Source organism: Oncorhynchus clarkii, chromosome 24, assembly GCF_045791955.1.
Source record: "Oncorhynchus clarkii lewisi isolate Uvic-CL-2024 chromosome 24, UVic_Ocla_1.0, whole genome shotgun sequence".
NCBI classification, from domain to species: domain Eukaryota; kingdom Metazoa; phylum Chordata; class Actinopteri; order Salmoniformes; family Salmonidae; genus Oncorhynchus; species Oncorhynchus clarkii.
The window spans coordinates 24203354-24275442 of NC_092170.1; the positions used below are offsets into that span (position 1 = coordinate 24203354).

Below are 72089 nucleotides of genomic sequence, written 5' to 3' on the forward strand. Positions count from 1 at the left end.
CTTGAGTCTGTATTCCTGATACCGGATCCGGGATGGGGAGATCAGAGAGGTTAAAGGGCACACCAATGACATTTTCTGAGGTATCCATTGTCCGAATTTTGGTTGCACACATACATTCTCTTGATAAGAAATGTGCTGAAAATCCCAATGTAAACCTGGTGCACAGAATGTTTGAAATGTCTTTAAATAATGAGTCTGAAGTACAGGGAAAAAAAGGGAAAGAACACTCACTTAATGGTGTTGAATGACCTCTGTTCTGACTTTCTGGTGAGGCCTGATCACCCTCACCAACAGTGAGTGAAAACCTTGTGAAGACTTACAGAAAACGTTTGACCTCTGTCATTTACCAACAAAGGGTATATAACAAAGTATTGAGATAAACTTTTGTTATTGACCAAATACTTATTTTCCACCATAATTTGCAAATAAATTCATTAAAAATCCTACAATGTGATTTTCTGGATTTTATTTCCTCATTTTGTCTGTCATAGTTGAAGTGTACCTATGATGGAAATTACAGGCCTCTCTCATCTTTTTAAGTGGGAGAACTTGCACAATTGGTGGCTGACTAAATACTTTTTTGCCCCACTGTACCAATAGGTCTAATTATGATTTGGAAAGGCGAGAAGGAGAGACAGCTGCCCCTAAACTGTGAGGAGAGCACAAAGTGAAGGGAGGGTGCACTGCTTATCCTGCAGGTGGTTTTTGAAACTAATGAAGTATTTGTGGAAATCCATTGAGTCTAGGGAGGTTATCAGAAAATCGACTGGATTGTAGCATGGGCTATCCATAATTGGGATGATGACGGTAGAGGCTTTGTGGTCCTTGCCCCAATCTCATTCTTAACAAGGTTGGTGTGAAACTGTTATAACATGTGTTCTCTCTCTTCCCTGTGAAAGTCAATAAGGTTTCTAGGTTGTGTGAAATGTGAGTGATCATTGTTCCAAATGAGGGAAATGGACTTGAGCACTATTTTAGTATGTTTGTAACTATATAAGTGGCCAAGCAGTAGTAATTATTGGGTTAGATGGAATGATTTATGTGCAAATGTATTTGTGGCCGGCAGCAGCCTGTCTCTGAATCTAATTGACCGAGGCCACCTTCTACCTGACAGGGAAGACTGGGGGAAAGCAGGAGGAAGTTTTTAGGGCATTCATTTTTGTGTACCCCAGCAGAACAGTGTCCCGAAGGTTAAGGAAGGTGGGAATCGTCATGTTATCAAACTTCGGTTTTTGCTATATATGAATATGCATAGCTTAATGCATTACTGCCTGTCATATTTTGTGTTTCCTTTTGCTTTTCAAGTCTTTTGCTATCACTCTCGTAGGAACCCGAAGGAGGAAGAGAAAGTCACAAGCTCCGGCTGAAATGTCAGAGGGGTGTTTGGCTTGTGAAGGGATGCATACAGCCGTGATGATTACGGATGAGAACTCTCTTGGTAGATAAAAGTGTCTGCAGCTTACTATGAGGTATTCTATATCAGGTGAGCAAAAGCTTTCCTGAGATTTCCTTCACACTGGAAGCAAACGTTCATGAAGAGACTCACCCCTCCTCCTTTGGACTTACTCTAGGCCACCTTTGTCCGATTGTGCCACTGCATGGAGAAACCATGGAGCGCATGGAGTTCTATGTACAGAGTCATCCAGCCATGTCTCTGCAGGGCATATTATATTGCAGCTTTTTAAGTCTCTCCAACGAAGGAAAGGGTCAGAGTGTCAAAGATGGTAATGGTGAGAGGTTAGCATGCCTTGGGGGTGTGATCTTCGATCCTCTGTAAAGTTCTTACTCATCATTGTTCACGGTTCATTCAGGATTATCCATAATCATGGTAGCGTCCACATTAATGTACAGTAGAAGTGTTTGGAAACATAATCTGTTGTTATTTACAATTAACGTCACTCCAAAATGACACAAGACATTGTTTACTATTCGTTTTGATTGGGCTCAAAATATTCGCTTACACACCAAAACAAACTGCAAATGCATCCAACAAGTCTGTGGAGTCACAAGCTTCATGTAGTCATTGCATGCTAGGAATTGGGACCAAATAAAAATCTTATTGGTAACTTATTGAGAAAAAATATATTATCTTTCTCTGAGCAGTTGTGGAAATGTATTTATTTGTATTTCTTTATTTGTAGGGGACAATGCACATTAATCAACATCAATATTACAATAATGAAACATCCATGTAAATGGGCCGGGTTTAGTCAAAAGCTCATTTGCACCCGTAGTCCCTGGACATGTAAGGGTCTTTACACAGCCACTATACAAATACTCACTAAAGTAATACAAAATATAAATTCAAATACATTACATCCAATAATATATCATTCTAACAACAACAACACTATCATCAATTGTCGTCTTACGTACGAGGAACCACAGATAACTCATGTGTACAGGTTTGGATAGATTTGAGCCATGTTTTAAATTACATTTTAAAAATACAATAACCATTGTGGCTTCTCATGTCCATGGGCATTGCATTCCAGTATACTGTAGCTATAACAGAGAAGGCCGATTTACCGATTTTACTGTGTTGAAAAGAGACAATGGAATCCCCTCTAGTTACTGCCCTTGTTATCCCGAGGTGCTTTCCTTGAGCATGATATATTGGCATAGGGTTTTCCCTCCCAAAAAAGTTGGATACAATATAGCACAGTTTTTAATTTTTTATTTTATACAGTCAATATTGCTCATCTTTATCAAGGGTATCTTTAATATCGTACCCTACTGTATGTATATATACAGTTGAAGTTGGAAGTTTACATACACCATAGTCAAATACATTTAAACTCAGATTTTCACAATTCCTGACATCTAATCATAGTAAACATTCCCTGTCTTAGGTCAGTTAGGATCACCACTTTATTTTAAGAATGTGAAATGTCATAATAATAGTAGAGAGAATGATTTATTTCAGCTTTTATTTCTTTCATCACATTCCCAGTGGGTCAGAAGTTTACATACTGTACACTCAATTAGTATTTGGTAGCATTGTCTTTAAATTGTTTAACTTGGGTCAAACGTTTTGGGTAGCTTTCCTCAAGCTTCCCACAATAAGTTGGGTGAATTTTGGCCCATTCCTCCTGACAGAGCTGGTGTAACTGAGTCAGGTTTGTAGACCTCCTTGCTCGCACACGCTTTTTCAGTTCTGCCCACACATTTTCAATAGGATTGTGGTCAGGGCTTGTGATGGCCACTCTAACACCTTAACTTTGTTGTCTTTGACCCATTTTACCTCAACTTTGGAAGTATGCTTGGGGTCATTGTCCATTTGGAAGACCCATTTGCGACCAAGCTTTAACTTCCTGACTGATGTCTTGAGATGTTGCTTCAATATATCCACATAATTGTCCTCCATCGTGATGCCATCTATTTTGTGAAGTGCACCTGTCAATCCCGCAGCAAAGCACCCCCACAACATGATGCTGCCGCACTGTGCTTCACGGTTGGGATGTTGTTCTTTGGCTTGCAAGCCTCCCCTTGCAAGCCTCCAAACATAACGATGGTCATTATGGCCAAACAGTTCTATTTTTGTTTCATCAGACCAGAGGACATTTCTCCAAAAAGTATGATTTTTTTCCCTATGTGCAGTTGCAAACCATAGTCTGGCTTTTTCATGACGGTTTTGGAGCAGTGGCTTCTTCCTGCCTGAGCGGCCTTTCAGTTTATGTCGATATAGGACTCGTTTTACTGTGGATATAGATACTTTTGTACCTGTTTCCTCCAGCATCTTCACAAGGTCCTTTGCTGTTGTTCTGGGATTGATTTGCACTTTTCGGCACCAAGTACGTTCATCTCTAGGAGACACGACATGTCTCCTTCCTGAGCGGTATGACGGTTGAGTGGTCCCAAGGTGTTTATACTTGGGTACTATTGTTTGTACAGATGAACGTGGTACCTTCAGGCGTTTGGAAATTTCTCCCAAGGATGAACCAGACATGTGGAGGTCTACAAAGTTTTTCTGAGGTCTTGGCTGATTAATTTAGATTTTCCCATGATGTCAAGCGAAGAGGCACTGAGTTTGAAGGTAGGCCTTGAAATACATCCACAGGTACACCTCCACTTGACTCGAATGATGTCAATTAGCCTATCAGAAGCTTTTAAAGCCATTACATCATTTTCTGGAATTTTCCGAGCTGTTTAAAGCCACAGTCAACTTAGTGTATGTATACTTCTGACCCACTGGAATTGTGATAGAGTGAATTATAAGTGAAATAATCTGTCTGTAATTAATTGTTGGAAAAATTACTTGTGTCATGCACAAAGTAGATGTCCTAACCGACTTGCCAAAACTATAGTTTGTTAACAAGAAATTTGTGGACTGGTTGAAAAACTATTTTAAATGACTCCAACCTAAGTGTATGTAGACTTCCCACTTCAACTGTACATATTATACATTTTTCCTCCAAAAGTTCACAACTTGGTCATATTAAGTTATTCTAGGATACCAATCACTCCAAATCCACCGTTGTCGATTCCATTAATGGAGGAGATGTGGTGTCCTACTATGTTGTGGAAGCAGTAGGCACAGTGTGCAGTGGTCACCGCCACCACCTTGGAGAAGTTGGAGAAGTCCACTCTGTACTTGCCCTCTTTACTGCGGGAGATGATGGGCAGGAAGTTGTAACCCCACATGATCTCCTGAGGGATGAAGGAAGTCCTGACCTGACAGGCTGAGCTGGTGGTCTCGGCTGTGCCGTCCAGAAATACCACCAGCTCAAACTCCTGTTTACGGAAGGTGTCCTCTGCCATGTCAAAGAAAGGGCTAGCCTTGTCAATCACATGGTAGAGTGTGAGAGGGCACACAAAGAAGAGGTTGTCCTTCCCAGCGTCCATCAGGAACTCAATGTTCACCTGGTCCATGATGATTGTCTCCCCATCGGGCTTGACGGTTGTCCTCAACAGCTTGCCGTAGATTTGGCTCCCGATCATCAGGGTCTTGCGTAAGTTGGCCACTCTTATCATGAGGCAAAGGAAGTCCTTCTTAGGACAGATGACAGCCATCTCACTGAATGTGATGGTCTTGGCCCTTTTCTTAGGGAGGGATATCTTGGACACGATGACTCCACATATGAAGCAGTGTATGAGGGCCCCTATGAGAGTCTGGATAATGATGAGGGCTACAGCAACAGGACAGTGAGGGGTAATGGCGCGTACACCATACCCGATGGTGGTCTGGGTCTCCAGGGAGAAAAGGAAGGCTGTAGTGAGACCGACGACGTTCCACACACAGGGGGTGTGATCGTTTGAGGGGTTCTGCCACTTCAGATCCCCGTTGTTCCAGGCAATCCAGAACCACAGCAGGCTGAAGATGAACCAGCTCAGGGTGAAGGAGGTGATGAAGAAGAAGAGGACAAAGCGCCAGCGGAACTCCACAAAGGTCGTCCAGAAGTCCACGAGGAAAGCAAAGTGGTTGCCGTATTTGACGTTGCCAAATTCAATGTTGCAGCGGCCATCTTTGGTCACCAGCCGAGTTCTGCGGATTCTTCGCTCCACCAGGTGGTCCTGGATGAGCTTCTGGATACCAAACACCATTTTCTAGCTCCTGTCGTCTGTTAGAGAGGACAATGTGTTAATTTAAATTTAGTACACACCCAGAAAAATAAATCAAATATCCTTGTCATCCACAAACTGTTAGATGTATACAGACTGAATACTATTAATACAGAATACTGGGGGTTTTCATTAATATGTTTAATCTTCCAAGATTAACCTGCATCCCACCCTCTATGCCAGTTGTTTAAGGTTCTTGGACCCTTTGAATTTAATGGAACAAGTATTATGAACCAGAATTCAATGATTAATAATGTCCTTATCCTTTGAAATCATTGTTTTTCAGATGAAATAGCTGCCCTTCACAACTTTCTAAATGCGATAATGACAAACCAAGAATTGGTCTATAAGAGGCTGTAAGAGAGAATGGAGTTGTGTAACATTCACTCTTGGATTCAGACTTGTGAAAAAGTTAATGTTTTACCTTCTTTAGTTCTTAATTTCACACATCGTTATTAAACTAATTAGGTAAAACACAAGGTAATAGTCCCACTGACCTTAATTCTCATCAAAATATCATTATTTGAAACAGCTTAGTAGCACAAACGCCTCAGCCAGTCTATGATCAATGAAATGATTTCACCTGCCCCAACCCTCAGTCTTATTACTTAACTGTAAAGTGTTGCTCTAGTTACTAGCAGTTGCTATGCATCACTTGCACATTTTAATCCACACATAAATCCTGTAATCCTGGGCACATGGCATAGTTAAGACCCCAAGTCATTACAGAAAGAAAGTTATTGTTGAAATATATCACTCCACTGACCCAAATCAGTCAGATCCCCATAACCTCCCTAAAACCATTATCATCTAGCCTACTACAACCATATATAGTTGAAGTCGGAAGTTTACATACACTTGTTGGAGTCATTAAAAATTGTTTTTCAACCACTCCACAAATTTCCTGTTAACAAACTATAGTTTTGGCAAGTCAGTTAGGACATCTACCTTGTGCATGACACAAGTAATTTTTCCAACAATTGTTTACAGACAGATTATTTCACTTATAATTCACTCTATCACAATTCCAGTGGGTCAGAAGTACACTAAGTTGACTGTGCCTTTAAACAGCTTGGACAATTCCAGAAAATGATGTAATGGCTTTAGAAGCTCTGATAGGCTAATTGACATCATTCGAGTCAAGTGGAGGTGTACCTGTGGATGTATTTCAAGGCCTACCTTCAAACTCAGTACCTCTTCGCTTGACATCATGGGAAAATCAAAATTAATCAACCAAGACCTCAGAAAAAAATTGTAGACCTCCACTAGTCTGGTTCATCCTTGGGAGCAATTTCCAAATGCCTGAAGGTTCCACGTTCATCTGTACAAACAATAGTACGAAAGTATAAACACCATGGGACCACTCAGCCGTCATACCGCTCAGGAAGGAGACGCGTTCTGTCTCCTAGAGATGAACGTACTTTGGTGCGAAAAGTGCAAATCAATCCCAGAACAACAGCAAAGGACCTTGTGAAGATGCTGGAGGAAACAGGTACAAAAGTATCTATATCCACAGTAAAACGAGTCCTATATCGACATAACCTGAAAGGCCGCTCAGCAAGGAAGAAGCCACTGCTCCAAAACCGCCATGAAAAAGCCAGACTATGGTTTGCAACTGCACATGGGGACAAAGATCGTACTTTTTGGAGAAATGTCCTCTGGTCTGATGAAACAAAAATAGAACTGTTTGGCCATAATGACCATCATTATGTTTGGAGGCTTGCAAGGGGGAGGCTTGCAAGCCAAAGAACAACATCCCAACCGTGAAGCACGGGGGTGGCAGCATCATGTTGTGGGGGTGCTTTGCTGCAGGAGAGACTGGTGCACTTCACAAAATAGATTGCATCGTGAGGCAGGAAATTTATGTGGATATATTGAAGCAACATCTCAAGACATCAGTCAGGAGGTTAAAGCTTGGTCGCAAATGGGTCTTCCAAATGGACAGTGACTCCAAGCATACTTCCAAAGTTGTGGCAAAATGGCTTAAGTACAACAAAGTCAAGGTATTGGAGTGGCCTTCACAAGCCCTGACCACAATCCTATAGAAAATGTGTGGGCAGAATTGAAAAAGCATGTGCGAGCAAGGAGGCCTACAAGCCTGTCTAAGTTACACCAGCTCTGTCAGGAGGAATGGGCCAAAATTCATCCAACTTATTGTGGGAAGCTTGAGGAAGGCTACCCGAAACGTTTGACCCAAGTTAAACAATTTAAAGACAATGCTACCAAATACTCTTTGACTGTATGTAAACTTCTGACCCACTGGGAATGTGATGAAATAAATAAAAGCTGAAATAAATAATTCTAAGGTATAAGGTATATGTAAAATTCCATCTTCAACTGTAGCTGCATATAAACTGGCACTTTCATAGTGATCACTTTTAGGGTATAGCACAGAAATATTTGATGGATGACCTCTGGCAATATGAAAGGCATAGGAGTTTTCTGAATAAATTGGTCTTGTCCTGCTGCCAAGTTATGCCAAATACTGATTTTGGTGGTGGTGCGCTTGTTAGGGAGTGGTGTGTACAAAATGACCAGTGCCTTAAGCTTGTGCCGTAAGCTTGTGCGTTTGTTTCTACGCTCAAATCTTTGAAACGTCCTGTATTGTATTTCACAAACAAAAACCTGATAATCACACACCATGCTTTGTTGTGAAGCTTTTCTTGTTTGGGTCTCACAAAGCATTTTACCACTAATCATTATTTCTTCCCCATTGTTACTGTATCGTGATGTAATGAATGCTGAGCTCATTTTAGGTTTACTTTGATACGATGCTTGGCTGATGCTTTTCAGTAATATACTTTTGAAATAGTGATACTTTTATTAGTATTGTATGGTTCAGTTGTCATTGTCAGTAATAACTCTTCAACAATGAATGGTTTCCTCAAGGAAATCTTATAATAATTAATTTAGGCGTATTACACACTGCTCTGCAATGTCATGGTAATAGGGACCATTTCCACCCTTGTAATCATCCGTTTGTGATTAATTGCGATGTTTTGACTACACTTATTCAGATTTTAATGTTTGAGCCAATTAGATACTTCACTCAATATTTACACTGACAAATGTAAACACATGTTGTATACTTTGCTTCTGCAATGAGAGGTCAGAAAGTCCGCAAATTATTTTACCTTTTGTGAGAACGGTAATAACAATGACAAAAAAATATATAAAATATATATATTAATTTTCCCAAGACCATTTCCTTTTAATGTTAAGATCCTCAACAATTTACAAGACGACAAACTAGCCCATACATGTACGTGCACACAAAGTTAGGAGTGGAGTCATATCAGTCATACTACATACAATATGCTCACTGGCAGACATGACACTTTCACTCATAGTGTTTTGGGAAGCAGCGCTTCTTTTAAGGAAGAAGAACATTAGCGGAATGCCGATTTAAAAATATATGCATCACATATTTGTAGGAGAGAGTAGCTCTAACACGACAAGCTCACCCTAGGCTCAAAGTGGGTGCATTTAAACATGATAGATATTATCATTACACTGTTGTTATAACAGGAGAATACAAAGTACTCACTGGATGATAATGGTCCAACTACAGAAGATGAGCTCCTCACTCAAACTGAGTTTTCCTGTGAGTGTGGAAACTGTGTTGCACCCTGGATCACCTCTGTCTCTGTCTCTCTCTCTCAGCCAGTCTCTGATGGTGTGCCCTCTGAACTGTAGTGTCTCAGTGCTACAGCTGTGTGTGCTTTTATAAAGCCTTGTACTGATGGGATTGGAATCACTTCAGGTGATGTTTACACACACACAAACATGAAGTAGGCTACCCATACAGCCCTCGAGCAGGGCTGTTGAGTGGGCATGTGTTTACCCCACACTGCGCTGGTACCCAGGTCCAGCCTGACTACCCCCTGCTACACCACCCGTGTCTGGGGCAGGGCTCTCAATGTTCAGATCAAGAGGAAGCTGTGTGCCACTGTTTACTGTACACACACATACACAATCACACACAATAGGAAAAATAAAGATCTTGAATCGAGGGACAGATTTTCTGATAAGACGTGTGACATAGGATTTGAGTTGTATCTGCTATTGAATTGTCAACCTGAGGCAAACAGTGATGCTGCATTTATGATGCACAGTCGCACAGTCACACAGTTCCCCTGATCTACCCGTAGCTCACAGCTCCTGAAGTGCTGTGACTTGCACTTTCTCCTTTTCTTATTCACAGATTACTGTAATACTTCTAGGCCTGGTGAGCTCATCCCCATTGTGAATGAAAAGTAAACCTAGCAACATGCGTAGGTTAGACTAACACAGAGAAACGAGATGAAAGAAAGAGACCATGTCCTAGATCAGATAGCAGATAGCTCTCTTGGGTAAGACTGGTATTATCTTTGTTCATGATCGTGGAGGATATGTGTGAATGCGTGGGGTAGGGGGTAGACATGGTGTGAATTGCTGTTTGTGTCGTCTTTCACCTCGTATTGTTTCCATGAAAAAGTTGCGTTTTTATCTTCCAAGTCTACATGTCTGTTGACACACAAGAAGGGTTCATGGCTGACAAAAATTATTACTTCATCTTCCTAGGTATAATGGTTTCCACTAGCTACCACAGCCAAAAAGTCAAAATTGGCTATATCGTAAAAATGGTAAAAATGAATTAAAACAAATATTAGCTTTTTGGTCTTCATTTCTGGTTAGGGTTAGGCATAAGGTTAGCAGTGAGGTTAAGGTTAGGTTTAGGTTCAAAATCACATTTTAAAAAGAGAAATTAAGAGAAATTGAAGAAATAGGCAAGGTTTACGACTTTGTGGCTGGGGTAACTAGGGACAACCAGGTCGTTTTTTAGTTGTGTTTATTAAACAACTAACAACTAAAACTTGAAAAAGCCATACATGCACATTAGTAAAATCATAGAGGATAACACACAATCAAATCTTGGACTTATTTACATTGTGGTCCTCTTAAGACAAGATCAAACACAGTTGCACACAGAATGACCTTGAAATAATAAAACATAAAAACAAAGAAGAAAAACATCTATCTCATCACTGCAGTTACATCATAGGGCACATTCACTTGGGCACAGAAGACATCAAACAGTTTGGTACTTTATTTTTAAAGCTGCCCAGAGAGGAAGTTGTTTTTATGGGCAGAGGCAACTCATTCCACTCTGAGGCTCCAGTACACAAGAATGTACCTTTCCCAGCATTACTCCTGAAACTGTATAAGCTATACTGCTTTATTACCTGTTAAAAGCATGTATGAGCCAGCATTACCTTAATATAAGGTTAATAATACACTACATGACCAAAAGTATGTGGGCACCTGCTCGTCGAACATCTCGTTTAATAGGGAGTTGGTCCCCCCTTTGCTGCTATAACAGCCTCCACTTTTCTGGAAAGGCTTTCCACTATATGTTGGAACATTGCTTTGGGGACCACAAGAGCATTAGTGAGGTCAGGCACTGATGTTGGACGATTAGGCCTGACTCGCAGTCAGCGTTCCAATTCATCCCAAAGGTGTTCGACGGGGTTGAGGTCAGGGCTCTGTGCAGGCCAGTCAAGTTCTTCCACACTGATTTCGACAAAGCACTTCTGTATGGACCTGGCATTGTGCACTGGGGTATTGTCATGCTGAAACAGGAAAGGGCCTTCCCCAAACTATTGGCAAAAAGTTGGAAGCACAGAATCGTTGAGAATGTCATTGTATGCTTTAGAGTTAAGATTTCCCTTCACTGGAACTAAGGGGCCTAGCCCAAACCATGAAAAACAACCCTAGACCATTATTCCTCCAACACCAAACTTTACAGTTGGCACTATGCATTCGGGCAGGGAGCGTTCTCCTGGCATCCGCCAAATCAAGATTCATCAGCCAGATGGTGAAGCGTGATTCTTCACTCCAGAGAACGCGTTTCCACTGCTCCAGAGTCCAATGGCGGTGAGCATTACACCACTCCAGCCGGCACTTGGCGTTGCGCATAGGGAATCTTAGGCTGGTGTGCGGCTGTTCGGCCATGGAAACCCATTTCATGATGCTCCCGAAGAATAGTTATTGTGCTGATGTTGCTTACAGAGGCAGTTTGGAACTTGGTAGTGAGTGTTGCAACCTAGACAGACGATTTTTATGCGCTACGTGATTTAACACTCGGCTGTCACATTTTGCAATATCCCTCAATCAATTAGATTTTCAGCTCTTTTTCATGGAATGTTTATAAGTTTTGGTCGAAAAATTAGGTCAGAGGAAGTCCACAAAGACTTGGAATTAATTCAAGTTGGAGGATAATTTAGGCTTCTTCATGATGGTTTTCAGCAAGGGGTCTGTTTTTCTACAGGGAAGCTTTCTGCAGTCATCATATTGAGGGACATTCAAGTTCCTCAAACATCAGTCTGCCCTGCAGAGTCTCTGGCAGAAATGGTAGGCTGCTACGCTCTCAAATGTCTGACGTGGAAAATTGGGTCGTACTCAAAAATGATTGGCTGCTTTTGATCACACAAATAGTCCTTCAAAATGATTTGTTTGACATGTAGCTGCCTCATTGTCTGTACGCATCGATGCTCACCTCGAGCTGACAGATGAGAAAAATTTAAACATTCAGAGAAGCAAGCTTTTATCAATATGATTGTAGGACAGAGACATACTGTGATATCTTTGTGTGGATGAGGTGGGTGAGGCTGTACATGTCAATGGTACTGTTCCAGTTAGACCTTGATGTGGCTTTCAGGCTTTCCTCAAACACGCTGTGGCTGCTGGTTACCATGCTGGCATCTAACAAGAGCAGGTATAGACTCTCAGGGTCACATGGAGGTGTGGGTGTGTGCGTGCGCGTCTCTTCCTCCCTTGTCTTGCATTACCTAGCTCATGTCCTCCCCTTGCATGTCCTCCCCTCCAAAGACTTCATGACGATTAAGCAGCCGTCTAGCTTGAAGAAAGTAATTACACTGAAGTGAAAGAAAAGGACTAAATTAAATCTGAGCCTATTTTCTCTCGAGCGGCCTTTTTTATCCTGTTCTGTTCTATAAGGGGTGCAGTGGCGTGTGTTATGGTATGAGTGCCAATGTAATTTCTTACAGATGTAGGATCTTAATTTGATCACCCTGATGCAGGAAAACTTGTCGTTTTTTTAGGTTTAAAAAGCCTTCTGAAGTTTGTGATTCTCACTTTCTGACTTGATTTTCCCTTACAAAAAATGTATCTACCCCTAAAAAAAATGCCATTAATTATAATCCACATACTTACACACTGTACATTCACACAGAGAACTGCAGCAGTCAGGGCAATTCTTCAATGGTTTACTGCTACTGCTTCTCTCCACACAGTGTCTGTGTGTAAGGGCTGTCCTTCTCACGCACAACACACCATCATGGGCAAATGGTCTAGTCTTCCAGTAGAGTGCATCCTTGCTTCCCTGTTTTTAAGTTGAAATCCAAACCTCTTCCAAAGAAATTGTTGCAGTTCTCTCAGTTTAAATATTGTGCTTGATAGGAGGTAGAACGTTGGAGAATCTAACCAGTTCTTCAAAAACATTGACAATCTTTTTAACTGCGGTGTCAGAGATAGTTCAGTGGTCCTGGAATGTTAACTTTTATCGGCCCGTTTTATGATTTATGTTAAGAGCCCCATAGAGGAACTGAAAATGTCCTAAACAATAGGATCAAACCGCATGACATGAGCTTGAGTAGATCTAGATGAATAATGTATCCTCACAAAAGAAGTAGATCCACACACCATAGAATAATTCATAATTTAAACACTAATAGAAGTTATCTTTCCCATAAATGAGTTAGTGCATCAAACATGTGTACGTGTACTGAACAAAAATATAAACTCAAAATGCAACAATTTGAATGATTTCACAGTTCATATAAGAAAATCGGTCACTTGAAAAAAACATTCATAGGCCCTAATCTATGGATTTCACATGACTGGGAACACAGATACTGTATGTACCTGCTGGTAACAGAAACCTTTTTAAAAAAGGTAGGGGCGTGGATCAGACAACCAGTGGGTATCTGGTGTGACCACCATGTGCCTCATGCAGCGCGACACATCTCCTTCACATAGAGTTGATCAGGCTGTTGATTGTGGCCTGTGGAATGTTATACCACTCCTCTTCAATGGCTGTGCGAAGTTGCTGGATATTTACGGGAAATGGAACATGCTGTCGTACACGTCGATCCAGAGCATCCAAACATACTCAGTGAGTGAGATGTCTGGTGAGTGTACAGGCCATGGAAGAACTAGGACATTTTCAGCTTCCAGGAATTGTGTACAGATCCTTGCGACATGGGGGCATTATCATGCTGAAATATAAGGTGATGGCGGCAGATGAATGGCATGAAAATGAACCACGGGATCTCGTCACTGTATCTCTGTGCATTCAAATTGCAAACCGCTCTCCTACACGATCCCATACACATGCTGACAAAACTGCAATTTTTTTGTCCCCAACACAAGGTGCATCTGTATAATGATCATGCTGTTTAATTAGCTTCTTAATATACCAAGCCTGTCAGGTGAATGGATTATCTTGGCAAAGGAGAAATGCTCACTAACAGGGATGTAACCAAATTTGTGCACATTATTTGAGAAAAACAAGCTTTTTGTGCAATATGGAACATTTCTGGGATATTTTATTTCAGCTGAAACATAGGACCAACTGAAACATAGGACCAACACAACATGTTGCATTGATATTTTTGCTCATTGTATATTGATGGTTGGCTGGTAAATGGATGGTCTAATGATCTACACAATCTGAATGCCAAAATGTTTGCTTTGCTGACAAGGTGATTTATTGAAGTTAAACAAATCGGTCCCAGCACAGACGATAAATTAATAATTTAATCATTTTCTGGCGCCAATTGATATGCTTCATTATGAATATATCATTACTATGCTATTCATGTTGGCCCTCTCTGCTTAATATGAAAATGATAATTTAGTGAAAATGATAAATATTGTAGTCATTAACGCAGGGACTGTACCTTAAAAGCAGTTAAAACCTGCTGCACTATTTAGTTAGCCAACAAGGCAGAGTGATTATGGAATACTATTTCGATTTTTTTAAGCAATCCCTCCCTCCCTTACAGTCCCTCCCTCCCTTACTCCATAGTCCTGTTTCTTCCATGATGTTTATTATTTGTGTAAGTCCTTGGCTCGCTCTGATTTCCCTGCTCTGCTACTGACTGTTCCTCCTGCCTGATCCTCCTGCCTGGTCCTTCTGCCTGATCCTCCCGCCTGGTCCTTCTTGTTCTTGGGAGCTGGTAACACTTCAGTTCATTGAGGTGTCAATCACAACTAATGAACTCTGGGACAAGGCAGGGGAATGTAAATGAGGAAGGAAGGAAGGAAGGAAGGAAGGAAGGAAGGAAGGAAGGAAGGAAGGAAGGAAGGAAGGAAGGAAGGAAGGAAGGAAGGAAGGAAGGGAGAATGGAGATAAATGACTCACTCATTCAGAATTTTGTGCCTCCTAAGTCTGGGTAATTAACATTTTCCAGGGACACATCCGTCAACCCTGTGGCCCAACCTCCCATCAGTCCAAGGTAAATGAGGACAGGGCTTGTGTAAAGGGTCAGACAGATGGTAGCTGGTTGTGAAGGAGATGTGTGAAAGGAAATGTTTGTACTGTATTTTCCTGTTTATTATTGGGATCCAATGTAGCTAACAAAAATAGTGCAACTCAATTGTCACCCAGAACACATTTACATAATACCACGGTTCTGGAGTTGGGTAAACACCAGGTCCTAACTTCGCTCCCCTGATCCTCCCTTCCCTCTCCTCTCCTCTCACTGTACCTACACCTCTTCCCGCTAATACTCTCTCTCTCTCTCTCTCTCTCTCTCTCTCTCTCTCTCTCTCTCTCTCTCAGGGGCCTTTAGGGCCTTTTCCTCAACTGCAATTTTAGAGGAATTGATTATACAGCACTTCCCTTTGGCGTATCTCTCTGTCTCTCCCTCATTCTCTTCCTATCCTCTCTCTCTCTCTCTCCCTCACTATCTCCCTAATCTGTCTCCCTATCCCTTTTCTCCCTATCCCTTCTCTCCCTCACTGTCTCCTTCAATCTCTCTATCCTCTATCTCCCTATCCTCTCTCTCTCCCTCACTCTCTCCCTATCCTCTCTCTCTCTCGCAGTATTTTCTCTTCCAAGCTCATTCCTCTATGCCTTTGCCTGCAGAGTGAAACGAGCCATGTGGTAGGCAGGCACACACACATAGACGCTCTCTGCACACACACACACACACACACACACACACACACACACACACACACACACACACACACACACACACACACACACACACACACACACACACACACACACACACACCACATGCACAAACACACACACGTAAAGGACAAATCCTGAGAGACAAGAGCTCTGTGTGGAAGTGAGAGAAGAGCAAGAGGGGGAGGGGGGTGGTTGGGGGAGGAAACACTCACACACATATTCACATGCTCTCCCTCTCTACCTCATACACACTCAAACACACACTCAAAAATACACACACACAGGACTAGAGCGGTGAAGAGGAGAAGAGAAGAGCTGGGAGGCAGGAGGGCTGCTGAACAAAGCAAGGGAAGGAGAGTGGAGTCCAGGGGAGAGCAGCAGCCGTGAAATGCCTCAACAGGAGCCTGCCAGCTACTCTTGTGGCCACCTAAAGGTAAGACTCATGCTACACTGAGAAAAGTGGGAAGACACGGACGGAGCAGAGTAGAGAGAGGGGTGGAGAAAGTATAGCGCTGATGCAAGCCTAACGCTGTGGTTATAGGGTACCCTCAGGCTGCAGCTGAGTTGTTCGATCTGCCTATGAATGCAGTGCTGTGCTGTGCTGTCATTACCTTCCGTAATTCTTCACCTTGACATCGTCCATTTAGCCGCGTGACAGATCAAAGAGTGTATGTTAATTAAAATCATATAGTATGGCTCTTATGCTCCCCAAGAGAGAGACTGATACGGTGTGTTGTGCTGGAGCTCAGTTGCCTCAGATTCCTCCAGCCTGCTAGCCTGTCTGCCTGCCTGCATGCATGCCTGCCTGCCTGCGACCTCTGTCCCATCACAGCCTGCCTAGGTTCTATATCACTAATGTCACTGCAGTGATAGATCACCCATGCATTTGTTTGCCCTCAATGCGAGGGCTAGATAATCAAAAAGCAATGGGTTTTCAGCCCTGTCAGACCACCGTGAGAGGCTGCTGATGCTACTGCCTTTGTGTGCCTGCCTAGTTGTCTGGTGTGAGAGGATTCTGTAATTGTCCTATAGTACAATGCAGGAGTCTTACGAGTGCAGCAGCCAACAGTGTGGGGGTTGGCTACAGAGGGTGGCAGCACAACATAGTCCACACATTCAATGAAAGAAGGAATGGTGGAGAGAGAGGGATAGAGAAAGAGGAATAGAGAGAGAGGCCATTATCTGTTTGCTGTAGTTTTCCGCTGGAATATTAGAGACTATAAAAAAATGTTGACCAAATCATTTGTATTGATTCCATTGATGTGTCTCTGAGCCGGGCATTAGAGAGTCTGATTTCAGTGCCATTGTGATGTACTATTGTCTGCTGATTCCGTAAGCTCTCCTGTTATCGGCTGTCCTGGAAGAGTGTACCCTGCACAAAACATCTTGAGAGTTGTCACTGTAAAACTTTCATGACAATCAGGTCTGTGGCCATGGACAACAAGATTTTTTTTCCTACGCAGTGTTCCCGGGAATGTCCTCAGCAGGGAATGCAGAGGTGGTGTAGTAGCGTTCAGTATTCATGCAGAATGTGTACGTGATCATACATTTCCCCTTGAGCAGTGTAAAAGCAGGGCTAACAGGGAAATTATATAGGAGAAGGATGGTGCAGACCAGTAGCACATAGCACATATATTATTCTATGCTCACCTTTTGACCTTTTGATACAATGTGCAGTTTTTTTCTCTCAGTCTATCCATATAGGCATCACTTCATTCTGACCAGTCTATCCATATAGGCATCACTTCATTCTGACCAGTCTATCCATATAGGCATCACTTCATTCTGACCAGTCTATCCATATAGGCATCACTTCATTCTGACCAGTCTATCCATCTGTACAGGTGGTAGACATAAGTTAAAAAGCAGCCCATCCCCGCTTATATTATACAGTGCATTTGGAAAGTATTCAGACCCCTTGCCTTATTCTAAAATGGATAAAAAATACATACACATTTAATCAATGCCCCACAATGCCCCATAATGCCCAATAATGACAAAGCAAAAACAGTTTTTTTGTATTTTTTGCTAAAAAAAAAAGTGTAACTACGGAAATATCACATTTACATAAGTATTCAGACACTTTACTCAGTACTTTGTTGAAGCACCTTTGGCAGCAATTACAGCCTTGAGTCTTCTTGGGTATGATGCTACAAGCTTGTCACACCTGTTTTTAGGGAGTTTATCCTATTCTTCTCTGCAGATCCTCTCAAGCTCTGTCAGGTTGGATGGGGAGCGTTGCTGCACAGTTATTTTCATGTCTCTCCAGAGATGTTTAATCGGGTTTAAGTCCGGGCTCTGGCTGGGCCACTCAAGAACATTCAGAGACTTGTCCCGAAGCCACTCATGTGTTGTCTTGGCTGTGTGCTTAGGGTCGTTGTTCTGTTGGAAGGTGAACCTTCACCCCAGTCTGAGGTCCTGAGCACACTTATCATCAAGGATCTCTCTGTACTTTGCTCTGTTCATCTACCCCTCGATCCTGATTAGTCTCCGAGTCCTTGCCACTGAAAAACATTCCCACAGCATGATGCTTTCACCACAATGCTTCACCGTAGGGATGGCGCCAGGTTTCCTTCAGACATGACACTTGGCATTCAGGCCAAATAATTAAATCTTGGTTTCATCAGACCAGAGAATCTTGTTTCTCATGGTCTGAGAGTCTTTATGTGCCATTTGGCAAACTCCAAGCAGGCTGTCATGTGCCTTTTACTGAGGAGTGGCTTTTGTCTGGCCACTCTACCATGAAGGCCTGATTGGTGGAGTTCTGCAGAGATGGTTGTCCATCTGGAAGGTTCTCCCATCTCAACAGAGGAACTCTGGAGCTCTGTCAGAGTGACCATCAGGTTCTTGGTCACCTTCTTGACCGAGGCTTTTCACCCCATATTGCTCAGTTTGGCCAGCCGGCCAGCTCTAGGAAGCGTCTTGTTGATTCCAGACATCTTCCTTTTAAGAATGATGGAGGCCACTGTGGTCTTGGGGACCTTCAATGTTGCAGACAGTTTTTGGTACCCTTCCCCAGATCTGTGCCTTGATACAATCCTGTCTCTGAGCTCTACAGACAATTCCTTTGACCTCATGGCTTGGTTTTTGCTCTGACATGCATATAGACAGGTGTGTGCCTTTCCAAATCATGTCCAATCAATTGAGTTTATCACAGGTGGACTCCAATCAAGTTGTCGAAACATCTCAAGGATGATCAATGGAAACAGTATGCACCTGAGCTCAATTTCGAGTCTCATAGCAAAGGGTCTGAATACTTATGTAAATAAGGAATTTCTGTTTCACATTTTTTATAAATTAGCAAAGATTTTTTTAAACCTGTTTTCGCTTTGTCAAAATGGGGTATTGTGCGTTGATTGATAAGGATTTATTTATTTTTTAATCTATTTTGGAATAAGGCTGCAATGTAACAAAATGTGGAAAAAGTTAAGGGGTCTGAATACTTTCCGGTTGCACTGTAGCAATGCATCTGTGTCAGGAGCTTAGCCAAGCGTGAACAATTTGTTGTATTAAACTTGTATTCTTTATGATTAAAATAGAAAGCTATACTCTATATTATATATTGTGTAATGGTCAACTGTGGATGAAAGGAGTGCTCTCTTCTGATACCTGTTGTGTTGTTGAATTAGTTAGCGGAATTAAAAAGTGATCTACTGTAGAATTTCTCTAGCCTATAGCGTGTTCTGTCATTGAAATATATAGTCGACACTGAGCTCTGTTCTGTTAAAATACAATTCCAAATCTTGCACGGGAAGAAAATGATTGAGGGTCCCGTGTGGTTCAGTTGGTAGAGCATGATGCTTGGTAGAGCATGGGGCGGTAGGTAGCCTGGTGGGTAGGTGCGTTGGGCCAGTAACCGAAAGGTTGCTGGATTGATTCGCCAAGCTGACAAGGTAAAAATCTGTTGTTCTGCCCCTGACCAAGGCAGTTCCCCGGGCACTGTGGATGTCGATTAAGGCAGTCATCTGCATCTCTCTGATACAAGGGGGTTGGGTTCAATGCTGAAGACACATTTCAGTTGTATGCATTCAGTTGTACAACTGACTAGATATCTGTGGGTTTGATTCCCACGGGGTGCCAGTACAAGAATGTACATGCCCAGTACTGTAAGTTGCTCTGGGTAAGTTGCTCTGTCTCCTAAATGACTCGAATGTTAAAGGTATTCTTCCAGCAATCTTTGGCCATTGGTAATGGAAAGAGCTCTGTGTTTATACTGTATTTAAAAGTGACATCGTACATGTTTAATGAAGGTGAGTTTTCCTTGAGTTTTCCTTGTAAAAGTATATATGCTCTGTCTATTGCTATTGCCTGGTTCTGTCATAACATAAAGTTGGAAGTCAACGCTGCTTGTAAGCAGATCAAACGCACCTCCAGCAGCCTGTAAACAGATGCAGGTCGGGCAGCTGCAGGGATCACCTTTTTGTCCTCTATGCCCCTCAGCTCTCTGCCCACAGCCAGACCTCCTCGTACAGCAGAGACAGAGCTAGCAGATCACCTTCAGTCTCTACTACCGTGTCTGGCAGTGCAGTACAATAATTTTCTCCTTCCCTGTAAAGCCACTCACATAGACAGAATGGGAAGAGCATTCCTTGTCCAGGTTAATTGGCCGTTACCGAGGTGGAGGTGGGAGGAGAGTAATAGTTGGCCGTGCTCTAATCTGTCCAGTGTCATTGACTGGAGAACAATCTGGGATGACATTGAGGTTTTAGAGACAGAGCTCCTTATTAAAGCAGTGATGTCCTTTATCCCTAACTAGCCCCATTGGAATATCCACGGGCATTACGATTGGGTTGTGTAAAGCTGCGCTCCGAATTGATGATTACTTGTGTGCTGCCAGCTGTGGGCATGTGTGCAGGATGGAAACAAACCCAATCTGTTTTACGTTCCGAAGTCTGTTTCGTATCCGACTGACTGTATGACCAAAATTATCCTATTTACACTTTGTAATCAAGTCAATTGAACCTTATCTTTCAGGGTGAGACTGGTGCATCAATCGTTTCTCAGTATGTGTTCTCCGTAAGTCCATTTGGATAAAACCATTGTATTTTGTATCTACTTCAGAACAGCCTTGATGACATTCAAATCCTTAAGAGTCGATTGACACACGTATTTAACAATCTAGCTGACATAATTTGACTTTTAGAGGATAATGACAATAATCTTCACTTTCCTTTCATATGACAATAATAATGTATTATTTGTTCTATAATATGACGGTGGTATAAAGCAGTAGTCGTGTCTATGCTGGAGAATCATAATTACTACCAAAGCTATCATTAAGGTGAAATAACTGAATATGCTGTTGACTTAACCATCTTCAGAGGAGCTTTTCTTTGCATACACATCTATCTATGGAGGCAAGCTTGATTATTCATCACCCAGGTGACAAGTTGCCCTCAGTCATAGCCCATTAACACAGAGAAAAGAGACATATGTTTAATATAACAGGCTCAAGGCCTATTGAGTGACACCATGGATGTTCTGATGTGGTATGGTGGTGGCGAGTGGAACGGCCTCCTGATAGGACTGGAGCAAGGACAGAGCGAGGTGCCGCAGGAATTCTAATTAGGTCTGTGTGACCTTTGGCTCTTCCTGCATGCACTTCGCACCCCCTCCTCTCTTCATCTCCTGCTCTCTACATCCTCTCGTCCATCCATCCCTCACTCTCTCACTCCTACAGCGATGGAGCTGTGAGAGAGGAAATGTGGGGTCTGGGCTGTAAATCATGACAAGAGGCTGACGAGCCACCTGATAAAAGCGGGACAGGGTGTTGCAGGGTGTTGGTGCTCCTTTCCTCTCTTTAACCCCCATCCCCCGCCACATTCATTCCTGTAGGACTGCTCTGGTCCAGTAGAGTGGGTGTTTTTGGCTTGGCCCGGTGCTCAGTCCGTCCAGCATCACTCAACAGTGTTGGGGAGTCTGGGGCATCACTTTTATAAATACACGTACCCTTGGCGCAGGGGCGCGAGAGGACGAGATTGGAGCAAGCAGCAGAGACTCAACTTGCAACAGCTATTCCTGGCTGAGGCTGTGTGGTGTTTTATTTGTCTTTTGTCAATTCATTAGACTAATAGTCTCCAGTGTGGGCAGTACATCTAGCTGAGGCAGTGTCTATTGCTCTGGAGAAGGTGATCCGTGAGAGATGTACTGTATATTCTCAAGGCCGGCTATCAGCCATGGGGAGGGGAAAAGGCAGTCTGGGCCTGGAGCCAAGCTGGCTGGCATCCGCAGGCTTTGGATACGTTTTTAGTCATTTGCCCTGCCCGACCTCAAAGTGTCATAGAGATAGGGACGAAGCGCTGCACTGTGGGCCACTTGTCTTAGCCTGAGACGAAAGCACGCATGAGAACCTGGTAACCATGACGCTGCTGAGAGAAAGTTCCGGTACGCTCCCAATGCTGGGCTACAGAGATGAAAGAGACATTGGAGCAAATTATTCCACTAGAGGAGATATCTATCTTCTGCACTGATTGTGCAGATCCTCCCAGTGCAGATACTGTTTAAGACTCAGCTCTCTCTCTCCTCTCCTCTGCCAGATCTGTGCTCTGTTTTGATGTCTCCTCAGAATTGCCTTTCAGTGGAAAACGTGAAGATTCTGTATGACCTCGGAATATATGGATGATTGCCCTCTCATAGCAGAGTTTGTATTGTAAACTGAAGGTTTACTGCGGAATTAGCAGTTTCTCACTGCACTCATCATTCTTTGAGGAATGGACAGTATCGTGGTATACTGTAGCTTGTTCACAGATCTATCTTGAAACAATTTTCAAAACATGCACGTCTCATGGATATTTTTAGGCAGAAAATGTGTTCGTTTCCCAGACTCCCTAAACTTGCTCTTTTAAAGAGCTTTGATTACCTTCAAATTATGAGAAAATGTAAGCTAATCGAGAAAATAAAGTGATCCAAACTCAGTTATCTTGTTGATGAAGTTCTTTGTCTTCTCAGGCAGAGTAATGATTAGGGGGTAATCTAAGGCCTCTGTACTACGGTCCTCCAGAGGCCGGTTTAACTCTGCTGGGCGACGGCCGTGTTATTGGAGCAGTAATTAGTATTGATACAAGCCCCATCCTGGCCTGGCCACCTGGCTCCTCACGGCTAGTCCTCACCTTTCCAAACTGCACTGAGGGCTGATATCGAATACATTTTAGAAGTGCCTTTAATTAAGATAATTCAACCTTACAATAGCTGTTTGTGTAACTCAAACAAAGACTTGGACTGTCCTCAAAAAACATAATGTGAAAGTATACAGGTGGAAACACTACAGAAGCCTGACACAGCTGCTGTAGCGAGAGACAGAGAAAGATAGAGAGGGGGGGGGGGCAGGTTTACTTCTCTGACACTGTCACCCTGCCTCTAAACACGACAGATGAGCGCTCACACTATCAGAGCCTAAACACAATTTACCCAAAGCATCCTGTCGCTCTTCAAGTAACAAGATAAACGCTTGTTACCCTCTTAAAGATAAAACACTGAGCTGGAATCTGTGTTCGCACAACCACTGGTGAGTCTGCAGCGAGAGCAAAGCGGCAATCAAACGCAGGCAGAGTATGCACACAGGTCCTGGGTTCACCAGTCACTGGGGAGATGTTTAATGCATGAAAGCCTAAACTGACTTGGAAAGCAGGACCTGGTGACACTATAATGCATTCACCCAGGGTTCTTCTGGGGCTTTGTGTGTCTTGTATTCCTCTGTCTGTCTTTCTACATCTCAGATGCCTGTCACGTCACTCTGCCCTTTGCTTTAAACCCGTCAATGTCAACACTGTATTCCTGCTGGGATCTCCTGTGTGACGTGAGCCCTCATTCCTCCACCCTGCTTTGCAATTTCTCTCCATGATGCCTTGCCTTCCATCTCACTGATCAAAACAGATCAATGTCAGAGCAGGATGACAGAGACTAATCAGATGGTGTTGTAGAAGAAATCTGGTGATTGTTCTCTGATTGGCAGAGGTGGGATCAAGTCACTATTATTTTGGTCACAAGCAAGTCTCAAGTCACAAGGTCCGAGTCTCAAGTTGAGTCCCAAGTAGAATGGGGCTGCAGGTAGCCTAGTGGTTAGAGCACTGTAACCGAAAGGTTGCAATATCAAAAAAGGTTGCAAGATCCCCGAGCTGGTAAAAATTGATCGTTCTGCCGCTGAACAGGCAGTTAACCCACTGTTCCTCGGCTGTCATTGAAAATAAGAATTTGTTCTTAACTGACTTGCCTGGTAAAATAAAAGAATAATGGGTTGAGTCTGGAGTCAAGTCCAATCATACATTGGAGCAAATCGTTTAGTCAAGTAAAGAAAAAGCTATACATGCAATGAGTTGTTCAACTACACATCTTTGTCTATTTATTGAGACTACCAGATAGCTTTTTTCATTATTCTGTCTGAAACATATTTTGATGTATGTAAAAATTCCAAATGCAAGCTTCATAAGTAAATTATCAATTTCAAGAAATGTTTGACACACCAAAATACCAGTAGGCGTACGCTAGTAATTGTTGCTTGATGCCCCATTGCTGGTGAGCTTGCAAAGTAAACAGTGAATATCACCAAACAATTTTTGGAGCTGCATATTTATTTATGGCAATCCTCTCCATAAAATGTGATGTTTGTGCTGCACCTGATCCTATAGCTGTATAGCAAATCAGCAATCTGTTCGCTAGCTCAATGGCTCTCAAAATGTTTGACCCTTGACCCCCAAAAAGCAGTGGTTAAAAGCTTGTGACCCCCCGTGCACGCACGTACATGTTTTACACCTGCATTTTGAGCTGAAAGTCATTCATCTTAGCAGCCAATATCAAGAAGGCATATCATGTCACTTCTCTGGAGGCCAGAGCAAGCAGAATCATACAGCCAACCTACCTGTATGCAGTGGAGGTTGCAGGATCGAATGGAAAGCATGGTCTGTCTACACCAAACACTATCCCTTTCAAGGTCTGTCCTTCTCCAGAATACTCCTTGCCAATTGGGTAACCCTTTTCTTCCTCACAAATACTGTATTTAATTCACCAGAATATGTTCAATATTCATCCCATAATATTGAAGACAGTGAGATATTACAGCTATCCTTAAAGCTATCTGAAATATGAAAATGATCAATCAAATCGCCAGGTAGCCTATTGTTCCGGCATAGATGATTCAGTAGTAGATTTCTAAATTATATTTTATTGATGGATTAGCTGACAATGTCACAAAAACAATGTGCACACTTCAATGGGCCAGAAGTCCGTGAGTTGTGATTCTGGATGGCCAGATAACTACCAACAATGACAAGAAACTGCCATGTGGGGAATCGTAAGTGACTCGTTTCAGTTAGTTTCAGCTTGTTATTGATGCCATCTCTTGTTTTGGGGTGTTTTGACTGATTTCATGTCAATGCTAAAATGGCAAAAAATTGTCCACATACCTTTGTATATATATATGAAATGGGTTTCATGGTCGAGTAGCCGCACACAAGCTCAAGATCACCATGCACAATGCCAAGCGTCAGCTGGAGTGGTGTAATGCTCTCCGCCATTGGACTTTAGAGCAGTGGAAACACGTTCTCTGGAGTGATGCATCACGCTTCACCATCTGGCAGTCTGACGGACGAATCTGGGTTTGGCGGATGCCAGGAGAACACTACCTGCCCCAATGGAGGAGGAATAATGATCTGGGGCTGTTTTTCATGGTTTGGGCTAGGCCCCTTAGTTCCAGCGAAGGGAAATCTTAATTCTACAGCATACAATGACATTCTCAACGATTCTGTGCTTCCAAATTTTACCAATAGTTTGGGGAAGGCCCTTTCCTGTTTCAGCATGACAATGCCCCCGTGCACAAAGCAAGGTCCAGACAGAAATGGTTTGTCGAGAACACCTTTGGGATGAATTGGAACGCCGACTGCGAGCCAGGCCTAATCGCCCAACATCAGTGCCCGACCTTGTGGTTGAATGAAAGCAAGTCACCGCAGCAATGTTCCAACATCTAGTGGAAAGCCTTCCCAGAAGAGTGAAGGCTTTTATAGCAGCAAAGGGGGGACCAACTACATATTAATGATCATGATTTCGGGAGCCGGTGTCCACATACTTCTGGTCATGTAGTGTATATAAATACAAATGGTAGGCTACATGTAACCTATTAAAATATGTATGAAAAATATGTATTTTCCCATTCAGTTTCACACTCGCAACCCCCCAAAAACCTTCTCCCCACTTTGAGAACCATTGCGCAATCTCACCCGACCTGTGTTGATTGACAGTTTTCTGGTCCAATCAGAGGGCCGAGCATGCATTTCCCTAGCCAATCTGTTGCAGTTGTTTTGGATTTGCAACTGAATGCTGCGGCTACGGTCTCTGACTGTGTGGAGAGTAATCCATGGAGACTCTGTGCCACAAAATGAGTGACAAAACGTGGCCAGATAATTTCAAGTCCACAGTCTCAAGTCAAAGTCGGGTCCCGAGTCTTGAGGCTCCAAGTCCAAGTCAAATATCAAGTTATATTTTTTCTATCAAATCGAGTCTCAAGTCATCGAATTTGTGACTCGAGACAGACTTGAGTCCAAGTCATGCGATTCGAGTCCACACCTCTTCTGATTGGTGATTATGGAACACACAGTTCATACTCTCTGTCACTCTATTGGTTTATTTTCAAACACCAGTGACCCTATCAGTTATTATGCTTTTATATAACTGAAAAGGTGTTGTTATGAAATTTCTGCTAAAATTAGTCCCTATCGATGTGCCCTCTCCGCCTCTCATATCTGTAGTTCTGACTTCCTGTATGTGTTATTTCATCCTATTGCCAAAATATTGTTTTTTCTTTTTTTTCCCTCTGTCAGTTTGAGTCATTGTAATTGATGTTTAAAAATAAAATTTCCAGCACTTTAAAATCAGATCACAGATACTGCAGTCTGTCACTAGATCACTGTATTACACCAACATACCTAAAATAGCAACAAAGAAACCTCATTTAGGGTTCGAAAGAAGTCTTCGAAACTACATCAAATCACCTTTCATAGTGTTACTTTATTTTGAAAAGCCAAAGAGCTATTATTGTAGTCACATGGGAAGTTTAAACAACAAAATTAAGGCTTTAAAATGTGCTGTGGACAGAATGTGAAAGGTCCAGGCTGGTGATCGTTGTGATTCAAGTAATGGTCAGCGTGTCCGTGCAGCATCAGGGCTTTTAACAGTTGGGTTGGTGTTCAGCCCAGGCAGCGTACTGGCACTGATGTGTTCTCCTCCACTCCTCCTCGGGGGGATAACAAAGGTTGAACACGGTAGCTACAGACAGCTGAGACTGCTTCACTCAGAGATTACAAATTAGCTAACAGAGTGATGCACATTTTGAACAGAGTCCCATTTCCCATGTGAGTTTAGAGATAATCCACACATTAGCATTCTGTGTTGGTGAGAAAGGTCTGTCTTATTATGATGAACTGAGAATCTGTTCTAATGTCCTCACTACTGACTTCACTGTCGTCACATATCACCTACTGTAGCATGGAGTAATGAATTCATTAATATACTGGCTATGTATTCTTATTGGCATGCTAGTATGGTTGTTGGAACATAGTGTTTTAGCCTAGATTTAACATGAAAATGGAGACCTGAGCAAGCATTGTTAGGATTCAGGCTCGCTGTTATTAGTGGCTACTATTCAAACAGATGACTGGCATAGTAGTATTGATTTCATTAAAGTGATTGACATGATATGTGTAGAAACCTATTTATTGCGGGGTTATCACGCAATGTAGTATTGACTACGCAGAATTTTCCTGATCCCGGATTGTTCCTGAGTGATCTTATGGGATGTTTTGTGAAAAATCCTCCATTGTTGAGAGTTGATTGATGCATAATTCTGAACATTAATGAAAGTGAAATGCTGAGTGGAGATAGTGTAGTGGAGATTCACAGTTTGTTGAACCACCACCTCCCTCTCTCCCCACAGGTGGTGAGCTCCACCTGAGGATGGCAGGAGATTCTCAAGTCCACATGGACCACGACATGGAGATAGGAGTCACACCCACAGCGGTAAGAACATGTTTTCCATACGCACATACAGCCCTCTCCCTCCCCCAATTGTCCTGTGTAACACTGCTGGGAGGTAGAGAGAGAGGGGGGGGGGCAGAGCAAGGAAGAGGGAAAGAAAGAGGGGGGGTGACAGATGGAAGTGTCTGGTGTAAGGGAAAAATATAAGGGGACGAGAGGGAACCATTGTGGATCATGAGTTTCCTATAAGAAGGGTGATCATGTGTGTGTGCCTGTCTGTCTCTGCAGAAGAGGATGGATGGATGGTTCATCCCACTACCATGGAGAGGATTGTGAGAAAACGACTCACACGTCCTGATAATGGATGGTGAAATAGTCCAGGTTATTTGTCTTCATTCCAGAGACGATTTCATTTATTCTTCCTAACCGAGTGTGGTGAGGCAAACCAACTGTGGAAAAATACCAGCACACAGCAATTGCTAATGAATTAGTTTATGAAGTGTCAGCACTGCGGACATCATTGACTCTGGGATGGCCAAACGTGGGCTCGCTGAACAACTGTAGCACTGTCTGTGATGGCTTCATCAGTCACTCAATTAGACATTTCTTCAACATTCTCAAATAGAAACAAAAAGGTCCAGTGTCAGGAGAACTTGCAATGCAGGACATTTAAAACATGTAGTGTGTTGAAGGTTTAAAAATGTCCATTCTAATCACATAATAATTCACATTTCCTGTTGCTGCAGGATTATTTTCCTGCTGTACAAACTGTTTCAAATTAAGATCCCACATATGTACAATTAAAGTCCTTGAGGAACCATAAACTGATCTTGTTGTAGGAGGGGGTCTAAAAGCTACCTTCTCCCAAGGAAATACATGTTGAAGTGACCCATGCGTTCTCCCAAACACAGGTCAAAGATCCCAATGTCATTGAGTGACTAATTGCTGTAATTGTCAATGGGTGTTGTCTTTCACTTCACTGTCAAACCTCTAATTACCGTAGAAAAAGATCTATATGTACAGAAATAAAGCAACATCTGATACATGGAATACTCTCCTAATGTGTGTGTACATAGAACTACAATGAAGAGACCCTAGATAGAATTTCAAACAGTAGCAATGTTTCCATTTAACTTGTCCAGTGATTTTCTTTGTCGACATTTAGAACATTTTCATAGAAAACAGATTCAACAATTGCCTGCTGCCTTGTGTTTATAAAAACAGCTGGCCGAAATTACGTCACACCTAAGAAAAAAACAACTGTGTTGAATACAAATTAAGTGGTTGATGTGTTTACATTACCCATTTAGGCAAATTGCGGATGAATAAATTGGTGAATAAATTGTATGCCCTCCCACCTATCTGTTTCATGTCTCAGGTAGGCCGCAAAAGCCAGCATGGATAGAATCCAGGAATTTACAAATATTTGCCATATTGTAATAATTCTCGTGTCAATGTATTGTCACAGTCCAGGCCATGGTGAAACTTACACTCCTGTAGATCTGACATAATTGGATGGGAAAACTTGTGTCCAGCAAATCAGAAAGCAAGTCGAAGCAAATCAGCCATTGTTGAAAGTCAGGACAAGGATCCTGCAAACAAACATCATTTTTATAGCTGAAAAAAATATTTATCAAGAGGTAGGCATTTAAAATGAAATGTGGAGTGGAGCTTCATAGTTATGTGTTGATATCACGTGCCCTGTGTATTCGTCAATCATAATTTATTTTAAAAAACATAATTCATAAAAATTAATAAAAATAATTAAACAAAATTTCCCCAATATCTTCTGCTTCCACTATACTTTGCAAAGATTTATTTTGGGCATTGCTTTGGTCGAATAAACCTGGGTCAAAGGAAACCTGCCAACAGTATTCAGATCTTAATTTAAATCATCTGCAGGACTATAGCATGCATTTTGAAGGATGTGTCTTTAATTTGAATTCCTTCAATCGGAGGCCATTATTTCAGTGTTGGAGCTGGTGCTGAATAATACTCAATACAGGATGTAAAGAAAAAGAGTAGTGTGGCAGTTTTGGATGTCAGGCCACTCTGGGGAGAGGGTGAGCAGTGAACACAGGTGCCTGATTAACACACTGATTTTGAGTATTAACACTCTGATTTTCAGAGGGCACAGGAGGGGCAACACCACTACGGCAATACCACATTTCAATTAACAACTGAGCTCGTCGTCTCCAACGATCAGGATACAGAGTGCCAATGTACCCTTGGCCTGTGTGTGCTGGGGGATAGAGTAGGAGCTGAGAGAGACGGGACAGTGGGGTGTTCCTATGTTCCTATCCAGACCTGCCAGTGTCCCATAGGGGGACACGAGGGACAGGGGAGGCACAGCTGTGGAGCCAGATCGCCTGGCTGGAGCTGGGCCAGCAGTGAGGAAGAAAGGCCCTGTACCCCGATGTTCTCTCTCTCCTTTTATTCCCTTTTTCCCCTTCCTTCTTCCTCCCACAGTCATGGCACACCATGTGCTTGGAGAGACACTCTCTCACACAATGTTAGGGGAGCAGTGCAGCTACAATCACTCAAGCACTCAAAAAAAACTAATGTAGACCTCCACATGTCTGGTTCATCCTTTTTAGCAATTTCCAAATGCCTGAAGGTACCACGTTCATCTGTACAAACAATAGTACGCAAGTATAAACACCATGGGACCACACAACCGTCATGCCGCTCAGGAAGGAGACGCATTCAGTCTCCTAGAGATGAACGTACTTTGGTTCGAAAAGTGCAAATCAATCCCAGAACATCAGCAAAGGACCTTGTGATGGTGCTGGAGGAAACAGGTACAAAGGTATCTATATCCACAGTAAAATGAGTCCTATGTCGATATAACCTGAAAGGCCGCTCAGCAAGGAAGAAGCCACTGCTCCAAATCCGCCATAAAAAAAGCCAGACTATGGTTTGCAACTGCACATGGGGACAAAGATTGTACTTTGAGAAATGTCCTCTTGTCTGATGATACAAAAATAGAACTGTTTGGCCATAATGACCATCGTTATGTTTGGAGGAAAAAGAGGGAGGCTTTCAAGCCGAAGAACAAAATCTCAATCGTGAAGGACGGGGGTGGCAGCATCATGTTGTGGGGGTGCTTTGCTGCAAGAGAGACGGGTGCACAAATTATATGGCATCATGAGGCAGGAAAACTATGTGGATATATTGAAGCAACATCTCAAGACATCAGTCAGGAAGTTAAAGCTTGGTCGCAAAAGGGGTCTTCCAAATGGTCAATGACCCCAAGCATACTTCCAAGGTTGTGGCAAAATGGCTTAAGGACAACAAAGTCAAGATATTGGAGTGGCCATCACAAAGCCCTGACCTCAATTCTATTGAAAATTTGTGGGCAGAATAAAAAGTGTGTGCGAGCAAGGAGGCCTACAATCCTGACTCAGTTACACCAGCTCTGTCAGGAGGAATGGGCCAAACTTCACCCAACTTGTGGAAGGCTACCTGAAAAGTTTTGCCAAAGTTAAACAATTTAAAGGCAATGCTACCTTATATTATACTAATTAAGTGTATGTAAACTTCTGACCCACTGGGAATGTGATGAAAGAAATCAAAGCTGAAATAAATCATTCTCTCTACTATTATTGCGACATTTCACATTCTTAAAATAAAGTGGTGATCCTAACTGACCTAAAACAGGGATTTTTTTTACAAGGATTAAATATCAGAAATGGTGAAAAACTGAGTTTAAATGTATTTGGCTAAGGTGTATGTAAACTTCTGACTTCAACTGTATCTGTAGCATTGACTTACAGTTTATTTGTGGTCAACGAGGGTAGCAGTTGAAGGTGGTTGAGGATGAATGCAAAGAAACTACTTAAAAGCTTTAGAATGTGTATTTTCTCATAATATAATGCACACATTGTAGCAGCAAGGGTAATATGAGGACATTTCACACATTTTAGCAACAGGGTAATGTGAGGAAATGTCACATATTGTAACAACAAGGGTAAAATGAGGACATTTCACACATTGTCGTAACAAGGGTAATATGAGGACATTGCACATGAATAGAGGCATACATTTTTGTTGACCTTTTGACCTGACCAGGAAAACAATGGCCTCTAGCAATAGACTGTAATGAGAGCACAGAGTTCTTCCTGAACAGGTCAGTCCTGGCTACACACGTGAACTTTTGAAGACGATGATAATGTGACCAACATCTCAGCAGAACTGTCTCTATTCCTCTCTGTCTCTCCAGGTGAAAAAGCTTCCCAAACACATGCGGGAGGCCCAAATCTCCACTGAGCGCACCCACCTCATCGCCGACCCCATCAAGAAGCCCCGACAACGCTACGTCCAGAAGGACGGCAAATGCAACGTTCACCACGGCAATGTGCAGGAAACCTACCGTTACCTTAGCGACCTGTTTACCACCCTGGTGGACCTGCGCTGGCGCTTCAGCCTTTTCATTTTCACTTTGGTCTATGTGGTCAATTGGCTGTTTTTCGGCCTGCTGTGGTACATCATCGCCCTGATCCGAGGGGATCTGTGGCACAGCGACGAGGAGGGCTGGACCCCCTGCGTAGAGAACCTCAACAGCTTCGTCTCTGCCTTCCTCTTCTCCATTGAGACGGAGACCACCATCGGCTACGGCTACCGCGTCATCACAGAGAAGTGCCCTGAGGGCATCATCCTGCTGCTGATCCAGGCCATCCTGGGCTCCATCGTCAATGCCATGATGGTGGGCTGCATGTTCGTGAAGATCTCCCAGCCAAAGAACCGTGCCGAGACGCTCATGTTCTCCCACAAGGCGGTGATCTCTGTGCGGGACAACAAGCTGTGTCTGATGTTCAGAGTCGGGGACCTGCGCAACTCCCACATCGTGGAGGCCTCCATCCGGGCCAAGCTGATCCGCTCACAGCAGACCAAGGAGGGGGAGTTCATCCCTCTCAACCAGACGGACATCAACATCGGTTTCGACACGGGAGACGACCGGCTCTTCCTGGTGTCCCCACTCATAATCTCCCACGAGATCAACGAGAAGAGCCCCTTTTGGGAGCTGTCCCAGGCCCAAATGGACAAGGAGGAGTTTGAGATTGTGGTCATCCTGGAGGGCATGGTTGAAGCTACAGGTACGTCCTCTTGAAACAAGGCTAATTGGTCAGCAGGACCCCTAGCCCATAGACCCTTCATGTAGACCTGAAATAATTTGATAGGCATAAGCAATATGGTAGCAGCTCCACCTTGTCTTCTGATAGGCTTGGTGGAATTGTCCAATCTTTTTGCACCTACACAAATGCATAGGGAGTAGGGGCTAGCTAGGGGTTGTTTCTGGATTGGGCCTTGGTCAATTCCATTTTAACTATTGTCTGTTCAGTTAATCCATTGAGGTTCTTCATATTCATTGATATTGTAATATCTTTCATTCTACAAACCAGACAATTTCAAACCCATACAAACACAATTTCTAGAGGCACCATGTGGTACGGATCTGCATATAATAAATATATTCACCAACTCAATATGGCTGTTATAAGTTTCATAAGACCATTAAAAAAATAGAAACAACACTTTTTGAGAGCATAGGTGTCACGTTGGTATAAAGGGTCGACAGGGAGGCACAGGAATGTGTAACAGGGGTTTTTATTTACCCAAATTACAGCGTGCCATGTACAGGCACGGGGACAAAGACCAAACAAACACTATAAAAATACGCAATCGCACAATGATTATCACATGGGACGAGACCCGTAATCATCTGCACAATACACGTCGGACGAAAGCCAAAACATCACAGCACAGGTACTCACACGACCAACGGACATTGGAACAATAATCGACAGGACAATGGTGAACAAAGGGCACACTTATACAATCAAATGGGAATAGGGATCAGGTGTGCGTAATGACATTTCCGGAGGGATCCATGACAATAGGTTATATATCTTGTTGCCATGACCTTCCTTGTAATTTTCTACAAAGATAAATTACCACAAAAAAAACAGTGGGTAGGGTCTTTATTAGGAAGGTTGTTACAGTTATGCATATGTTTCCACATCCACACTTAGGCCCACATCTACCCTATGTTGGTGTATCAGAGAGACCTCTTTGAGATGTTTGTTCCAAAAAGGAAAGAACATTAGCTGCCTACGCTGGTCTGTGTTTGGGGAGAGGCTGTCTGTATTTGGGGAGAGGCGGTGTAATGATGAAAGCAATCGCTCCAGGGGGGTTTCAGACAGTACTGGCCTGGCCAAAGCATTATTAGTGCCTTCTCTTCTCTGGATAGTTACCAAAAACACAAAAACACCGTTTTATACAGATGTCTAAGGATAAGAAGATTTCACTTTTTTTCTCTTGCAACATTTAAATTCAAGCTGTAAAATACCTATCCTATGCCTAATGAGGGGCAGATGCCGAAGTTGCGTCCCAGAGACTTTTTAATTAATTGCATTCACGAGATCCCCCAGCTAGCTTCCTGATAGCCTTGGAAATCCTTGTATGGAATATTGATTGAGGAAATCTGCTTATTTATCATAGTAGCAGAGGGAATGTAGACACTTGTAGAGTCCTGGCTTCCTTATTTGCTTGTCCTAATATATTCCTGTGGTGTATTATTTCACTCATAAACACTGTACGTGCAAGCCTTACGCATCGTATACTGGCAGGTTATAATGCACTAATCTAAATATGATACATTATACGGGTCACTTGCTTATTTTATTCAGTAGGGTCATGTTTTTTCTTCCTTGTGAATGTTAATTTTTTTTAAAGAAAGGAGAAACAAGGCACTCTTTGTGTAATTACAATGCCTTTATTTGCATGGCATGTTCAATGGAATAAGACTCCTGAACAGGTACTATTTGCAATGTGTCGTCCCCCCCCAACCCCTCTTTTGCGTTGCTGCTACTTTGCTTATCATCTATGCATAGTTACTTTAACTAGACATTCATGTACATATTACCTCAATTAGCCCAACTATCCGGTTTCCCCGCACATTGGCTACCAGGACTATTTGCAATGTGTCCCACCACCCCCCACCCGCCATCCCCCTCTTTTACGCTGGTACTTTCTGTTAATCATCTATGCATAGTCATTTTAACTATACCTACATGTACATATTACCTAAATTAGCCCAACTAACCGGTGCCCCCGCACATTGACTCTGTACCGGTACCACCTGTATATAGCCTTGCTTCTGTTATTTTCACTGTCATTTTACATTTTTTGAATTTCTTTACTTATCTGTTGTTTACCTAATATCTATATTTTTACTTAAAAATTGCACTGTTGGTTAGGGCTTGTAAGTAAGCGTTTCACTGTAAGGTCTACCTAAACCTGTTGTATTCGGCGCACGTGACAAATAAACTATGATTTGATTTGAACAAATATTTTAAAACTCTGACATGTTTCGGCAGTATGGCCTTCGTCAGGGAGTACAAAGTTACAATGACACAATTATATTTTTGTACTACTTGATGGCTGAGCCCAAAGGCCTGCAGATGGCGATATTGAGTCGTTTCATCTTACCGTCCCCAAAGGAAATGAATGCAGCCTGCTATACATTCGTATCCCCATGGACCGGTTTGTATATAAAACATTCTCCATTCAGGCTGCAAAGGTGTCGATTTCATCATTAACTCGATTTAATGGAGAGAAGTTGAAAAAAAGTTGGAAAATCTTTTTTTTAAGACATTTAACAGTATAATCTGTTTGTAACTCCACTCACTACTTGTGAGTATAGTCTGTTTGCTTGTGTTGTTGATCTTGGCTAGCTTAATGTTCCGATAGGTAGCTAGCTAGCTAGCACTCACTCATGTGGCTGCTAGCACCTTAATGAAAAGGGACATGAGGGAAGCTCTACAATATCGTGTTTTTAGAAGTAGAGAGAACTCTCGGGAGCAGGCAATGTTGAAAGTCATATTTAGACGCATACTTTTCTTAAATATAGTTTTGTAATTGACAACATCAAGCAGACAACAAGAAAATTGTGTTTGAAAGTGGCAAGGATTTAGCTGTGAGACTATTTATGTAACCTAGGTAACCACATGTAACCACAAGAGGACAAGCACATTAGTGGCTAGTTTCTTCAACAGTGAATAGGTGACTCCGGGATGCTGGCCTTCTAGGCAGAGTTGGAAAGAAAAAGCCATTTCTCAGACTGGACAATAAAAAGAAAAGATTAAGATGGGCAAAAGAACACAGGGGAACTCTGAGACTGGTGTTTTGCGGGTACTATTTAATGAAGCTGCCAGTTGAGGACTTGTCTGTTTCTCAAACTAGACACTAATGTACTTTTCCTCTTGCTCAGTTGTGCACTGGGGTCTCCCACTCCTCTTTCTATTCTGGTTAGAGCCAGTTTGTGCTGTTCTGTGAATAATGGGTCTCTGTACACCTGTGTAAATATTCCATTAAAAATCAGCCATTTCCAGTTACAATAGTCATTTACAACATTAACAATGTCATCACTGTATTTATGATCAATTTTATGTTCTTTTAATGGACAAAATATGTGTTTTTCTTTCAAAAACAAGGGCATTTCTAAGTGACCCCAAACTTTTGAACGGTAGTGTACGTATTAGTATTCTTATATACAGTAGAAATAGGATGGGAGCTGTGCTACAAGTTAAAAGTCTTTAAAAAATGTAAAAATAAACATGCTTTTTGCCTGAGTACCCTCTTGCGGCAGAGCATTTCACAATGGCATGGCTCTATAATTAACTGAGCAACTCATTAAATATGTTTTGGTTTGGGTACAGTGAAGAAACCCATTGTGGTATGTCTGTTTGAAGTGTATGCAGGTAGCCTATTGGTTAAAAGGTTTGGGCCAGTAACTGAAAATTGTTGGTTTGAATCTCTGAGCAGACTAGGTGGAAAATGTGTCGATGTGCCCTTGAGCAAGACTCTTAACTATCACGCCCTGATCTGGAGTCGCCCATTATCCCGTGTACTTATACCTGTGTTCTCTATTTGTCTGTTGACAGTTTGTCTTGTTTGTCAAGCTTACCAGCGTGTGTCCTGTCAGCTCCTGTTTTTCCCAGCCTCTCTTTTTCTCACCCTCCTGGTTTTTGACCCTTGCCTGTTCTGACCCTGAACCCGCCCGCCTGACCACTCTGCCTGCCTCTGACCCTGAGCCAACCTGCTGTCTTGTATCTTTGCCCCTATCTGAATTTCCGACTTCTGCCTGACCTGACCCTGAGCCTGCCTGCTGTCCGGTACCTTAGCTCTGTTGCTGTAATAAACTCTGCTTGCCCGCCCCCCTCCCGGAATGCTTTAATGGAGAGTCGGGCACCTGTCAGGCGTTTCTAGCTCAGTGTGCCCTCATTTTCGAGCTTCAGCCCTCCTCCTTCCTATCAGGCTATCTTGGAGAGATCCATCTCATTACGCTGATGCCCGGGATGACTCTCACCTGGGATACTGCTGTATGGGAATATATGTGTTAGTCTGGAGGAATTCTTGACAGAGATTAAGAAGGTTTTTCACTCCCCGTTCTCCAGGAGAGAAGCTGCACGGAGGCTAATCCAGCATTGGTAGGGCTCCTGCAGTGTGGCTGACTATGCTGTGGATTTGCGCACGTTAGCAGTGGAGAATGCTTGGAACCAGAAAGCACTGTTTGATATGTTCCTGCACTTCGTTTTGGAGGAGGTCAAGTACGAGTTTGCTGCTTGGGAGTTACCTATGGATCTCGATTCCCTCATCGCTTTGACCATCTGAATCGATGGGCGACTACGGGAACAACGGAGGGAGAGGAAATTCGATTTTTCACGCCCAGGGAACCCACCTTGCCTCCAAGTCAACCCGGAAGCTCCCTGTCTCATTGCAGAGAGGACCAAAGTCTTCCTGACCTGCCCCGAGGGTCACCGCTTCCTGAGCCTATGCCACTAGGCAGAGCTGGGCTGTCACCAGCGGAACGGCAATACAGGATTGACACAAAGAGTTGTCTGTATTGGGGGACTCTTGGTCATTTCGTATCCTCTTGTCCTCTAAAGAAGCCAGGCTCACCGGTAGGAGCAAGGACTCTGGTGGGCTAAATGGAGGACTTCCTGCTTCCCCTGCTCACACCCCTTTTCATGCCATTCTGCTGTGGGGAGACCAGTCCAAATCTCTCTGGGTTCTCATTGACTCTGGGGTAGACAATACTTTTTTGGACGCTACCCTGTGTCCGAGCTGAACATCCCCACTCAGCCCCTCTCCATTCCCATGGATGTTAGAGCACTGGACGGGCGCTCTATAGGCCGAGTCACCCACAACAACAATCCCATCCACCTACGGATATCAGGGAACCACAGCGAGGCTATCCAGTTCCTGCTCATCAAGTCCCCTCTGATTCCCATGATATTGGGATTATCCTGGCTCCAATGACACAATCCCCTCATTAACTGGTCTACTGGTGCTATCATGTGCTGGAGCCCGTTCTGCCACGGCCATTGCCTGAAGTCTGCACAACCTGCCCGGGACGTCTTCCTGGGGGTTCGAAAGGTGCCCCAGACATCTCAGCCATTCCTGCGGAGCACCAGGACCTCTGGGAGGTGTTCAGCAAGGCCCGGGCCACGTCGCTTCCGCCCCACTGATCCTATGACTGCAGGATTGACCTTCTATCTAGCACCATGCCTCCCCGGGGAAGTCTGTACTCTCTTTCGGGACCGGAGACCAAGGCTATGGATACCTACATTGGGGACTCCCTAGCTGATGGATTTATCCGTCCCTCTTCCTCTCCCGCCGGAGCAGGCTTCTTCTTCATAGAGAAAATGGACAAGACCCTAGCCCAATCTGAGCAAATGGGGGACAAGGGCCTTGGTCAGGGAGGTGACTAAGAACCTGATGGTCACTCTGACAGAGCTCTAGAGTCCTTCTGCGGAGATGGGAGCAAAGTACAGAGAAATCCTTGATGAATACCTGCTCCAGAGTGCTCAGGACCTCAGACTGGGATGAAGGTTCACATTCCAACAGGACAATGACACTAAGCACACAGCCAAGACAACGAAGGAGTGGCTTCGGGACAAGTCTATGAATGTCCTTAAATGGCCCAGCTAGAGCCCGGACTTGAACCTGATCAAACATCTCGATCAAACATTTCTAGAGAGATCTGAAAATAGCTGTGCATCCAACCTGACAGAGCTTGAGAGGATTTGCAGAGAAGAATGGGAGAAACTGTAGCATCATACCCAAGAAGACTCGAGGCTGTAATCGTTGCCAAAGGTGCTTCAACAAAGTACTGAGTAAAGGGTCTGAATACTTATGTAAATGTGATATTTCCGTTTATTTTTATTTTTAATAGATTTGCAAACATTTCTAAAAAACAGTCTTTGCTTCGTCATTATTGGGTATTGTGTGTAGATTGATGAGGGGGGAAAAACGATTTAATCAAATTTAGAATTTAGATAATGCTGTAACGTAATAACGTGGAAAAAATCAAGGGGTCTGAATACTTTCTGAATGCTCTGTATCTCTCCCCATCTTGTAAATACAGTGTAAATGCAGTGACTACAAGAAATACATAGTAGCACAATTAGGAATATTTTCATCGGTGGACAGAGGATTTTCAGTTTACGTTTCATCTTCCCCTATTTTTAAAATACAGAAATCTCCAACCTCTAATTTGATCTGGCACGGCTTTTCATGCATCTGAACATTTCTGCTCTAGTTCTTTTAGGATTTTTATTTATTTCATTTTTCTTCCCATACCACAAGTAGTCAACCCTCACACTCACACCGTGCCTGATGCCTAGACTCAGGCAGTAAATCGCATCGCTTTCCTCTTGACCAGTAGGAGCATGCCACGATGGGCCCATGTCGTCATGTCAATCACTGGTCATTGAGTAATCCCTCCTCCACTATGTCATGATACTAAAGGGATCTTACACAAGCAATCACAAGCGTTTCTCACAGGAATTAACAGAAGGACCTCTCCTGACCTGGGAATTGTGGCCTTCAACCATTTTGCATTAAATGTTGTTCATCTGCAGGAGAGGAAATCAATATGGCCGGCTCTTGCTAATGACATTGATTTTGTGGACTTTGTGTAAATTACAAAGTACTGCATCTGACGAATGGCCCAATTGATCAGTCATCTTGGTGTCGGCTATAAGCCAGAGAAAGCATAAGCCTACAACTCTCACTGTTGGATCGAAGCCCACAGTACCTGGACTGGGTAATGATAGCTCACTTTCGATTCGTTACTCAGAGTTAACAACCAGTGGATGTATTATAAGGTCAAAGACACCATTACAGTAACCCCCATGCTGCAGCAACTTTTGAATTTATGTCCACACTTGTCATTATAAATGTATGAGTTTGTTATTCTGCTCTATTATGGCTAGATAGCTTCTAGATGGGGTACATTCTCTGCTGTAGTGCTAAATTACTAGGCTTGTACTGTAGTTAATGTGCTGTTGACAAAATCGTAATGATTTTGATTAATAGTGGAATCATCTGGATGGTTCGTGGGATCCATTCCTATAGCCAAGCCGAGGGCATGCTAAACAGCCCCCAATGCAAAACACATATCCATCTCTTGAAGTACAGTAAACTGCCCTTTTCATGTACCATTTTTGCACCGTGGACATGTATAGCCCTGCAGCAAGCATCTGATTGCATAAGCATAATCTAATTGACAAAAATAAAATCTGACATTTGCTTATATCACTGACAACCTACCACCCTGAAGATAAAAAAACACTGAGTCAGCCACTTATACCACTGACAAATGTAATTTCTCTCACCTTGAGCATTTCAGATAATTAGAAAACAAGATGATGATTTATCTTGTCAAATAACATTATATCCATGTCTTTGTCAATGCAACAGCAACAGATATAAAGGGAATACATCAAATGGTCTTGTAAGATACTCTGATTATCATTCTCTCAGCACATTATTAATATGTCAGTACACTGTTTATTAGAACCTGCTTCAAATACAGTATCACAAATCAACATCTTATGAGACCCTCTACCATTTACAATTCAAGCCTAGCTAAGCGAATACGCTTATTTTTTAATCCTCCTTGACAAACTGAGCAGAAAACACACATCGGCAGGTATTGCAATTTACAAGAGAAAACAGGGTGTTTTGTGTCCCCGTGCAGCCTGCATCGTGTTACCAGCCGTCATTGTGTGTGTGTGTGTGTGTGTGTGTGTGTGTGTGTGTGTGTGTGTGTGTGTGTGTGTGTGTGTGTGTGTGTGTGTGTGTGTATGTATGTGTGTGTGTGTGTGTGTATGTGTGTGTGTGTGTGTGTGTGTGTGTGTGTGTGTGTGTGTGTGTGTGTGTGTGTCACTGTCGTACCGGACACCCCCGCAGCCCCTGCACGGCAGGTGGGCCCACGGGCCTATCATCAACGTCTATTATTATTTTGTTTTTTAAATCATTTTGATAGTAACCCTACAAGAAGTCATTCATAAAACTTTTTAATGTCCATATGTACTAGGAAGCTGTGTGTTTGTTTCTTGGGCTTCAGGAATGTGACTGGAAAAGTGCCTTAGGCCTTGAAAGTGATTTTTTTCATTTTCAGACTGAGAGCCTAATGCTTCTTAGATAGTTCTTTATGATGTTTTGTTTAGAAAACAATCTCCCCATAGAAGTTACAGGGATGGTGAAAACAGCAGGATTGCAGTAGCACCATCAGGGAAACTGGGTAGAAGGGAGTTGTGCTTCAAATACGGTAGTTTTGCAACATTTTTAATTGAGCATCTCGTCCTCTTTAATTGCTGGCCTCAACACGTTATGGAAAGAGATAAACTGTATAGGAAGCTCTGGGGACAGGTCGTCTGGACACGGGACAGCCAATAAATTAACAGATGCAAGGAGGTTATCATACTTAGCGAACAACAGTTCTTGAGGGCTTGATTTCATTCAAACTGGTGAATCGGTGTTTGAATTGTGTGGTTGCAAATATCAATAGTCCCTTATCTCTGGTATATCTTGGGATGCATTATTCCACACTAAGTTAAAATTGTGTGTAGTGCAATGGACATAGGCCTATAATGTCTCAGGAAAGACTCTCTGGGTTGGCAAGACTCAGTATAGAAAACAGTCTTGCGCACAACCTGGACCTTTAACCAGTGGTGAAAACATTTGCACACAAAAAAGCAAGTTGGATTTAATTTAATGTAATTTAAATTACCTTGATTATTGCAGCCCATTTGTGTAGGCTATTAATTAGCCAGACAAAACCCGCTAAATTCAACAATAAATAGTGGTCGAAAATATAATCAAGCCGACTACTTTTTTCCACAGTTAGGCTATTTGATATGTCATTTTTATAAAACGTTTATAAATAGCAGCTAAATAGCAGCTAAATATGGTATATAAAGTAGCTATAGATAGTACACATTATAATGAAACAATCCCTAGTAAGCTAATGTTTTGAGGGTGGACTGACTATATTATTTGGTCCAGAGAAACTGTGTTACCCAGTGCTGTGTGTGCATGTGTGCCCGCGTACAAGCGTTCCATAGTGTCAGCTGAACTCACTGCAGCACACACACAGCTCTTTAGATAAAAATAGCCAGAGGAACCCTGGCCTTGAGGTGATGGACAGTGTTTTTAAGGGGACAGAAACACATTCCAGTGTTCTATTGACTCCCAGGCTTAAGAGGGATCCAGGTCCAGTATGTGGGTGAATGGGCTCTGTTGTGCTGCTGCTGGATGCTAAATGAATGCTGCAGAGAGGTGACATCTCTCTCCCACACATGCCTCTTCAAGCTTGATGGCCCTGAGAAGTGACTGTGGATGGGGATGGAGAGGAGGGGTGGGAGGGGTGTGTAGAGACCCCCGTGGCGTAGTGTTATAAAAGTCCATGGATTGTTCCAATCCCAACTCTGAGAAGTGCTGTTGAAAAACGGTGGTGAACAACATGCACTGGTTTACTTCAAAGTCATTTTTTGAAATGTGGAATATACAGTATTTTTGTGTTTAATCACAAATAAGAATGCCCTGCTGATAATGATGTAGCTAGTGCTACGCCCAAAGACCCTAGTCATCAAAGAGCTTCCTGTTGTGTTTATTGTTGCCTACATGCACTGCTGTTGTTTTTAATGTTCTCAGAAGAGTTGGGGGATGAAACAATTTCCCCTTATTTATAGACCAAATATGCCTGTTTTATTCCTTTATCCAACATCTTTGTTGTTGTGTAAATGTTGAAATCTATATAAAGATGTCCTTGGGTATGCATCACTTTAAAAGAGAGAAGAAACTTAGTCCTAGGGATATGAAAGGGAGGGAGGGTGGGGAGAGAGATAAAATACAGTTTTGTCTGTTTACTGAACATTCTTCCCCAATATCTCTCCTTCTGTGCGATTTCAAAGAAGAGCACGTCAAACTTAAAAAATAATTACTAACAGATTCATGAATATGTCAAATATATTATATTGTTGTTGTATTATGTAACAAATTGTAACATTTGCATGATATAATCACATATAGTTTACTTGTGTAGTCCAGACACATTTGTATAATGCACACTCAGCCCACATATAATTCACATGTTAACCTAGATTTTGAAATTGTATGGAAAAACATCCATTGTACATTATAAGGTGGGTTTAATGCTTAATTTGAAACATGAACAAACACTGGTTTCAGAGTCAACCAACCAGGTTTCAGAGCATTTTGTTTTATTCTGTACGTAATTTGTGGATGTCCACCACACATTTCATATATGTCACGAGTTACAATCCATATTATACAGCATGTTATAAATTTACTGAACGTACAATATGTAACAATTTTTTTAAATGTATAGACATAGTATATAGTATGTGCATAGTCACTTTACACCTACCTACATACAGTGGGGAGAACAAGTATTTGATACACTGCCGATTTTGCAGGTTTTCCTACTTACAAAGCATGTAGAGGTCTGTAATTTTTATCATAGGTACACTTCAACTGTGAGAGACGGAATCTAAAACAAAATCCAGAAAATCACATTGTATGATTTTTAAGTAATTAATTAGCATTTTATTGCATTACATATGTATTTGATCACCTACCAACCAGTAAGAATTCCGGCTCTCACGAACCTGTTAGTTTTTCTTTAAGAATTCCTCCTGTTCTCCACTCATTACCTGTATTAACTGCACCTGTTTGAACTCGTTACCTGTATAAAAGACACCTGTCCACACACTCAATCAAACAGACTCAAACCTCTCCACAATGGCCAAGACCAGAGAGCTGTGTAAGGACATCAGGGACAGTTAGCCTAGTGGTTAGAGCATTGGACTAGTAATCAAAAGGTTGCAAGATTAAATCCCCGAGCTGACAAGGTAAAAATCGGTCATTCTGCCGCTGAACAAGGCAGTTAACCCACTGTTCCTAGACCGTCATTGCAAATAAGAATTTGTTCATAACTGACTTGCCTAGTTAAATAAAATATAAACATTTGAGTCAATTGGAGGTGTGCCTGTAGATGTACTTTGCTTGACATCAAGGGAAAATCAAAAGAAATCAGCCAAGACCTCAGAAAACAAATTGTAGACCTCCACAAGTCTGGTTCATCCTTGGGAACAAATTCCAAATGCCTGAAGGTACCACGTTCATCTGTACAAACAATAGTACGCAACTATAAACACCATGGGACCACGCAACCGTCATCCCGCTCAGGAAGGAGACGCGTTCTGTCTCCTAGAGATGAACGTACTTTGGTGCAAAAAGTGCAAATCAATCCCAGAACAACAGCAAAGGACCTTGTGAAGATGCTGGAGAAAACAGGTACAAAAGTATCTATATCCACAGGTAAATGAGTCCTATATCGACATAACCTGAAAGGCCGCTCAGGCAGGAAGAAGCCGATGCTCCAAAACCGCCATAAAAAGCCAGACTACGGTTGGCAACTACACACGGGGACAAAGATTGTACTTTTTGGAGAAATGTCCTCTGGTCTGATGAAACAAAAATAGAACTGTGTGGTCGCAAAATGGGTCTTCCAAATGGACAATGACCCCAAACATACTTCCAAAGTTATGACAAAATGGCTTAAGCACAACAAAGTCAAGGTATTGGATTGGCCATCACAAAGCCCTGACCTCAATCCCATAGAAATGTGTGGGCAGAACTGAAAAAGCTTGTGTGAGCAAGGAGGCCTACAAACCTGATTCTGTTACACCAGCTCTGTCAGGAGGAATGGGCCAAAATTCACCCAACTTAATGTGGGAAGCTTGTGGAAGCTTACCTGAAACATTTGACCCAAGTTAAACAATTTATAGGCAATGCTACCAAATACTAATTGAGTGTATGTAAACATCTGACCCGCTGGAAATGTGATGAAAGAAATAAAAGCTGAAATAAATCATTATCTATACTATTATTCCTACATTTTGTCACGCCCTGACCTTAGAGATCCTTTATTCTCTATTTTGGGTTACGTCGGGCTGTGACTAGGGTGGGCATTCTAGTTTCATCATTTCTAGTTTGGCCTGGTATGGTTCCCAATCAGAGGCAGCTGTCTATCGTTGTCTCTGATTGGGGATCATACTTAGACAGCCTTTTCCCATCTGTTTGTTGTGGGATCATGTTTTTGTGTATTGCCTCTGAGCACTGCATTTGCTTCACGTTTCATTACTCTTTCTTGTTTTTGTGAGTTTCATTGAATAAACATGTGGAACTCCACGCATGCTGCGCCTTGGTCCGTTAATTCTACAAACGCTCGTGACACATTTCACCTTCTTAAAATAAAGTGGTGATCCTAACTGACCTAAGACAGGGAATTTTTACTAGGATTAAATGTCAGGAATTATGAAAAAATTTGTTTACATGTATTTGGCTAAGGTGCATGTAAACTTCCGACTTCAACTGTAGCCTCGTTATTGTTATTTTATTGTACAACTCTTTACTTTAGTTTATTTAGTAAAAATGTTATTAATACTATTTCTTGAACTGCATTGTTGGTTAAGGGTAAGTAAGTATTTCCTGTTGTATTCGGTGCATGTGACATAACATTAGATTTGATTTGATGGTTCAAATTTGCTAAATGGAATGTATGATATGTTACGAATTCTAGCTAGGTGGCTAGGTGGCTAACGCTAGCAACCTTTGTTTTTGCCTTAAGTAATCATCTGTCTTATGCAACCATACCAAACATAGCATATCATACTAATTTGAGTGTCCCGGATGTACCTTTACTATGTTACTTCTTGTCTATAAGACCAGGCTGAGTCAACAGGACCATATCGCATCTTTCTAACCTTCCCATAGAATAGACAGTGTTTGTCTTCTTCTTCCCACTCAGAGTAATGGATTTACTATGCCCTGATGTAATCACAGCAGGAGTGTAGCAGGCTCCTCAAGATGCTGTTATTTAGTACTAGATTACAGCAGATAGGTGGGTCTTTGTTTTCCCCAACAGACCAAGAGATGTTTATTCAGTGATTCATCAAGAAAAAACTGTCCTATGCCAGTTCCCTAAAGAAGCAGTTGGCTTCTCAGATCAATAGATTGTCTATCAAGGGCGCTGTGTGCTGTCAATTACCATGACAACCCTCCAGTGTTCAAAAAAAGAGCAGCTGATTGAGTGGAACTGATAAAAATGGCTTTAAAGTTGTTTTATTGTCCAACCAAATTAGTTGTAGGCAGATCACTGGATATGTGGATATTTGTTGTCTTATTTTTTATTCATATTGACCCTGACCTCTGACATGACCTTTGACCTTGGTACACCCACTGGAATACGTTTCAATTACATTTTGTTTTTACACCAACTTATGTTCATATATTTATTTGTATATGTCTGTCAGATTCATATAGTTTGATACTCGTATCAGCAAAGAACAATCAATAGTGCCAAGGTAAACCATAGACACTGCAGCCCAAGCTCGGTGAAACCAAGGTAAAAGGCAGTAACTGACGTAAGTGATGAGCCCCCCCCATTTTCTCCATAACACAACACAATGGAGGCAGGATATTTGTCCACATGATAAAGCATGGTTTAAATGTATAAAAATGTTTTTGGACAAAATGTGCTGTTACTGCCCATTTGCTTGGTAGGGCAGTATATGCTACATACTCAATTTGGATAGATACTGTATTCCCCATCAATTAAGTTGGACACTACAGCAGGCTGTATGGTTAGTGAGATCTAACATACAATGCTTTGTAGAGCACACTTTGGATTCCTATCAGGTTATGAGACAGATTCTCCAGAGGTATGGACATTAGCATAGACACACAGAGAATCCCAGGTGGAACATATCTTCTTGGACCTCTCAGTCCTGATGCTCCTCATATCTTATTCTCACTGATCCTCCCTGTTTGTTGATCCTGAGACCTCAGACCATTATTGACTCTGGAGTTGAGTGTTGTTTGTGAATAATTTACTATTCCTCTTCCTCCCTCCATCTGGCTCTCCCTTTCTGTGTTTGTGTGCGTGTGTGTGTGTGTGTGTGTGTGTGTGTGTGTGTGTGTGTGTGTGTGTGTGTGTGTGTGGTGCGTGTGTGTGTGTGCGTGTGTGTGTATTTCTGTGTGTGCGTGTGCGTTTGTGTGTGTGCACATGTGATTGCGTCTGTGTGTGTTAACAGGGATGACCTGCCAGGCCCGGAGCTCTTATCTGGACAAAGAGGTGTTGTGGGGCTGGCGTTTCACCCCGGTCCTGTCTCTGGAGAAGGGCTTCTACGAGGTGGACTACAACAGCTTCCACGACATCTACGAGACCAACACTCCGTCATGCAGTGCTAAAGAGCTAGCCGCTACGCTACGAGAGGGCCAGCTGCTCCCCACGCTCTCTTCGCTGACGCCCGAGCCCCCCAAACCCTACACCCTGGAACCCCTGTCCACCCACAACCCACTCACCAAAGAGGTGGACAAGGGGGAGGAGGGGGAGAGGGGAGAGATCAACGGCTCGGCTGCAGCTCTGGAAGACCAGCCCGGACTGGACTGACTACTTCAGATAAGCCAAACCAGAGACAAAGTTACTAAAGACTATGCCTCATTTAGTCAATGGCCAGCTTGTTCCATTGCATTGCTTGGAGATAAAAGATCCCCCCCCTCCCCATGCAATAATTCTCTAGAGTGTCAATCTGTAGTATATATTTGTTTTGCAGACACAAATACACACAAACAAACACACACATACACAATTATACAAACACATAATACAAATAATATGCTCCAGATTGGTCGTATTGTCTTTTTATATTTGCGGCGACCACATATTTCCATTACAGTAGTAATAGCTCAAGTGATATACTGTATAACCTGAAGTGGAACAGGTAGCCATGACGAACGAATATCACAGCTTACAAATGATCCAATATCCTAAATTTAGAGATTGTTGATTCCGCTTCCGACAGAATATGTGCGGACCAGATCATTATCTTCAATCCCATCACGCTTTGTTATTACAGTAGTCCACTATGGAATCTCTTAACTGAAGGCAATATGTACGCAGCCGCGCTTTAGCCCTCCTTCGTACCTGTAGGCAGGAAGTAGAGCTCAGCTCAGTTCAGCTCGCCGCTATAGATCAAGCGCTGTCTCTTTGTCCAATCACCCTCGTATTTTGTCCAATCTCCCGTGCGGTTCCACTGTCATGCTTAATCGCATTACGTGTGACAAATATACTAGAGCAAAACACAGAACCCAGAGAGTCCCTCAGTATTGGACCCAGAGGAACGGGCAGTACCTCATTTTGATATTCATGATACATAAGCACAAGCCCTGTGACCCTGATATGCCCCCCTTCCCTCCATCCCTGTCCCCCCTCCTGCCCCTGACTGGTGCATATTTTAGTGCATGGTGTTGAGTATAGGCTACTGATGATACAAGCAGGTTTATAATGATATGTACGCTCATAAGTATTTCTTCCCTGCACTGTGACATAAGCTTTTTGTGCTATTCGTCTTATTTCACCTTTGGTTAGTTCTGTTTAAATCAAATCTAAATAAAATGCAATTGTATTGGTCGCGTACACAGATTTTGCAGATGTCCAGATTCAGTTGTATTCTACCCATAGTCCTGGTCTGGACTCAGCTAGCTACTGTTGTCTCTGCTTGAGAGAGTGTATGACTCTGTCACTTGTCCTGTGTGTCACATTTTCTACAGTTTTCTTTTGAGGATGTGTATGACAGAGCTTGCATGATAATGAACTGTCCCCTCGACATAGCAAGTTTAATACACTGCTAATAATACAGGGTATTTTCTAGGCATGCAAACTACAATGAACAATTTCTACAGATATTGTAAACCAATATATTGATGATAGCTAAGATGACAAATCTCTTAAATTGAACCCTTCTCCCCCTTCTATAACATTTATTTGCGTTTCTCCAGACACTTGTCTCATCAATGTATTTTATTTCACTGTGACATTGTAGCATCATATTTATGCCATTTGCATAAAGATCCTTTATCATTAGAGAAAATAACTTCTCCCATAGGTGGAATGTCATCTGTTTTATGTGTGTTCTCATTGGAATAAACCTAATATGGCCAAAAGCACAGTACAGTATGTTACTGTTAGAGAACCGTGCACGTTTATGTGGGTGTCTGTGTCTGACTGTCTGCGTGTGTGTGTGTGTGTTTGTTAGTTTGTTAATTGATTTAGTCCTCTGTAAGTATGTGTGGTTAGGAGTTATTTTCCTGACAGAGAGAGCTAGTGGAAGTGAGAGTATTCAGCACAAGCTGCTGCGTGAGCAGGTCCTGATTTCACCCAAGGCTCTGTAAAATAGTTGAGATTTTTACACATGCTACCTGACAACTGGATTAGAGGTGCATCGAATCATGAGAAACAGACTTAAGCAACCATTTGTAATTGGTGTGGAACAATCTCATCTTGCACAGAAGCTCTGGGCACAAACACACTACTAAGCACAGGCAGCTGGTAGAGAATAATGATACAGTACAAACAAGAAATAGAAATCCAAGGCAATGTATGAATTTAGTACCGTCTGTACTGTAAATACAGCATGCATTGAACCACCATTTTTTGTATGACTGCCAAGAACTATGTGGGTGATACTGTTCTTCTGTCATCATTATTGACCAAAAACATAATGTCATAGGGTACCAGGGAAAGGAGCCAAACCCTGGCTATATTATTCCCAGCTTATTCACTGTTGCCTTTCTAAATGATTTCCGATTGAGTAAGAATCCCTGGTAACAGAAATAGCTATGCTCACCACCCAGCAGTGTAACACCGTCTCTGAGTCAGCTTCTTCAGTGTATTGGGAGATTGTTTTCCCCTGCCAAGCGATTATGAAGATATCACAGCTATTAACAGTGAACAGACCCATCACAAAAGTCACTGACATAATCAAATTTCTGCTTAATCAAATTTCTGCTTGGGTTAAAAGCAAACACTAGGCCAATCAGATCAAGCAACCAGGAATAGTAAACACCCGCATAGAGGATCTTTTGGCACGTTGGAGCTGTCAAATCGGTGAGCAGCTGCTGTTGCAATCATTGTCATGAAGCAACATCCGCCCCACTGGTGTTAGATGTTCAGAACAAGAAAGTGTAGGTTTTATAGAAATAATTACACAAAAATAATAATGCGGATATCTATCATCCTAATCGAGGTGTAGATTGTATCTCATATTCCAGTGTTCCAGTGTTCAAACTTGTAAACAAGGTTGCATGGTTTAATCTTGGGTCCCATAGAAATGCCTGACAGTTCATTGCCAAGGCTATTCATGGACTGGGCTTTTTAATAATTCAGAACCTCGAATTTCAAATATCTGCTGGCCTCTAATATGACTTTGAATAACCTGAAATGATGATTCATTACTGTTTTTATGAAACTGTGTGCGTGTGTTTGCATGTGTCTGTGTGTGTTTGTGTGTGTATATTTTTTCCTACATTATCAGGAATAAAAGTCCTGACCAGTCACCTAATGTCTTGACAAGGTTAGAAAACAACAACATTTTTGAAAAGTCAGGACTTTTTTAAGGGTTAGGTTTTGGGTTTGGGGTTGAGGTTAGGGTATAGGTTAAGGGGGTTGGGGTTAAGGTTAGAGTTAGGGTTAGGGTTGGGTTTAGGCAAAATAGGATTTTGTATGAGGAATACATTTTTACTCCCCGAAAAGTCCTGAAAATTCATGAGCGACTGTGTGTGCGTGTTCGCGTGCGGACGTGTCCCCACAAGAATAGTAAACTAACACACATTTGACCAACTGGGGACATTTTGTTGGTCCCAACAAGGTCAAATGGTATTTCTAGGAGGTTTAGGGTTAAGGTTAGAATTAGTGTTAGTGTTAGAATTAGGTTTAGAGTTAGGGTTCGTTTTACAGTTAGGGTTAGGAGCTAAGTTTAGATTTAGGGTTATGGTTAAGGTTAGGTTTTTGGGTTAAGGTTAGTGTTAGGGTTAAGGGAAAATAGGATTTGGAATGGGACTGAATTGAGTGACTCCAAAGGTTAGCTATACAAGACTGTGTGTGTGTGTGTGTGTGTGTGTGTGTGTGTGTGTGTGTGTGTGTGTGTGTGTGTGTGTGTGTGTGTGTGTGTGTGTGTGTGTGTGTGTGTGTGTGTGTGTGTGTGTGTGTGTGTGTGTGTGTGTGTGTGTGTGTGTGCTTGTGGACACACACTGTAAAAATAAGGCAAAAGTCTCTTGGACAGTATACCTGGACTAAGGGGCAAGACCGGCTCATTAAGAACATAAGTGCAGCATCCATTAACAAACATGGAACCAGAACAGAACATACTGTTTAAGCAAGAGAATTTAACTTAGGGAAAAGAAAGTAGGAGGAATTCACTTGGCATCTGTTCCAAAACAATGGAGTGGGCCGACGCTATCTCTGACCCCACTGAACAACACCCACGCACTACGGAACACACGCACACACTCCACTTTTAGAGATAGCCTGTATCTGCCAATGTATTCATTTCGAATTGGTAGACATATTGTCTTGTGTTATTTTTCACTGATCTAAATATCTACAGTCATTTCCATAACCTCCTACAATGAGGCTTGTTATATTTAGACCATAACCAGAGAAAAGAGCATCACTAAGCTTGATATGCTTTAGGTAACTGTCTACTCATAGCAATCCGATCATTCCCTTCCTCCAACCTCCCTCCCAGACCTGGCTAGTGTAAAGGCTGTGTAGATGTCATGTGAATGTGTTTGATCCAACCTCCCTCCCAGACCTGGCTGGTGTAAAGGCTGTGTAGATGTCATGTGAATGTGTTTGATCCTCCCAGACCTGGCTAGTGTAAAGGCTGTGTAGATGTCATGTGAATGTGTTTGATCCAACCTCCCTCCCAGACCTGGCTAGAGTAACGCTGTGTAGATGTCATGTGAATAAGTATGATCCAACCTCCCCCATAACTGGCTAGTGTAAAGGCTGTATAGATGTCATGTGAATGTGTTTGATCCAACCTCCCCCATAATTGGCTAGTGTAAAGGCTGTGTAGATGTCATGTGAATGTGTTTGATCCAACCTCCCCCATAATTGGCTAGTGTAAAGGCTGTGTAGATGTCACGTGAATGTGTTTGATCCAACCTCCCCCATAACTGGTTGGCGTAAAGGCTGTGTAAATGTCATGTGAATGTGTTTGATCCAACCTCCCCCATAATTGGCTAGTGTAAAGGCTGTGTAGATGTCATGTGAATGTGTTTGATCCAACCTCCCCCATACCTGGCTGGCATAAAGGCTGTGTAGATGTCATGTGAATGTGTTTGATCCAACCTCCCCCCATACCTGGCTGGCATAAAGGCTGTGTAGATGTCATGTGAATGTGTTTGATCCAACCTCCCCCATACCTGGCTGGCGTAAAGGCTGTGTAGATGTCATGTGAATGTGTTTGATCCAACCTCCCCCCATAACTGGCTAGTGTAAAGGCTGTGTAGATGTCATGTGAATGTGTTTGATCCAACCTCCCCCCATAACTGGCTGGCGTAAAGGCTGTGTAGATGTCATGTGAATGTGTTTGATCCAACCTCCCCCATACCTGGCTGGCGTAAAGGCTGTGTAGATGTCATGTGAATGTGTTTGATTTACCTCTTTGAGCCCCTGGTTTCAATGTTCTCTTCCAAGTGTTGCAGTGCACCACCGGTGGATGTGATTATCGCTCCATCATACAGGCCTGTGACTTCACCCAGGGGCCACGGAGGCGAGAGAGAGCCTGGGTCTGGCTCTTTGATGTGGCAGGGCGATGGGCTTTGATGGGATGTCACAGCCCCCTTCTCCTAGCAGTGGGAGCCATCTCATACAGAGCTGTCGTGAGGCGCGGGTCACCTGCTGTGCTACATGACCGTACATCCCCAGGAACATGATCATATATGGAACTACAAGCTCTACAGTCAACCCACAGGTAGGGATATCAGCCACTGGGGTAAAAGGCAATGTGAGATGATATTTTTCATGTGAGAGGGACTTCTTTATCTGTTTCCGTGGGGATTGAATCCTCATGGCAGGGTTGAAATCTTCTTGAGGCTGGTGGTATTTCATTTTCTGACTCAGACTTGAGAATTAGATACATTTTTGCAGAGGGAGGACATTGTATATAAACAGCAAACTTGTCTTGGGCTCTGTGGCTTTTTCAGCACTTCTCTGAGCATGAGCTCAAACTCTGAAAGACAGATCATGAGCTTATTTAGATTAACCTTGAGCCTGGAACATTATTGATGTGGTGGGGAGGTACAGTAGCTAGGCATTATTAACTACACTAGAAAATATGTGAGGTGCTTATGGGTAGTGAAATGCAGGGGTGCAACTTTGGTTTTAGAAGTGGGGGAGGGACATGTTTTTTCTTTTTTATTATCCAGTTGAGAAAGCACTCCAAACAGCCTACCCGACTGCTCGGAGGTGTCCGCATGGTCCTGAAGCACACCATTGCCCTGTTTTGCATCACATTCCAATGATAAAACTGGGGGGGGAATGCAATTTCAGAATGTGGGGGGGACATGTCCTCCCCGTTTCCAGTAAAATTTGTGCCCCTGATGAAATGCGTCCTTTTCTGCTTGGAACACAAATAGTTACATTTTGAATCAAAATGTATGTAGTTTATGTCTGCAGAGTTTGAGTGATGCTTTCGCTGACAGACGGCAATTTTTGTTTGTTAGACAGGAAAGAATAAAGGACCGTCTGCTAGTACCTTCTGTCTCTGAGCTTTTCAGTCCCATAACATGTAGTTAAGGAAAAGGGCATCCAGATGGTTATTGGAGAAAAGACTACATCTCCCTAATGATTTGGACATCTTTAGTGAAGGAACATTCAAATGAGGATGAAGCAAAACATGTTAAACATGTCCTTATGAACTTGAAGTCGAAGGTTTATAACGATGGTAAATAAAACAGGAGCTGCTGCCTTCTTTCCAGTTTGATTTGTGTACATTTATAGAATTATGTTGAATATACTAATAAACTACATTCATCAATCTGACTCTATTATTTTGTGAATAAATGCAACAGGCCTTGTGCGTCTCTCGAGGATCTAGTCAAGGTAGCAATCCTCTCATCACCTCTCAGTATGACTATAATGAACATGTGTCACCGTTTTGCAATTATTAAGAGGCTAGATACAAATGGCTAATCCTGGCGACCAATGTTCTGACATTAATTTACTCAGTCAAGTAGACCAGGAATATCAAAGTGAAACCCAAGCCTACTGTACTATGTGTAGTATAAACAATATGTACCAATAGACTTACTCAATTCTGAGCAGATAGTCAATTAAATTATTATTCTGAACATGGAGGAATGCATTTACTCAATTCAACTAATGGAATTTATTAGTCATGAAATAATTAACACTCAACAATGACAGTGTACATGAAATACATGATACATTACAGAATACACAGAGTAAATGACTATCAACTAAATAAGACTTGATGTGGTTACACGTGTTTTCAGTTTAATCTCTAAAACAGAAAACGATGTGAGTCTGATACACACAGGAGCTTGGAAGCATGTTCTCCAAGTATGAGCGAATTCACTGCCCATTTAACCAAATTCAAGTAGAAACTCACGCTAAACCAGAAGGAACATTTCTTTGCACTTTGCTAATTTAAACAACAGGCAGAAACAACACACTCAGATTCTAATCGAATCAACTCAATTAAAATGATAGAAGTCCACTCCTGTGCCGATACCTCTTTTGAACTGTCCACCGTCTGACGAACAGAATAACACAGTTTCCCTGTAAGATGCAAATATACAGCCATCCATCCAAACAATTTATTGAGTCTTCATGCTGTGCTCCCACACCAGCCAGTTGCTAGTCGCGAGTATCACCTTCTCTCATTTTGCCACTACACATTTGGAATGATGTATGGGATAGGACCCTCTTCTTTTTGTCATAGGAGGCCTCTTGTGATTCAAGAGGGAGTGTTCTGTTCAAAGTGAGAAAAACCTACATCAATGGTGCTGGTAAATCAATAGGCCCAAGCAATGGCTCCAAGTAGAGGCCTCAGTTAGTTGTGTCTTGAAGCTCTATCATCAAAAGATACTTTGTGGTAACAAAGTTCTGAGCTTCTGCAGGGCTTGATTCTGCGCCGAGACAGTTTTCTATACCAATATTAAAACTCTACAATCAGTTGGGATGCAAATTTCTTGTTCAGCGGAATCTGATAAACAGACTTCGAAAGGTAAGCAAATGGTTCTGGGTTACTTAAGATCTGATTCAGAAACATCAAAACACCCACCACAGTATACAGTAGGTCTGAGTCAGTAGTTGTACCTGTAGTAAGGCCTCTACAGTAGGATAATGTCCACTGTGTCCAAAAATATTCTGATTAGCTATCTGCAAAGAACACTTGAATAACTTGTTGACAAAATACCAACTTTGCACAGACGTCAATTCAACGTCTATTCCACATTGGTTCAACGTAATTTAATTGAACGGATGTGGAAACGACATTGATTCAATCAGTGTGTGCCCAGTGGGTATGCCCTGAGGTACCATTTTCATGGCCAGTTTTAATTGTAAAATAATATGTACTGCCTACTTTGCAATTTGCTACTTATTGGTATTAAATAACTGCAGGGATCAAATGACATGTGACCATATGAGCCACACTTTTGTTGCTCTATTATTTGTTTACTAGTGTTCCCTTACTGTTCTTCTCCTTGACTATGTGTTCCCCATTTCCACCTACACACTAAAACACAGTGTAAAACACAAGAGGTATACTGTCTTCACTCTCACTACTGTCGTGACGCATCTCTGGATGACTAAACAGTTTTTCCTCCTACTGACTTACACTCCACACTACTGCAGGAGTTTAACAGTATTCCCTTTTCTGCTCACCCATACAAAATGACACCTACCGTCTCTCATAAATAGAATATATTTCATTTAAATTACAACATTAAGCTTGATATATTCTGCATAAGGCAAAAACCACTCCATAAATGATTTTATTAAGCGGAATATCTTGTCTACTGTGCTGCTATATTGGGGCACATATCCATACAGCTACATTGTCTCTTAACTTTTAGGGTTACGGATATTCTGGACCGGTTCCCGGACTCTGCCAATTACTGGAAAAAAATTGGCCCTTTATGTTCAGTGGAGTTTCATACCATTATTACATAGTTGCAGGATATCTCGAATTTGGGAAAATGTGATGGGTTAAGTCAGGCCAGGTTAAAGGCTATTGAAGTTAGTGTGACCAGAGAGGAAAAACTCTAGTGAAAGTTCAGTGATTACTCATCCGATCATCCGATTAAATCCTCAGTGAGTGAACCCTGGCAGACTCCTCTGGCTATAAACCTCTAACTGTACGTTGCATTTGGATTATAAGGGAAGCGCCGGATGACAAGGAACACATTTATAACAACCGGAACCATCATTTTCCTTAGCCACTGAATTTACTGTATGCACGTACTGCATTGACTGCGTACGTATGTGTATTGCCTAGTCCCTTTACACAAATACTCTTGTATAGAAAGAAGCATGCTGCAAGGTCCCGCTGGATGTCATCCTTCAATCGTCAGCAATAGTATAGTGAATTGTACTTACACATACATAGCTAAGATGGAAGAGAAATTGCTCACACAATTGTCACTGCTCTATACAACTAAACAAAGGAGGTTGTAAGCCTCAGTCTCAACCACACTTTATTTTTCTCTAACGTGAGTTTCTTCTCCATTGCTGTTCATCTCAAAGAGAGAAAGTACAGGCTTGTGACCTTTCCACAGATTCCCCTGACATCCTCCAGCCTGCAGCCATGGTTCTCAGTCACAGCCTCACTGCAGCATACTGAATGCTTCTCACAGGGTCATATGTTAAGTGTCAGAAAACGCCTTGGATTTCATGTCCATAGTTAATGTTTTAGTAGTAATAATGAAACGTTGTACGTGTAAGTGCATCTGTAATTGCACTGTGCAATGTGATTTGTTTGTCTACCCTTCAGCATTGTATTAAGACGACAGTATATTTGGCCTTTTCGATCATGGTAATGAGCACCTTGCTACTGGAAGGCATTTATGTTAATGATAGCTTCTACTGTTCCTTGCCAAGTCCACAGTCTTATTCCCACATCCAATTCACTTTACCTTTAGCTTCCTGTTGTGTTATGATCCTATTGTTTAGCCTACACGCTCTAGGATCAGACAACACTGGATGCCTGATTAACATGAAACCGGGTTTGAAAAGTAAGCTCTGTTAACACGTAGTGCACACAGTGCTGTAGCATCGTCTAATTGAAACCCAGGTCTCTCTGGAGACGTAAAGCGAGGCACTTGCATTGTGCTCCATGAGGAAGACAGAGGCAGACCCTCTTGGGATGTTTTGGTACTGCACTGTCCTGACTAAACCTAGTATGTATGGAGAGTGTGTGTTCAGTTATGCAACCATATGCAGAGGGGCTTAGTTTGACATTGTTACAGTTGATTCATGTTTTCACAGGATCATTTTCAATGGCTTTCTTTTAAATCTGGATTCATTTATGCAGATGGCTGTATTGACTGCTTGAATTTGCTCAATGCAGTATGCAGTATTTCCAAGGTATTTCCTAAGTACTGTACCACACCACACTGGAGGTGAGAATTCATAATAAGTTTATCTGAAAAATGGTGCAAAAACCATCTTTAATTAGGCAGTGAATTAATATTTATACCGTGAGGTGGTGGTGTGGGGGAAAGTTTTCTCCATAAAGCTGTTTGTTTTGTTTTGTTATTGGATGCCTATTACACAAGAAAATAACTTACACAAGAGGACTTTTAATGTCAATTCCTTCAAAAGCTTTTTTCAAAGTTTGCACAAAAGATTCAAAAGAACCTCCATTTGAAACCATAGAAGATCCAAGTTGAAACCCAAGTATTTCAACACTGAATGGACTTTGATGTCAATCGTTAGTGACACCTGACAATTCAAACTCCTGCTGTTGTCACTCAGTAGTGACTCACTTCCACCATGCAGCGCTAGGACATATCATTTTAACCCAAAATGCTATTTTATAATGTTGTGTTATTTACTTTACACCCACCGTTTTATACTTTTCTTTGGGAAGTGTGTCTTTGAATGTGTAATAATTGTTATCCATTGGTTTTGCGATTTGACCTGGCCAGTGTGGTTCCTTCCTCTGCAGAGTGACTGAGAAGGAATTAGCTTTTAAGGCCTCTTTACTTACAGTTGGACGGCTCCCTGTATGCTGGCTGGCTGTTCTCTGCTAGTACAGCCTCTCTCTCCTCAGAGACACAACCAAGGTAGAGGAAGGCAGTAGAGTGGAGATGGATGGACATTTGACTATTGGGTTGTTCAATTAAACTATGCTGAATCCTCCAAGGAAGATGGCCCAGCTCAAGTCATTTATTAAAGTGTGTATTTTATTTCTAGGGACATTGAAAAGAGCTTGTATTACTCCAAAAAAGAACATTAAGAAATTATGATTTTTCTATTAGAAATGATTTGCTCCAAACTACTGCTTTTGGCTTGTGCAATTTATCAAGATGGTGAAGATATTACTATTTGACAACCAGGGATATTGACATCACACAATCATTGTATAGTGTGTTACCCTACTAATGTGTAGTATATCAATGCTCCAATTCATGTCTGTGTCATTCTTAATCCAATAATATTCCCAGTGGGGAGCTTCCTGTCATGTGTTATTATATGGGCCAAGGTACAGCGAGCCATCTGCAGCATAACAAAATCCTCATGTCAGGAGATGAGATCATGTGGAAGCCTGGTGACTAGGACACATTGTGCAGCATGTCAGCATGTCATACATCAACTGGCTATGACAGGCAACACCTGTGTTTTTGGATGAGTAGCGTTTAAACACACATTTAGTTACTCTGTGAAATTTCCAGTAGTATTTTTAAAATTCTTTCATTGGTTTCTTCATAAACTGGTGAAGGAGGAGTGGAGGGGACATAAAACACCAAGCTATGTGTATGAAACCACTGCTGACACAGCCATGGTAGGAGATTTACACTGGCTTCTGGCCAGGAGACACCAGCAACTCTCACAGTGGCAAAGTATTTCTCCCTTTCCAAGAGTCCTGAGTCCTCGATACAGTCCACCTCACTCTGCTGTGTCAGGGATCCAGTCAATCCATTCCCTCTCACATCCTTCAAGTTATGTGACTGCTGCCTTCTGTTTCACAGACAATTGGTTGCTTGGCTCAGTTTCATCACAGTATCCCCTTGCAAACAGAATTGCTGTCGACACATCCCCAATACCCACTATGTCTTGACCATTTTCATCATGGCCCAGGAGTCAAATTAAATCAAGTCAAATGTTTTGTCACATTTGTCACATGTGGCAACTACCTTGGAATGCTTACTTTACAAGCCCTTAACCAACAATGCAGTTTAAGAAATAGAGTTAAGAAAATATTTATTGAATATACTAAAGTAAAACAATTTAATAAAGAGCAACACAATAAAATAACAATAACGAGGCTATATACGGGGGGTAACAGTACCGAGTCAAAGTATGGGGGTACAGTTTAGTTGAGGTAATTTGTACATGTAGGTAGGGGTAAAGTGACTATGCATAGATAATAAACAGCAAGTAGCAGCAGAGTAAAAACAATGAGTGGGTGGCCATTTTGGACCTAGACTTGGCACTACGGTACCGCTTGCCATGCTGTAGCAGCGAGAACAGCCTATGACTTGGGTGACAGGAGTCTTTGACAATTTTTGGGTCGTTCCTCTGACACCGCCTAGTATATAGTTCCTGGATGGCAGGAAGCTTGGCCCCAGTGATGTACTGGGCCGTACACACTACACTCTGTAGTGTCTTAAGGTCGGACGCCAAGCAATTGCCATTCCAGTTCGTGATGCAACCGGTCAAGATGCTCTCGATGGTGCAGCATTAGAACTGTTTGAGGATCTGAGGACCCTTGCCAAATATTTTCTTCTGAGGGGAAAAATGTGTTGTTGTGCCCTCTTCATCATTTTATTGGTGTGTTTGGACCATGATAGTTTGTTGGTGATGTGGACACCAAGGAACTTGAAACTCTCGACCCGCTCCACTACAGACCTGTCGGTGTTAATGGGGGCTTGTTCGGCCATCCTTTTCCTGTAGTCCATGATCATCTCATTTGTCATGCTCACATTGAGGGAGAGGTTATTGTCCTGTCACCACACTGCCAGGTCTCTGACCTCCTCCCTATAGGCTGTCTCATTGTCGTCAGTGATCAGTTCTACTACTGTTGTGTCTTCAGCATACTTAATGAGGGTGTTGGAGTTGTGCTTGTCCACTCAATCGTAGGTGAACAGGGAGTACAGGAGCGGACTAAGCACACACCCCTGAGGAGCCCCAATGTTGAGGATCAGCGTGGCATATGTGTTGTTGCCTACCCTTACCACCTGGGGGCGGCCCGTCAGGAAGTCCAGGATCCAGTTACAGGGGGAGGTGTTTAGTCCCAGGGTCCTTAGCTTAGTGATGAGCTTTGTGAGCACTATGGTGTTGAACGCTGAAATGTAGTCAATGAACAGCATTCTCACATAGGTGTATCTTTTGTCGAGGTGGGAAAGGGCAGTGTGGAGTGAAATTGAGATCGCGTCATCTGAGGATCTGTTGTGGCGGTATGTGATTTGGAGTGGGTCTAGGGTTTATGGGATGATGGTGTTGATGTGAGTCATAACCAGCCTTTCAAAGCACTTCATGGCTACAGATGTGAGTGCTACGAGGCGGAAGTAATTTTGGTGGGTTACCTTCTCTTTCTTGGGCACAGGGACTATGGTGGTCTACTTGAAACATGTAGGTCAGGGAGAGGTTGAAAATGTCAGTGAAGACACTTGCCAGTTGGTTTGCACATACTCTGAGTAGACGTCCTAGTAATCCGTCGGCCCTGCGGCCCTGTGAATGTCGACCTGTTTAAAGGTCTTGCTCACATTGGCTACGGAGAGCGTGATCACACAGTCGTCCTGAACAGCTGACGCTCTCATGCATGCTTTATTGTTGCTTGGCTCGAAGCGAGCATAAAAGGCATTTAGCTTGTCTGATAGGCTTGCGTCACTGGGCATCTCGCGGCTGCGTTTCCCTTTGTAGTCTGAAATAGTTTGCAAGCCCTGCCACATCCGACAAGCATCAGAGCCGGTGTAGTAAGATTCTGAACCACTTCAGTGTCCGATTAGATCCACTCCTCCTCACACTTCGCTTCTACAGGCCAGTCAAGGGAGCTACAGTTGAAGTCGGAAGTTTACATACACCTTAGCCAAGTACATTTAAACTCAGTTTTTCACAATTGTTGACATTTAATCTGAGTAAAAATTCCCTGTCTTAGGTCAGTTAGGATCACCACTTTCTTTTAAGAATGTGAAATGTCAGAATAATAGCAGAGAGAATGATTTATGTCAGCTTTTATTTATTTCATCACATTCCCAGTGGGTCAGAAGTTTACATACACTTAATTAGTATTTGGTAGCATTGCCTTTAAATTGTTTCACTTGGGTCAAATGTTTCGGGTGGCCTTCCACAAGCTTCCCGCAATAAGTTGGGTGAATTTTGGCCCATTCCTCTTGACAGAGCTGGTGTAACTGAGTCAGATTAGTAGGCCTCCTTGCTCGCACAACTTTATTCAGTTCTGACCACAAACTTTCTATGGGATTGAGGTCAGGGCTTTGTGATGACCACTCCAATACCTTGACTTTGTTGTCCTTGAGCCATTTTGCCACAAATTTGGAAGTATGCTTGGGGTCATTGTCCATTTGGAAGACCCATTTGTGACCAAGCTTGACTGATATCTTGAGATGTTGCTTCAATATATACACATAATTTCCCTGCCTCATGCTGCAATCTATTTTGTGAAGTGCACCAGTCCCTCCTGCAGCAAAGCACCCACACAACATGATGCTGCCATCCCCGTGCTTCACGGTTGGGATGGTGTTCTTTGGCTTGCAAGCCTCCCCCTTTTTCCTCCAAACATAACGATGGTCATTATGGCCAAACAGTTCTATTTTTTGTTTCATCAGACCAGAGGACATTTATCCAAAAAGTATGATTTTTTTCCCCATGTGCAGTTGCAAACCATAGTCTGGCTTTTTCATGACGGTTTTGGAGCAGTGGCTTCTTCCTGCCTGAGCGGCCTTTCGGTTTATGTCGATATAGGACTCGTTTTACTGTGGATATAGATACTTTTGTACATGTTTTCTCCAACATCTTCACAAAGTCCTTTGCTGTTGTTCTGGCATTGATTTGCACTTTTCGCACCAAGTACGTTCATCTCTAGGAGACACAACATGTCTCCTTCCTGAGCGGTATGACAGCTGAGTTGTCCCATGGTGTTTATACTTGCGTACTATTGTTTGTACAGATGAACGTGGTACCTTCAGGCGTTTGGAAATTGCTCCCAAGGATGAACCAGACTAGTGGAGGTCTACAATTTTTTTCTGAGGTCTTGGCTGATTAATTAGATTTTTCCATGATGTCAAGCGAAGAGGCACTGAGTTTGAAGGTAGGCCTTGAAATACATCCACTAGTACACCTCCACTTGACTCGGATGATGTCAATTAGCCTATCAGAAGCTTCTAAAGCCATGACATAATTTTCTGGAATTTTACAAGCTGTTTAATGGCACAATCAACTTAGTGTATGTAAACTTCTGACCCACTGGATATGTGATACAGTGAATTATAAGTGAAATAATCTGTCTGTAAACAATTATTGGAAAAATGACTTGTGTCTTGCTCAAATTAAATGTCCTAACCAACTTGCCAAAATTATAGTTTGTTAACAAGAAATGTGTGGAGTGGTTGAAAAACGAGTTTTAATGACTCCAACCTTAGCGTATTTGAACTTCCAACTTCAACTGTAAGTCCCTATGACAATATCAATATCTGAACCTGAGCCCATTGGTTCTCTTTGTTTTATACTTGAAAATGAGTAGGTGGCTCTAAACACTATAGCTTAAATTTGCTTCCACAAAGAGAATCCATCAGAATCTTAACGTTTGTGTTATCTACGTCCGGATAGCCCACAATTTTGGGTCTTGTGCCGACACCTACCATCTCTGGACAATAAACAATGACTCTAGATTGGTAGGTAAATTAACTTTATTAGATTGAGCGTTTGTGATTGCTAGGTTCAACCATCTCATTTGCTGCTGTGGTTGGTATCATTGATTTGGTGTGATCGGGGTCTAATATACCTACTAAATGTGTTCCTGTGGTGGAGTTTTGATAGGTTATGATATATTCCATATGTTCAATATGAAAAATGAAGTAATGTCCAGACACAGATCTAGAAGTGTTGCATGGCTCACACACTCCCATCCAGTGGTTGACTGACTACAATAAACTGTAGCACAATGGATCCACCATGAGGTGTCATATTAACTTAGTATTGTCGTAAACAATTATCAGATTTTCTGCATTGTTGTGCCTCAACATTACAGTTAATGTTCTAATTTGGCCTCATCTCGGGCTATATTCCTCCATGCTGCAGCAGAGAGGCTCATCTGTGGCCTCTTCCATCCACAGGGAGTCAGTCTAATAGCTCAGTCTCCACTTTCATTCCATCCCTAATCTTCAATGTTTAATCTTTTAATGGCTGCTCATGGCCTTCTTTCCTCCATTTCTTCCTTCCCTCCCTTTTCTTTGTCTCCCACGCTACAGAGCTTTCCCATCATCCCTTGCGCTGGCTCCAGAGAACAGCTGTCAGTCACCTGTGGAGACGGTATAATGAGCTCCGACAGAACAAGACTGGGCCTCAAAATGGTGCCGCTGTTAAATGTTCCTCCCAGTCGCAGTCAGCTTCCTTTGAAATCTGCATACTAGGAGAAGCTGAAATATTAAAGTGGGGGGTAAGACTGAATCAGTTGCAATGAACATAGTTGGAATCAGTGTGGAATGACGATTCAAATTAATTCCCAGTTTTTGCTTTACCATCCTTCACTGCCAAGATGAGCTTGGTCAGGTCCAAGTAGCAAAGAATTGGCTGCCGGATATTCTGCTGATCCATGGCTTCATACATCATTTCTTTTTTTTACAGAACAGAGACTGTTGCATTGCTGCCAGAGATGTAAAAAAAATACATTCTGGTAGGATGAGGACACCACTCGGACACATATTGTCAGTCTGTGAGAGGGAAGTGCCAAATGAAAGCTAGGAGCTGAGTCACCACAGAGGGTTGTTTGATGGTTCGTGCCAAAATGTCCATTATCACCGGGATGTGTCCTGGTTTTAACTCCTGTACTTATGTCTTGCTATATCATGTTATGGTTTCTAAAGACCACCATGCTAATGGGGAAGACGATACAGAAATCAAATGTCACTACAGGATATAAATCAATTGGTGGAACATTTTAACATTTTGTTTGTGAGACAGATATTTACTAGAGCTGTCTAAATGTCAAAGTGTGGTTGTGTGCTTTTCTTTCCAGTAACTGGCATTCTGGCCCCACAGGCCTCAATGCGATCCAGAGGCTATTCAATCTTGTGTGTGTATGTGCGTGTGTGTGTGTGTCCGTGCGCATGTGTGTGTGTCTGCACGTGCATGCGCGCATGTGTGTGTGTGTGTGTGTGTGAGAGACCATGCTAACTGGGACAGCAGCCAAGGGAGAGTTGCTCTCCAGCTGCTCCTCCCTGCCTGCCTCTGTACCCCAGGGTCATCTCTCTCCTCTGGGACGTCATCACACAGAACACTTCCAGCTCCCTTAGTGTCACAATGTGGCTGAAGGGAAGAGAGAGAGTGGTGGGGGTTAGAAGAGGGTAAATGAGCTCCTGACAGACTAGCCTGGTGCTTGTCACAGTCTTATTGAGAATCCAGCCCTCAGGCTCCTTTTTCTCAGAATACAGTTATAACACTCTTGCTTGAATCATTCATGTCAATATATTTAAACCTACAAGTGACACTTCAATTAGTTGTTTGTAGACACATACAACTCTGTAAGGCCAGCTAACCAGATGCAGGAAAACAAGGGACATGTTTTTGTATGATGCCCATTTGTTTGTCAAATCAAATCAAATTGTATTTGTCACATGCGCCGAATACAACCTTACAGTGAAACGATTACTTACAAGCCCTTAACCAACAACACAGTTTTAAGAAAAATACCAAAAAAATATATATATAAAAGTAACAAATAGTTAAAGACTCAGCAGTAAAATAACAATAGCAAGAATATATACAGGGGTTACCGGTACAGGGCCAATGTGCGGGGGCACAGGTTAGTCGAGGTAATATGTACATGTAGGTAGAATTATTAAAGTGACTACGCATAGATAATAACAGAGTGTAGCAGCAGCATACAAGGGGGTGGGGGCAATGCAGATAGTCTGAGTAGCCATTGGATTAGATGTTTAGCAGTCTTATGGCTTGGGGGTAGAAGCTGTTTAGAAGCCTCTTGGACCTAGACTTGGCGCTTTGGTACCGCTTGCCGTGCGGTAGCAGAGAGAACAGTCTATGACTAGGGTGGCTGGAGTCTTTGACAATTTTTAGGGCCTTCCTCTGACACCGCCTGGTATAGAGGTCCTGGATGGCAGGAAGCTTGGGCCCAGGGATGTACTTGGCCGTACACACTACACTCTGTAGTGCCTTGAGGTCGGAGGCCGAGCAATTGCCATATAATCAAATTTAATCAATCAACCAAATGTATTTATAAAGCCTTTTTTACATCAGCCGATGTCACAAAGTGCTGTACAGAAACCCAGCCTAAAACCCCAAACAGCAAGCAATGCAGATGTACAGTGTCTAGGAAAAACTCCCTAGAAAGGCCAGACCCTAGGAGGAAACCTAGAGAGGAACCAGAATCTGAGGAGTGGCCAGTCCTCTTCTGGCTGTGCCAGGTGGAGATTATAACAGAACATGGCCAAGATGTTCAAACGTTCATAGATGCCCAGCAGGGTCAGATAATAATAATCACAGTGGTTGTAGAGGGTGCAACAGGAGTAAGTGCAACCTCAGTGCAACCTCAGGAGTAAATGTCAGTTGGCTTTTCATAGCCGATCATTCAGAGACAGCAGGTGCGGTAGAGAGAGAGTCAAAAAGGCATTTCCGGGACAAGGTAGCACGTCCAATGAACAGGTCTGGGTTCCATAGCCGCAGGCAGAACAGTTGAAACCTGAGCAGCTGCATGACCAAGTGGACTGGGGACAGCAAGGAGTCATCAGGCCAGGTAGTCCTGAGGCATGGTCCTAGGGCTCAGGTCCTCCGAGAGAAGAGAGAGAGAAAGAGAGAGAATTAGAGGGAGCACACTTAAATTCACACAGGACAAAGGATAAGACATGAGAAATACTCCAGATATAACAGACTGACCCTAGCCCCACGACACAAACTATTGCAGCATAAATGCAGGAGGCTGGGATAGGAGAGATCGGGGAGACACTGTGGCCGTGTCCGACGATACCCACGGACAGGGCCCAACAGGCAGCATATAACCCCACCCACTTTGCCAAGGCACAGCCCTCACACCACTAGAGGGATATCTTCCACCACCAACCTACTACCCTGAGACAAGGCCGATTACAACCCACGAAGACCTCGTCCACGGCACGAACCAGAGGGGATGGCCAACCCGGACAGGAAGATCACATCAGTGACTCAACTCACTCAGGTGATGCACCCCTCCTAGGGACAGCATGGAAGAGCACCCGTAAGCCAGTGACTCAGCCCCCCATAATAGGGTTAGACCAGGCAGTGATGCAATCAGTCAGGATGCTCTCGATGGTGCCCTCTTCATGGCTGTCTTGGTGTGCTTGGACCATGTTAGTTTGTTGGTGATGTGGGCGTATACAGCTCATTGAGTGCGGTCTTAGTGCCAGCATCGGATTGTGTTGGTAAATAGACAGCTATGAAGAATATAGATGAGAACTCTCTTGGTAGGTAGTGTGGTCCACAGCTTATCATGAGATACTCTACCGCAGGTTAGCAAAACCTCGAGACTTCCTTAGATATCGTGCACCAGCTGTTGTTTGCAAATATACATAGACCGCCACCCTTGTCTAACCAGAGGCTGCTGTTCTATCCTGCCAACACAGTGTATAACCTGCCAGCTGTATGTTATTCATGTCGTCGTTCAGCCACGACTTGGTGAAACATAAGATATTACTGTTTTTTTGTGAGATCACCGTAAAAGTGTAATGTTTGCCAAACCTGTCCAACAATGTTCAGTCAAGCACAACCGCTCAGAAATGATCAGAGTCAAAGAGAAAGCTTTTATTCGTGTCATAATTAGATCAAGGAATTCCCCCTGGAGTTCTGGGAACATTGTGTGACAGTTCCTTTGGGACAAACATTATTGGAACACTCAAAAGAAAATGGACAATTTGAGGTTACTTAATTACTTGCTGCTATTCGCTTCCTGTGAAGCATAAGGCTGCAACTAGCTCCATGACTGCAAGATGGCATGAGCTTAGCATTGTGTCTAACCATGTAATGAGAACCAAAACTAGTTTACTGGTAGACACCCAGAACATTATTTATTGTTTGCAGGTCTTTGACAATGGTTGCAGGGGACATAAACATTGCACTGGGATCCTTTGAACTCTGGTGGCCAGGAGTGTTTATTTTTGTGGCCACTAAGATGTAGAGCTGTGCTGGCTCAAGGTAATATTCAATTTGGTGCTCAGAGATAAGGCTCAGATAAATAGATCCTGCTGGTCCGACTCTGCAGCACACAGTCCCCCATAAAAGTGCAAAGCAGACAGTCTTCACTGGAGCCCTTTGCAGCCACAAAGCAGCTCTAGCATGAGGTCAGCTTATCAAGGTCCCCCTCATTTGCTGATCGAAGCACTTTTCCCCCAGAAATCTATTCAGGTCTGTCAGATATGGTCTTGTTTTGAAAGAATAAGTCACACAGAAGGAAATGTATTACTTGTTCAAACCCAGAGTCTGCTCTTTCGCTTTCTCTTTTGCATTTAGGCTGCCTACTGTTCCTCGACTCTCCCTCAATCATGATTGGCAAAAATCTGTTTTTCTTAAAGCCTCTTAATATAATAATATTTAATATTTATTTATAGTTAATGGCTCTCATTGAAATTATAGCACTGACTGAGGTCTCTCATCCAATATCAGACACCCACTGCAGTTTTTTTTAAACCTTTATTTAACTAGGAAAGTCAGTTAAGAACACATTCTTATTTACAATGATGGCATAGTGGGTTACAATGATGGCACAGTGGGTTAACTGCCCAGTAGTTCTCAAGTGTCCGGTGCCCGGTTAGGGAGGAGTTAAATGCAAGGAAGAGAGCCAGTCAGTAGGGCCATACATGGTTGAGCCCCACTGATTCTAATGACATCTTCATATATCACTGTCATTTAAGGGCTCTTTGAAAAGAAGGCTTGGATCACCTACAATTCAGTTCCACACTGCAGATGAAGTCATTCTGTATATGTTTTCAATCAGCTCACTGTCTTCAGTTGCATAGATAGACACATACATTTTAATGTTGTGAAATACTTCTCATACACATGAAATGAGTAAAAGTGCATGCAACGGTTGAGACAAATAATCATAGTACTATTTACAGTAAACAAGTACTGACAAACCTACTGTACAAGTCCTCAACATTATTTCAGAACACCATGGGATCCATTTTCCTCTCCAAGAGCTGGAATTCATATTATCAGGGAAGGGAAAACACTGCTTTGAGGGTTATGAAACAGTCTACTTACCACTGTATTTTTACATTGTTTTGTATGATTATTATTCAAGCCTTTCTGTATCGGGCAGACGGAGAGAGACGAAGATGACCTCTTCATCGCGTGGGTGGGTGTTACCACATCAAGAGCCGGTCGACAAGAGCATGGAGTTTTACTTTGCTCAAATCATTTCAATTGCATTATACATTTTTTTCTTCAGATTTAGGAAAAAGTGACATTGCAATATTATGCAAGCATATTCATAACCGCATATTTCCTTTGGTAGCTAAATTATTTTTAATAGATATTTTTGAGCAACTAGCTTTGCAATGCAACATTTCTATTGTGGTTGTATTCTTGTCTTCAGCAAATGTCAAAGGCTGGTGCTGTCAATGTTTAAGTTCACTGTCATATGCTCTGGGTTTACAGTAAACACTGCGTGTTGAGTGAAATGCTACCATTTATCAGCAAACACACTTATTTCTAGGACAAAATGTGCACTCCACGTGATGCCATAAATGGACAGCATACCTTATGGGAGTGTGTGTATTTTCTGCTGGTCTCACCAATTTATATTTCCAATAACAAGGAGCACATTTCATGATGCTGCACAAAATGTCATTTGGAGATCAGAATTGACAGATCTTCAAATGCTAACAAATGAAATGTGGTTTCTTATCATTTTACTTTACACAAAAACCTATGCTAAATCTAAACAGTGATGCAAAAGATATTCACCAGACCTGAATAAGACAAAACAGTCAAAAAATACAAAGTAAAGAGTTTACACAGAAAGTGTGTCTGGGATGTTGTGGGTCAGGCAAGGCATGCAGAGCAGGCCTGCAGGTAGGCAGGTGGGCAGTGGGAGAGGCTTGGCGAAGCCCCCATGTGACATGTCACTTAATCCATTTGTTCCCAAATTTTTCCCAGATATGCCACTATGCAAATCTTATGCTATTCGTAACCGTAACATGTAATCCATATTGCTTTATATATACTGTATATGTTAATGTTCTCTGACATGTGCTCTGGGTTTGCCTATAAGAAAATTAACAGACATTTAGCCCTATTCCTCAACCCCAATATCTATATACCTCAGCCCACTTATCAACACACCTAAACCCAATTACCCACCCACCCCAGCACTGTTACCCCCTATTCCCTGACCCTAACACCCACATGCCAATACCCTAATATTGATACAATCAAGTACCGATACACCTATATCCTAGTTCTAAATGCCCTATTTGTTACTCATAGACCACAGTTCCTTTGCCAGTACACTTCATCCCTGTTACTTGCTCATCTCAGCCCTGTTACCCACTTTCCTTAGCCCTGTATTCCCCAAGTCACCAACAGTAACCTATATCCAGCTATTCGCTGCACAATCTAACCCTGTTATTTGCATATCTTAGTCCTATGACCACTGACCTGTATACACTAATTATTTCACAGATACATTTATAGTACAGTGCCATGACAAATATGCCCCAGACCCATCAGCTTTTTTCCTACCACAAACTTGTTGCCAGAAAGGATATGAATGGGCAATAGATGTCCATCCAAACCCATTACCTGTATGAGCCTTGTGTATCCCTACACCACATTACTCATATAAACCAGGTACATGCATGGGCATACTCATATAAAACAGGTCTACCCCAGTGCCCAAGCCTCAACATGTATACAAACGAGGATATCCATAACCCAACTCAAATTCAATATACAGTAAAAATGTATAATCTGCTATGTTTAAATATATACAGTTGAAGTCGGAAGTTTACATGCACTTAGGTTGGAGTCATTAAAACTTGGTGTTCCACCGCTCCACAAATTTCTTGTTAACAAACTATCGTTTTGGCAATTCGGTTAGGACATCTACTTTGTGCATGACACAAGTCATTTTTCCGACAATTGTTTACAGACAGTGGGTCAGAAGTTTACATACACTAAGGTGACTGTGCCTTTAATTAAACAGCTTGTATAATTCCAGAAAATGATGTCATGGCTTTAGAAGCTTCTGATAGGCTAATTGACATAATTTGAGTCAATTGGAGTTGTACCTTGTGGATGTATTTCAAGGCCTACCTTCAAACTCAATGCCTCTTTGCTTTACATCATGGGAAAATCAAAAGAAATCAGCCAAGACCTGCACAAGTCTGGTTCATCCTTGGGAGCAATTTCCAAACGCCTGAAGGTACCACGTTCATCTGTACAACAATAGTACGCAACTATAAACACCATGCGACCACTCAGCCATCATACCGCTCAGGAAGGAGACGCGTTCTGTCTCCTAGAGATGAACGTACTTTGGTGCGAAAAGTGCAAATCAATCCCAGAACAACAGCAAAGGACCCTGTGAAGATGCTCGAGGAAACAGGTACAAAAGTATCTATATCCATAGTAAAAACGAGTCCTATATCAACAAAACCTGAAAGGCCGCTCAGCAAGGAAGAAGCCACTGCTCCAAAACCGCCATGAAAAAGCCAGACTACGGTTTGCAACTGCACATGGGGACAAAGATCGTACTTTTTGGAGAAATATCCTCTGGTCTGATGAAACAAAAATAGAACTTATTTGGCCATAATGACCATTGTTATGTTTGGAGGAAAAAGGGGGAGGCTTGCAAGTCGAAGAACACCATGAGGCATGGGGGTGGCAGCATCATGTTGTGGGGGTGCTTTGCTGCAGGAGGGACTGGTGCACTTCACAAAATAGATGGCATCATGAGGCATGAAAATGATGTGTATATATTGAAGCAACATCTCAAGACATCAGTCAGGAAGTTAAAGCTTGGTCGTAAATGGATCTTCCAAATGGACAATGACACCAAGCATACTTCCAACGGTGTGGCAAAATGGCTCAAGGACAACAAAGTCAAGGTATTGGAGGGGTCATCACAAAGCCCTGACCTCAACCCTATAGAAAATTTGTGGGCAGAACTGAAAAAGCGTGTGCGGGCAAGGAGGCATACAAACCTGACTCAGTTACACCAGCTCTGTCAGGAGGAATGGGCCAAAATTCACCCAACTTATTGGGGGAGCTTGTGGAAGGCTACCCGAAACGTTTAACCCAAGTGAAACAATTTTAAAGGCAATGCTACCAAATACTAATTGAGTGTATGTAAACTTCTGACCCACTGGGAATGTGATGAAAGAAATAAAAGCTGAAATAAATCATTCTCTCTACTATTATTCTGTCATTTTACATTCTTAAAATAAAGTGGTGATCCTAACTGACCTAAGACAGGGAATGTTTACTAGGATTAAATGTCAGCAATTGTGAAAAACTGAGGTTAAATGTATTTGGCTAAGGTGTATGTAAACTTCCAACTTCAAATGTCAACAATGTATTTTTTTTTTTAAGCTGTAGAAGTACACCTTGGAAATGTTTGTTTGAGAAATCCTATGACACTTCTCTGAATCATACTAGTCACCTTAATAATGCATAATATATGACAACTTGATGTTTTTTTGAGAGAGAGGGGAC

At 42.4% G+C, this 72089-nt stretch overlaps 2 protein-coding genes across 2 annotated transcripts; one reads left to right on the forward strand and one right to left on the reverse strand.

Annotated features, from left to right (window-relative positions):
• Positions 1-4443: 4443 nt before the first annotated feature.
• On the reverse strand, positions 4444-5544 carry LOC139382968 (ATP-sensitive inward rectifier potassium channel 1-like). Its single transcript, XM_071127247.1, has one exon. It carries the CDS (start codon positions 5542-5544, stop codon positions 4444-4446), a length of 1101 nt encoding a protein of 366 aa, XP_070983348.1.
• Positions 5545-15713: 10169 nt separating this feature from the next.
• LOC139382191 (G protein-activated inward rectifier potassium channel 4-like) lies at positions 15714-49114 on the forward strand. Its single transcript, XM_071126058.1, has 4 exons — positions 15714-16202; positions 27690-27772; positions 31953-32826; positions 47203-49114. Exons 2-4 carry the CDS (start codon positions 27710-27712, stop codon positions 47559-47561), a joined length of 1296 nt encoding a protein of 431 aa, XP_070982159.1. The 5' UTR covers positions 15714-16202; positions 27690-27709; the 3' UTR covers positions 47562-49114.
• The last annotated feature ends 22975 nt before the right edge of the window (positions 49115-72089 follow it).

Bases quoted from the DNA above. Each gene is read 5' to 3' on its own strand.
- LOC139382968 (XM_071127247.1), bottom strand. From the start codon at position 5,544: ATGGTGTTTGGTATCCAGAAGCTCATCCAGGACCACCTGGTGGAGCGA.
- LOC139382191 (XM_071126058.1), top strand. From the start codon at position 27,710: ATGGCAGGAGATTCTCAAGTCCACATGGACCACGACATGGAGATAGGA. The intron at 27,773-31,952 runs GTAAGAACATGT...CTGTCTCTCCAG, and splicing joins TAGGAGTCACACCCACAGCG to GTGAAAAAGCTTCCCAAACA. The intron at 32,827-47,202 runs GTACGTCCTCTT...GTGTGTTAACAG, and splicing joins GGGCATGGTTGAAGCTACAG to GGATGACCTGCCAGGCCCGG.